Raw genomic sequence first — 72,089 nt, forward strand, 5'->3', positions numbered from 1 at the left:
CTTTCCTGTTTTCCTGAGCTAAGTTTGTTTCTTTCCAGCAGTTACCAACTGTTTTCTTCTATACACCTCACCTTCTATACACCTCTAGACAAGCATAGTTCCTTCCTTCCTATCTTCTTTTTGGACAGAGGAAAATAGGCTAGGATTCCCATACAGGTAGTCCTCAACTTACGAACACAATTGAGCCCAAAATTTCTGTTGCTAAGCAAGACAGTTGTTAAGTGAGTTTTGCCCCATTTTACGTATATAATTTTTTTTTTTGCTACACTTGTGAAGTGAATCATAGCAATTGTTAAATTACTGTAGTGACACAGTTGTTAAGTGAATCTGACTTCTCCATTGATTTTGCTTGTCAGGAGGTCGTAAAAGGGGATCACATGACTCGAGGATACTGCAACTGTCATAAATACTGCTAAGATCTTGATTACAGGACCATGGGGATGCTGCAGCGGCTGTTTGTGTGAAAAATGGACATGTCACTTTTTTCAAGAGCTGTTGTGCTTTTGAACAGTCACTAAATGAACTAAGTTGAAGACTACCTGTAAAGCATTACTTTACATTCCTGCTTAAGCAGTGGGTTGGACTAGAACAATGGTAGTCAGCCTGGTCCCTACCGCCCACTAGTGGGCGTTCCAGCTTTCATGGTGGGTGGTAGGGGTTTTGTCCGATACTGAAGCACTTTCCTTTTTTTTAATTTAATTGACTTTTAAAAAAAAATTCATAGCATTATTTAAAAACATTTTCATTAGGTTTTCATAAAATTCCCTGTGACAATTTAAATTTCTGAAAATATACTATTTGTATCGCCCGTGCATAATTTAGTTCACGTTATATAAGTGAAACTAAATGGCGGTATAGTGCGACCACAAACAAAATAGCCTCGTCCCAGAATAGCTCGTGCATCTTCCCCCCACACCACCCAGCTGTAACAGACAAGCAAAGCTGGTAGCCGGTGCCCCCCCAACCCAATCCACAATGTGCGAGAGGCACGCGCAGACGACGATACATGGTGCGTTACTGTGGAACCGGTGGGCGGTTAGAAAATTTTACTACTAACAGAGATACAAAAGTGGGCGGTAGGTATAAAAAGGTTGACTACCCCTGGACTAGAACCTCTCCAAGGTCCCTTACAACTCTGTTATTCTACCTAATCACTTTACCTCTGACTATTTTTATTTTTTAATACCTATGTGGGATCCAGAGGCATTATTGTAAATAAAGATGATGCTAGAGATAGTTTCTTTGCTCTACAACATGTCTCTTTCCCCATTCATTCATTCATTCATTCATTCACTCTTTAATAACTGAAAAATCTAGAGGGGGAAAAAAAAAGTCAGATTGTGCATACAGACTGCTGGCCACCAAGAAGCCATTGGTGTAGTGGTGAAATGTAAAATTTGTTACTACCAGTTCTTTGGGCATGGCTTGGTTGGGGAGTGTGTGTAATGTGACTGGGTGGGCGTGGCCAACTTTTTTTTTTTTAACTTTTAAAAGCATTTTTTCTACAACCTCTTCGGCCGAAGAAATTGTAGAAAAAATGCTTTTAAAAGCCTTTGACGATCCCACCTGAGCCGTGCAATCATGAGAGGCTTTTTTTTAATTTTTAAAAGCATTTTTTTAGCTGAAGAAAAAATGCTTTTAAAAGTAAAAAAAAAAACAACCCTCTGATGACCGCGTGGCTCAGCTGGCCATGCGGGGGAGGGGGGCAGGGATTTTTGCTACCGGTTCTATGAACCACCTGCCGCCATTGCTACCAGATCAGGCGATCCGGTCCGAACCGGGAGTATTTCACTCCTGCATTGGTGGATTGTGAATTATCAATCTCTTTTTCTCTTTCACTCTCTCTCTCCTTCATACCACTTCCCCATTCCTCCCACCATGAGATTTCCTCCATATACTTAGTCATCTATACACCCATTCATTATGAAACTGCTACTGCTGTGGAACGTCGACAATGGAAGATTACATTCCAGTGCAATTATGTGAACAGATGCAATCAAATGGCATGAACCTGGAGTAGGTGGATGGTTGCGTGGTTTGCAACTCATTGTTGGATATATTAGCAGGTTTACATTGCTGGATTTATTTCTCCATTTCCAACAGCTAGAAATCACTAAAACCTAATTGAGTTGACACAAAAATACTTATCCCTTGAGACTGCTTTTTTTTTTTAATGACTTAAATGACTGCATTCTACCACCGAGTCAAGAGAACCTCTGACCTACCAGTTTTGTTGAATTATAACTTCTACCAGCCTTAATGAAGAGAGTCAATAGGAAAAGATGCTAGAAAATGTTGTTCAATGATAATAATAAAAAAAAGTCCAGAGGATCCAATCTGGGTTGGTCACCGGGTCCAGATGTTTAGTCTTCTGAGCTTTCGGACTCATACTGGAGCCCATCTTCAGGGAACTTCTTTCTATCAGAATCTGTGCTTTGGGTTGTTGTACGCATAGTAACATTGGAACGCGGTTGCTCAGAGGCTAAGACGCTGAGCTTGTCGATCGAAAGGTTGGCAGTTCAGCGGTTCAAATCCCTAGTGTAACGGGGTGAGCTCCCGTTACTTGTCCCAGCTTCTGCCAACCTAGCAGTTTTGATAGCACGTAAAAATGCAGGTAGAAAAATAGGGACCACCTTTGGTGGGAAGGTAACAGCGTTCCGTGCACCTTTGGCATTGAGTCATGCCGGCCACATGACCACGGAGACGTCTTCAGACAGTGCTGGCTCTTCGGCTTTGAAACGGAGATGAGCACCGCTCCCTAGAGTCGGCAACGACTAGCACGTATGTGCGAGGGGAACCTTTACCTTTACTTTTTATGAATAGTAACACAGATTCTGGTAGAGAGAAGTTCCCTGAGGAATGGGCTCCATCACAAGCAATCAACCCAGACTCCATCTGCAACATTATCCTGGGACGATGTGTATATTTGCCTTGATTCATAAAAGTCCACAGGTTCCTTATCCCTTTGAAAATAAATGTGTGTGTTTTGTATTTGTAAAAAAAAAAATCTCATACAAATGATTAAAACTAAGAGAAAAGCAGAATCTTTTTCTCAAGACTGGTTATGTGCCATCAAGTCAGGGGTGCCATTCAGCAGGTTCTGACAGGTTCTGGAGAACCAGTAACAGAAATTTTGAGTACCGGTAGTTCGGAGAACCAGCAAATACCACCTCTGGCTGGCCCCAGCATGGGGTGGGAATGGGGATTTTGTAATATCCTTCCCCCAGGAGTGGAGAGGGAATGGGGATTTTGCAGTATCCTTCCCCCAGGAGTGGGGAGGGAATGGGGATTTTGCAGTATCCTTCCCCTGGAGTGGGGTGGGGATGAAGATTTTGCAATATCCTTCCCCCAGGAGTGGGGAGGGAATGGAGATTTTGCAATATCCTTCCCCCAGGAGTGGGGAGGGAATGGAGATTTTGCAATATCCTTCCCCAGGAGTGGGATGGGAATGGATATTTTGCAGTATCCTTTCCCCAGGAGAGGGGAGGGAATGGAGATTTTGCAAAATCCTTCCCCTGGAGTCGGGTGGGAATGGAGATTTTGGGTAGGAATGGAGATTTTGCCACACACACCAAGCCATACCCACGGAACCGGTAGTAAAAAAAATTGAATTCCACCACTTCATCAATTCGTTCTCAACTCCTAGCGACCACATAGATTTTTTCCCCCCATAACAATCCTCTCTTTGTTCTTTCAAGCCTCCCAACTAAATCCATCCACCTTGCTACACCTTTCTTCAAGGGTCTCCAAAGGTTGAAAGTGAACACTGAAGCCTACCATATCCGAATTGCAAAAAAAATCCAGGGGGTATCTATTATTAGATATTTTTATAACTCTTTGTTGACATCTAAGGTTTGTTTAGAATTTGAATAGGAGCTTAGATGCGACAGATCGAACATAATACAGCTGTCCATGCCTTTCTATGCTCTATAACTAGAAGTCCCAAGGTGATTTTTTCAAAAGGACTTTCTTCGTTTTTCTTTGAAGACATTTCACGTCTCGTCCAAGAAGCTTCTTCAGTTCTTCAAGAACTGTAAGAACTTTATCATTCTTCAATGAGAAGCGAAACGCCTTGCAGGAAAAACCAAGAGAGTCCAGTTGCCTCTTTATAAAAGCGCCTCTGAGACAACTGTGACCTGGATAACGGTGAATCTCCATAGACATTTACATGCCTAGAACTTCATTAACTTCTGCCAGAATGATTCACAAAGATAATGGGTTGACCTTAGGACATCATGAGATTTATTTTGACATTTTGGCATCAACATAGTTGGGACGACTGCATGTGGTTGAAGTTAATATATCTGCATATGGCTGTAGCTGAAATACATTGGGAAAGGTATCCTAATCTCTTTGATGACCTTGTCTTTTTAAAATGTCTTATAGAGGGTTACTTAAGTCACAGATAACTGTTTGGGTTCAGATATCATGATAAACCATGATCTGTTTATCCAGGATGAATTAATTTCTTGGACTTCTCAGCCTGGCAAACATGGCCATGAATATAGAGGAAGTAGATGAAAAAACAATATCCAGTTTGTCCATTTGTGGCTAGGATCAGATTGTTTTTTACCAGAATTTGAAGTAATTCCAAGTTCTTATCTACTGGATGCATACATTTGAAATTATATATCTGTTTATCTGTCTAATCTTACTCACGCCCTATATTTTTAGGGTAAACCTAAAGAATTTGGGGGTTGATTATAAAAAACATACTGCAGAGTTGTATCCACTGATGGAATCTATCCGCTCAAATAATGTAGATCATAAAAACATTTTTCCCAGATATAGTTCTTAGCCTTTTTTTTTTTTGCATTTAAATCTCACCCTTCTCCGAAGACTCAGGGCGGCTTACACTATGTCAAGCAATAGTCTTCATCCATTTGTATATTATATACAAAGTCAACTTAATTGCCCCCAACAATCTGGGTCCTCATTTTACCTACCTTATAAAGGATGGAAGGCTGAGTCAACCTTGGGTCTGGTGGGACTTGAACCTGCAGTAATTGCAAGCAGCTGCTGTTAATAACAGACTGTCTTAGCAGTCTGAGCCACTCAAGGAGCTTTGGGACTGTTAGTGTGGCTGCCTCCTTTACACCTGTTGTATAAACACTTTCAATAAACTTTATTAGAGTTCCGATGAGTGTTTCTCAATTTTGGCAACTTTAAGAGGTGTGGACTTCAACTCCACAGAATTCTGGGAGTTGAAGTCTATATATCCTACAGTTGTCAAGGTTGAGAAACACTAGATCAGGGGTATCAAACTCAATTTCATGGAGGGCTGCACCAAGTTGTTTTTGACCTTGGGGTACTGGAGTGGGCGTGGCCAAAGTGGACCTGGCCAGTTCAACATCACTCGTCTTGGGGGTGTCTGTGGTGTCTCCTGAGTTCCATTTTCAGCTGCGACGGCCTCTTGCAACCCTCTGCCAGCAAAAACAGAGCTCGGGAGGGCCGCATAAGGCTGCGGGCCAGTCTTCCGTTGTTTCCAGGGCAGCCCCGCAAGCCATATCCAAGTACCCAGTGGGCCGGATCCAGCCTCAGGCCCTTGAGTTTGACACCCTGCACTAGATGTTTGCTTTAATGGAGATTATGTTTATCAATTCATTTGCTCCTTTGGCTCTACTTACTACTCTCCTTATGATTTATATTGATATTGATTGTTCCTGACTGCTTACTTGTACCATATGATTATCATTAAGTGTTGTATCATTAAGTGTTAAATTTGTACCCTATGACCATCATTTGTGTTGTAAATGTTGTACCTTGATGAAGGTATCTTTTCTCTTCTTCTTTTATGTACACTGAGAGCATATGCACCAAGACAAATTCCTCGTCTGTCCAATCACACTTGGCCAATAAAAAATTCTATTCTATTCTATTACTGAGAAGTTGAAAAAAACATTTTACACATAATTGCCAAGAAAACCATATGAATATTTCTATGTAAAGTCATAGGGGATTGTCTTAAGAACACATTTACCTACCTTACTTACTCATATTATACTGCAACAGTGTTTCTTTTTTAAGGAAGGTTATGATTTTTTTTAAAAAAAAGATGTTTTCAAACAGAAATTGAATGGTCAATCAATAGCTGGGCTTATAGAACAGCATTCCTTTGAGGTATATGTCTCGGCCACATTGAGTTTTCATAAACAGAATAGAATAGAAATTTTTATTGGCCAAGTGTGATTGGACACACAAGGAATTTGTCTTGGTGCATATGCTCTCTGTGTACATAAAAGAAAAGATATATTCATCAAGAATTCTAAGGCACAACACTTAATGATAGTCATAGGGTACAAATAAACAATCAGGAAACAATCAATATCAATATAAATTGTAAGGATACAAGCAACAAAGTTATAGTTGTAATGTATCTTTAAAAGTTTTGGCGGGAAAAAAGCACGTTGCTGATTGGTTGAAGCCACCGGCTAAACTGTATATAAGGAGAGGTTTTTCCGGGCACTGGTTGCTGGGTTCACCATATAGTAAAGAGCTGTTGTCACTATCCTGGTCTCCTGCCTCGTTATTGCCCGAATCTAACACTGGCGACGAGGATTGGATCTCGAGGCTAAGAGCGCCAGGAAAAGAGCTGAACTCACCAGGAAGACGCGAACCCAGCAAACAAGGGGCGGAAAGCAGCGATGTCCGGCTACACACCGCCAGCGCCATTCGACCCAGCTAAGGAAAAATGGGGGTCATACATGGCTCGTTTCGAGTGTTTCCTCGAGGCGAACGAACTTCAAGGAGTTTCAGACAACAGGAAACGAGCGTATTTCCTGAGCCACTGCGGTCCAGAAGTTTTCGACACCGCAGAATCCCTGGCGGAGCCAATGCCGGTACAGTCGGTACCGTGGCAAACTCTGCAGACTTTATTGAAAGCCCATTTTGCACCAACGCCGTCCAAGTATGTGCAACGGTTCGAATTCAGGGAGCGCAGACAGCAAGAGGGCGAGTCCATCAGCGCATACATGGCCGCCCTGAGGAAAGCCTCAAAACATTGCGAGTACCGAGACTTGGATGAGGCATTGCTGGAGCAACTCATCCGCGGGGTCAGGGACATCCGTTTGCGGAGGCGGCTGCTGTCTAAAAGCAACCTAACGCTGGCAAACGCCTTGGACGAAGCCAGGGCTCACGAGATGTCTACCCAAGCGGCGGAAACCCTACAAAAGCAGGTCGCACCAACGGCTGGTGCGAAATCAACCCCGGTCCACAATGAAGAGGTCCAGGCCGAATCGGACGGTGAGGAGGAGGAAGGAGTCTTCCACACCGGGAGGCCGGAGAAAGAAGACCGGGTGACTGCGCGAGTTGCGGAGGGCAACACCAACGACAACAATGCAGATTTAAGGATGCAACTTGTCGGCGATGCGAAGGAAGGGCACCTAGCACAGGTCTGTTGAGCTCCCCAACCTTCCCGCCAAAAATTCAAACCGCCAATCAGAGCGTGGAACGCGGCGGCCCGCGAGTGGTCAGTTTAAAAAAGGCGCGAAGTTGAATCAGACTGTCGTGAGAGTGGGTCACGCATCAACACGCCTAGAGAAAAAAATCTTTACAAAAGCAAAGATTGAGGGGGTGCCGTGCCGATTGGAGGTGGACACCGGCTCATCGATCACGATCATGTCCTGGGACACTCTCGTGAGAGCCTTACCCGCCATCGCAAAGCGCAAGCTGCAACCACAGAAATTAAAGGTACAAGACTACCAAGGGAATCGCATCCCTGTTCGAGGGGTAACGTCCGTCCACGTCGAGTATGGACAGTACAAGAAAACTCTGCCCATCACCATCGTCGATGGGACCCTGCCAAGCTTGTTGGGACTGGACTGGTTCCGAGCATTGGGCATGGGAGTGACTGGAATCTTCAGAAACGAAGTCGACCTCAAAGACGCACTCGTGAAAGAATTTGGGGACGTTTTCAGAGACTGCCTGGGCAAGTACACGGGGACCCCTATCTCGTTTAACCTAGACCCCCAAGTTGCCCCTATCCGTCTAAAGGCTAGAAGGGTCCCGTTCGCCCTAAAGCCCAGGATTGAGCTAGTAAACCAGGGAATTCTAGTGCCAGTTGACCATGCTAAGTGGGAGACCCCTATAGTCACCCCAGTCAAACCGGACGGGTCGGTCCGGATTTGCGCTGACTACAAGGCAACGCTTAACAAAGCGTTGCAAAAGAGTGCTTACCCCGTTCCGGTGGTACAGCACTTACTGCACTCAATGGGGCAAGGGCAAGTTTTTGCCAAGCTAGACTTGGCCCAAGCCTATCAACAGCTGCCCGTAGATAGCAGCACAGCCAAGCGCAGACAATTGTGACGCACAGAGGGCTTTTAAGTGTACCCGTTACAGTTTGGGGTTAGTGTGGCTCCAGGGTTATTTCAGAACCTAATGGAGCGGCTATTGCAGGGCCTACCAGGGTGGTACCATACTTTGACGATGTACTGGTATCCGCTGAGAATCTAGAGGAATTAGGGTAAGGCTGCGAAAAGTTTTGGGCATTTTCCGTCTGTCGGTCTCACGGTTAAACTGAACAAATGCCAGATCGGGGTTGAGTCTGTGGAATTCCTGGGCTACCGGATAGACAGGAAGGATTCACCCCACTGAGAGCAAGGTACGGGCCATCAGGAAGGCCCCGGTTCCAAAGAACAAAACGGAGTTACAGGCATTCTTAGGTCTGGTCAACTTCTACGCAGTATTCTTAAGAATAAGGCAACAGTAGCCGAGCCGCTGCATAAATTACTAGCAAAGACGGCTGCATGGTCTTGGGGAAAGGCGGAAGCTAGGGCATTCAAGGGGTAAAGAATCTCCTAACGAGTGATAGCCTCCTTATCCAATACAATGGCACGCTGCCATTAGTGTTAAGCTGCGATGCATCTCCCTATGGGGTGGGGCTGTGCTCAGCCACCGGTTACCCAACGGCACAGAAGCCCCTATTGCATACTACTCCCGAACCATGTCATCAACTGAAAGGAATTATAGCCAACTTGATAAGGAAGCCTTGGCTATAGTTTCAGGAGTAAAGAAATTCCATGAATATGTATTTGGTCGTGATTTTGAAATCATCACGGACCATAGACCCTTGCTAGGTCTGTTGGCAGGCGACCGCCCAACGCCCGTGGCACTTTCGCCCAGACTGACCCGATGGACTATCTTCCTGGCAGCGTATTCTTACAAATTACTACACCGGCCAGGAAAGGAATTAGGGCATGCAGACGCCCTGAGCAGATGCCCGTTACCAGAGACTATCGAAGACCCCACTCCGGGGATACCAGTTCTGCTAATTGACTCTTTGGACTCTGGCCCAGTCACATCCAAAGAGGTGGCTCGGGCTTCGTATAAGGACATTACAATAAGAACTGTAATTGGTTGGGTACAAAGAGGTTGGCCTGCTGCGCCGGGCGAGCGTTTTAAAGAGTTTGTAAAAAAACGTGGGGAACTCTCGGCTCAAGGGGGGTGCCTGCTATGGGGGGATCGAGTGGTGATCCCGGAGAAATTGAGGAAAAAGGTATTGGATCTCCTTCACGAAGGCGCGGTTGAATCAGACTGTCGTGAGAGTGGGTCACGCATCAACACGCCTAGAGAAAAAAATCTTTACAAAAGCAAAGATTGAGGGGGTGCCGTGCCGATTGGAGGTGGACACCGGCTCATTGATCACGATCATGTCCTGGGACACTCTCGTGAGAGCCTTACCCGCCATCGCAAAGCGCAAGCTGCAACCACAGAAATTAAAGGTACAAGACTACCAAGGGAATCGCATCCCCGTCCGAGGGGTAACGTCCGTCCACGTCGAGTATGGACAATACAAGAAAACTCTGCCCATCACCATCGTCGATGGGACCCTGCCAAGCTTGTTGGGACTGGACTGGTTCCGAGCATTGGGCATGGGAGTGACTGGAATCTTCAGAAACGAAGTCGACCTCAAAGACGCACTCGTGAAAGAATTTGGGGACGTTTTCAGAGACTGCCTGGGCAAGTACACGGGGACCCCTATCTCGTTTAACCTAGACCCCCAAGTTGGCCCTATACGTCTAAAGGCTAGAAGGGTCCGCCCTAAAGCCCAGGATTGACCGAACTGGACAAGCTAGTAAACCAGGGAATTCTAGTGCCAGTTGACCATGCTAAGTGGGAGACCCTATAGTCACCCCAGTCAAACCGGACGGGTCGGTCCGGATTTGCGCTGACTACAAGGCAACGCTTAACAAAGCGTTGCAAAGAGTGCTTACCCGTTCGGTGGTACAGCACTTACTGCACTCAATGGGGCAAGGGCAAGTTTTGCCAAGCTAGACTTGGCCCAAGCCTATCAACAGCTGCCCGTAGATAGCAGCACAGCCAAGCGCAGACAATTGTGACGCACAGAGGGCTTTTAAGTGTACCCGTTACAGTTTGGGGTTAGTGTGGCTCCAGGGTTATTTCAGAACCTAATGGAGCGGCTATTGCAGGGCCTACCAGGGGTGGTACCATACTTTGACGATGTACTGGTATCCACTGAAAACCTAGAGGAGTTAGGGGTACGGCTGCAAAAAGTTTTGGGCATTTTCCCGTCTGCCGGTCTCACGGTTAAACTGAACAAATGCCAGATCGGGGTTGAGTCTGTGGAATTCCTGGGCTACCGGATAGACAGGCAAGGGAGTCACCCCACTGAGAGCAAGGTACGGGCCATCAGGAAGGCCCCGGTTCCAAAGAACAAAACGGAGTTACAGGCATTCTTAGGTCTGGTCAACTTCTACGCAGTATTCTTAAGGAATAAGGCAACAGTAGCCGAGCCGCTGCATAAATTACTAGCAAAGACGGCTGCATGGTCTTGGGGAAAGGCAGAAGCTAGGGCATTCGAAGGGGTAAAGAATCTCCTAATGAGTGATAGCCTCCTTATCCAATACAATGGCACGCTGCCTCTAGTGTTAAGCTGTGATGCATCCCTATGGGGTGGGGGCTGTGCTCAGTCACAGGTTACCAAATGGCACAGAAGCCCCTATTGCATACTACTCCAGAACCATGTCATCAACTGAAAGGAATTATAGCCAGCTTGATAAGGAAGCCTTGGCTATAGTTTCAGGAGTAAAGAAATTCCATGAATATGTATTTGGTCGTGATTTTGAAATCATCACGGACCATAGACCTTTGCTAGGTCTGTTGGCAGGCGACCGCCCAACGCCCGTGGCACTTTCGCCCAGACTGACCCGATGGACTATCTTCCTGGCAGCGTATTCTTACAAATTACTACACCGGCCAGGAAAGGAATTAGGGCATGCAGACGCACTGAGCAGATGCCCGTTACCAGAGACTAGCAAAGACCCCACTCCGGGGATACCAGTTCTGCTAATTGACTCTTTGGACTCTGGCCCAGTCACATCCAAAGAGGTGGCTCGGGCTTCGTATAAGGACATTACAATAAGAACTGTGATTGGTTGGGTACAAAGAGGTTGGCCCGCTGCGCCGGGCGAGCGTTTTAAAGAGTTTGTAAAAAAACGTGGGGAACTCTCGGCTCAAGGGGGGTGCCTGCTATGGGGGGATCGAGTGGTGATCCCGGAGAAATTGAGGAAAAAGGTATTGGATCTCCTTCACGAAGGCCACCCAGGGATCGTGAGAATGAAGGGTCTAGCGAGAAGCTATGTGTGGTGGCCCTTAATGGACTCGGAAATTGCTGAAAGGGTAGGGAAATGCCAGGCCTGCCAGGAGTCCAGACCGCTACCCCCAACGGCCCCGATTCGGGAATGGGAGAGACCCCAGGGCCCCTGGTCTAGGATCCATATCGATTTTGCCGGCCCCTTCCACGGCCAAACCTTTCTGGTAGTAGTCGATGCCTACTCCAAATGGCTGGAAATCATTCTCATGAGATCCATGACAGCCGAGGCCGTGATTTCAGTCCTACGGCACCTATTTGTAACCCACGGGTTGCCCGACACTTTAGTCTCCGATAACGGCCCGCAATTCACGGCAACCCAGTTTGAGGGGTACTTGGCAGAGGAGGGCATCCGACATGTCCTCTCGGCGCCTTTCCACCCTGCGACGAACGGCCTTGCAGAACGTTTCGTTCGGAGCGCAAAGGAAGCATTGTCCAGAATCAGGCCGGGGGATTGGCAAACAAAAATCGATACAATTCTAGCAGTCCAACACAGAACCCCCTGTGTAACAACTGGCCGCAGCCCGGCCGAACTATTAATGGGTCGGAAGCTTAGGTGCCCACTAGACCGTTTAAACCCAAACTACACACCAGACGGTTACAAAGGGGCACACGGAAAAACAAGAGGGATGGCAATAGGCGACCTAGTGTGGGCACACAACTACAGCGAGGGCCCGACCTGGTTAGCAGGAAAGATCCTAGAAATAACAGGACCAAAATCATATCTAGTAGAGATAGAGGATGGCCGGGTATGGAAACGCCACATAGATTAAATAAGGAAACGCATAACCGATAAAACAGACCCTGACTATTCAATGTATGAATACACAGCCGACTCAAACCCGGGGCAAACGCGGGACTTATCTGAGTTCCAGGAGGTCCAGCGACGCCAACCGGTTCCTCCAGAAGACAGCAGGGACGACTCTGCAAATAATCCAGGGCCGGATGGCCTAGAGGAGGAGCTGAGAGGAACAAACAGTCCCTCCGGTCAGCTCGACTCACTCCCAGAGAATGAATTGCGCAGGTCTGAAAGAGTCAGGAGACGCCCAGTCTACTTGCGTGATTACGTCGAAAAATAAGATGTAAAAATTATGTAAATATTGGTAAAGTGTTTTCTGGGAGGGAAGGAGTGTAATGTATCTTTAAAAGTTTTGGCGGGAAAAAAGCACGTTGCTGATTGGTTGAAGCCACCGGCTAAACTGTATATAAGGAGAGGTTTTTCCGGGCACTGGTTGCTGGGTTCACCATATAGTAAAGAGCTGTTGTCACCATCCTGGTCTCCTGCCTCGTTATTGCCCGAATCTAACAATAGTCATATAGTCATAAGTGGAAGCCATAAAATCTAACTATCCGAAAGGAATAAGTGCTTGTAGGTGTCCTTTCTTGGTGTTTTCTCGTGTTTTTTGTCATTTGGTGCCTTTTATTTGCTATTTTTCATTTAAATATTTTAATCCTATTGGGTTAGCTGTCCAGAGATGGGTTAGGGTTGGTCAATGAAAACCTAATTCTACCAGAGAGTAATTCCTCCATTAAGCAGAAGTTTGGACCAGATATCCCCTTCCAAATCCATGAATCTGTTTTATATGTCACACTGGCCCTTCTTGATAATTGAATGACTGACAAATTGATAAAATAAAAATAAATAAATAAATCCTGCTTGGGTTGGACTAGAAGACCTCCAAGGTCCCTTCCAACTCTGTTATTCTGTATTCTGTGTTCTGTATGGAACGTTTATGTTCGTTTGCTTGTTTGTGCAATTTCTATAGCTGCTCAGAGTCACTTGGTTGGGCAGCTATAGAAATAAATTGTCAGCTGCTTCCTTCTGCTTGCATGTGCTTCACAGCTCTGCAATGCAAGACTGCCATGAACTGTAAGGAGGGGGAATGAAGTGAGGAAACGAAAGTAACTGCTGTATCTCCTCAAGATGATGATGCCTCAAGGTCACCCAGCTGGAAGAAGGAGAGGGCTTCATACCAGACCATGTTTGGACTGACCATTATGAAAACACTTGCCTGAACCTGATTGGTTACACTGGGGTGGGCAGTGAGAGACAGTTAAGGGAGGGAAAAGTGGAACTTAGGGATTTTGGCCTGCGATTCTCAGTTCTGGCTATGCATTACTGCAACACACTCGATTTCTTAAAAAATATACTTCCCTCAACAAATTGAGCCAAGGATCATTTCTCTTTAGAGGAACGGAACGGAACAGAACAGAACAGAACAGAATAGAATAGACCTTGGAGGTCTTCTAGTCCAACCCCCTGCCCAGGCAGAAAACCCTACACCACTTCAGACAAATGGTTGTCCAATCTCTTCTTTAAAACTTCCATTTTTAGAACATCTACAACTTCTGGAAGCAAATTTCTCCTCAGTTCTAAGTTGCTTCTTTCCTTGATCAGTTTCCACCCATTGCTTCTTGTTCTACCCTCAGGTGCTTTGGAGAACAGCCCGACTCCCTCTTCTTTGTGGCAACCCCTGAGATATTGGAACACTGCTATCATGTCTCCCCTTAGTCCTTCTTTTTATTAAACTAGACATACCCAGTTCCTGCAACCGTTCTTCATATGTTTTAGCCTCCAGTCCCCTAATCATCTTTGTTGCTCTTCTCTGCACTCTTTCTAGAGTCTCCACATCTTTTTCACATCGTGGTGACCTAAACTGGATGCAATTTAAGGTGTGGGGTTTAAGTTGTGGCGGGTCTGACATAAATAAATAAAAATTAAAAATTAATACAATCACTTTTTAATTTTCTCTTCCCCCCCCCCCAAACTCTGGATCCGGTGCTTTAAAAAAAATAATCCTAGGCCCCCAGTTGAATGTGAAGGGAAGGTACATGGACTTAGCGTCCCACCTAGCTAAAATTGGTTCTTCATAAGTATAGAGTTGAGCATCTCCCTGATGGAAAATATTTTGGGAAGAGATAGTCACGCTTGGATAGAACATCTTCTGTTCACGTAGAACATTCTAGGATCAATCTCTATCATTTGTAGGTCATCAAACAACACCCTATTCTTATTGTGAAATGGAGAATAAGGTTTGCTAACAAGTATGAACATAACCAACTGGGATGGACCAATGGTTTGGCATAATAGATGGCACCTCCAATTTATTGAACAGGAGATCATCTCTACACCTGGAGAATCAGGTATCTCTTTAATTAATTTATAATAGATCCCTCTTTCCCACCTGGATTATTCCTGACCTTATTTTGATACAGTCTTAACAGTTGTGATGAATGGTCCTACAGGAGCAGAGAACCATTTCAGAATGATTTGCAAATACAATGTGCCACCCTACCAGTTCGGAAGTAGGGTGGCACCCTCTGCGCATGCACAAACCCTTCTGCGCATGTGCAGAGGGTAAAAAACAGGTTACTGGGTGGGTGGGCGGAGCCTCACGCCGCCACCGCTACTGGTTCTCCAAACCACCCGCCACCATCGCTACCAGATCAGCTGAACTGGTAGCATTTCACCCCTGCAACATGCCACATGGATGCTTGCTTACTCCAGGCTCTTTTGTATAGAGTTGCTAATTTTTGACAGTGATGTGGCTTCAATAAATTTCTTCCCTGTTTGTCATTATGGAACTCAACCAGCGACCTTCTTCTCAGGATGTTCACCAGTCAAGAAATACAGGCTTTCCCATGTTAGTCAACCACCACTTCTAGCGCGCTAAAAATATTGCTGACAAAAATTGGATGGCTGTTTGGTGACCTCCCATCCAGGCTCTGTGGAGTTTGTAGCAGAATTGTATGGTTGTCTCTGGCAGCGCTCCCCTCCTTGCTTTTATTTTTATTTATTTCTTTATAGGAATTTGTCCCGACAAAAACGAGAACAAGAATAAGAGAATAAAAATGCAATGACAGGGACAATAGGCATGTTAGTGCACTTATGCATGCCGCCTCTAGTGACCATTTAAGGATGAAATAAGGTCCACGGAAGTCAATTTGTGACTGAAACCGTGAACAGTTTTTTAATTGTTTTAACAGAATAACAGAATTGGAAAGGACCTTGGAAGTCTTTTAGTCCAACTCCTTGACTCAAGCAGGAAACCCTACACCATTTCGGACAAATGGTTGTCCAATGTCTTCTTATAAAACTCCAGTGTTGAAGTCTCTACAACTTCTGGAGGCAAGTCGTTCCACTGATTAATTGTTTTAACTGTCAGGAAATTTCTCTTTATTTCTAAGTTGCTTCTCTCCTTGGTTAGTTTCCACCCATTGCTTCTTGTTCTACCCTCAGGTGCTTTGGAGAATAGCTTGACTCCCTCTTCTTCGTGGCAGTCCCTGAGATATTGGAACACTGCTATCATGTCTCCCCTAGTCCTTCTTTTCATTAAACTAGACATACCCAGTTCTTGCAACCGTTCTTCATATGTTTTAGCTTCCAATCCCCTAATCATCTTTGTTGCTCTTGTCTGTATGCTGGACTCTTGTGATGTTCTCCTCTGTAATGGTATGTGACAATGGCCTTGGGAGACAGGCGGAAGAGTGGCAGATTAGACAACGGTCAGACAAGCAGTTGCTGAGTCTGCAGGAGGAATGGAGTGTGTGGCAAACATTTCAGAAGGGACCTTCCTTAGCTTCTTGGACTGTAAAAGCAAGGTGGGGAAAGAGATGTACCTTCAGACTTGCAAGATTATGTGAATGTAACCTTACAATTAGGTTTGATCGATTGAAAGGTCGGCAGTTCAGCGGTTTGAATCCCTAGTGCTGCGTAACGGGGTGAGCTCCCATTACTTGCCCCAGCTTCTGCCAACCTAGCAGTTCGAAAGCACGTAAAAAGTGCAAGTAGAAAAATAGGGACCACCTTTGGTGGGAAGGTAACAGCGTTCCGTGCGCCTTTGGCATTTAGTCATGCCAGCCACATGACCACGGAGACTTCTTTGGACAGCGCTGGCTCTTCCGCTTTGAAATGGAGATGAGTACCACCCCCTAGAGTCGGGAACGACTAGCACATATGTGTGAGGGAAAACTTTACTTTTACCTACCTTACAATAAAGTTAGAGCTAATCTTTCTAGGTGTGTTTCTTGTCCGGATAAGACTGACATCAATCTTGCAAGGCTGAAACCATAACCACAAACATGTTTAATTTTAGTCCTTTTAGTCCTTCTTAGCATATCAAGCATGCTCTAATCTAGAAGAAGGGTGAAACTCTTTCCCTTGTTTCTTCTTCTCGCTAATTATATCTTTGTTGTTGGTATCTATCTAAAGCTTGGGATCAGCCCATGGGTTCACCCACACAGTCATCTTTGTGAATTTATAGGTTACTTCGTCCTACCCCGTGGAGCATTGGAACTCCATTTGGGCAGCATGAAGTAAGGTTTAATGCTCAAGCCAGAAACTCACACTGGGTTTGGAACTTTAGTATTGGAGAAGATTCCTGGCAGGGACAGCCAAGAAAACAAACCAATGGATGATAGAAAATCAACCTAGCATTCTCCCTTAAGGCACAGTGGACTAGGCTCAAATTATCCTACTTCAGATACATTATGCAAGGACCCAGCTCTCTGGAGAAGGCCCTAAAAGGTGGAAGGAGGGAGAAGAAGAGGATGGCCAAGGGAGATGGATTCAGTTACGATGGTGATGGGTGCCTTGTTGGATGACCTGAAGGAACAGATTAGGAATATCTGTTGTGACCCAGGCCCAAGTAGGTAGCAGTAGACGCAATCAGTTCAAAAACAAACAGACTTTATTAGAACAGCTGAGAATTAACTCATTCTCAGCACAGTCCAAACTAAATCAAAGCAAATTCTTCATAACACAATTCTTCAGTCTTATCACCAACCTTGGTCTAATTAGGCAAACTGCCAAAGGCTTTTCTTGGCAAAAGTTCAAAAGCAGAAGATGCCGACAAGAAATAAATGCAGCAAGACAAGGAGCAAGGCTATCAACGTTGTTTTCCGGCAAAGAGCCCAAACGCTGGTCTTTTAAGCCTTATGGGAGGGGCCAATCATCTTTTGGCCTTACTCCCGAGTCGTCCTCTTTGCTTTATCTGCTCTTGCCTTCTGGCAGCTCTTCTCATGCGTGCGTTAGGAACAGGCACCTCCTGTTCCTTTGCCTCACTACTATCCTCCTCTGGAGGTTCTGGAGTCCGCACATCACTCCCAGATGGTCCTGGCCCCACCTCTGCCTCCGATGCAGAGCCCTCATCTGGGCCTTCCCCAGCCTCCAGGACCAGCCCATGTTCTTCCTCAGCCTCATTGCTGTCCGACTCTGTAGCCAGCTCTGCAGGCTGCTGGTGGACCACAACAATATCATAGATCAATATCTATGATCTATGATCTGTGGTCACTCAGAGTCAACACCAACCTGAAGGCATGTAATCAATCAATCAAAATACTATTATCCTTGCGTGATTTGGTTTGAACCATGGAGAAGTAAGTGAAAGGATCTAATTCAGCAATAGTCTGTAATTCAGCATCTGACATTGAAGAAATATAAGTTCTTCTCTGATATATGAACATAAGGATTTTTATGTCAATATGTCTATAAACAGATTGTCCTCAACTTACAACAAATCCGTTAGTGACCGTTTGGTACCAAAAATAGGGACTTACGACTGGTTTTCACACTTACGACCATTGCAGCATCCCCATGGTCACATGATCAAAATTCAGACACTTGGCCACTGACTCATATTTATGACGGTTGCAGTGTCCTGTGGTCATGTGATTTCCTTTTGCAACCTTCTGACAAGGAAAATCAATGGGGAAACCATTTAACAAATGTGTTACTAACTTAATGGCTGCATGGATTCACTTAACAACTGTTGCAAGAAAGGTCGTAAATGTGGCAAAAATCACTGAACAACTATCTCACTTAGCAAGAAAAATCTTGGCCTCAATTATGGTCGTAAGTCGAGATCCCAAAGAAGTTCCCTGCAGAAATAAGACCACAGAAGCCCTTGCACCGGATAAACTGTATTAAACATTTTTAAGGCAAAAATTTTACAAGTACAGAGCAGAACTGAGGGATCTACTGAAGGCCTCTTGAACAAATTCAAATTTGTTTTCCAAGATGCATCAAACACACCAGCCTTTGCAATCAGATCTACCCTATATGAAGTTATTCTAAAACAAAAACTTTGTTGTCAAGAGGATTTTTGAATCCTGACAGGTAATATTTTAGGTAATGCCTGGATAAAACATCAGTAGAATAGAATAGGATTTTATTGGCCAAGTGTGATTGGACACACAAGGAATTTGTCTTGGTGCATATGCTCTCAGTGTACATAAAAGAAAAGATACGTTCATCAAGGTACAACATTTACAACACAATTGATGATCAATATATCAATATAAATCATAAGGATTGCCAGCAACAATTATAGTCATACAGTCATAAGTGGAAAGAGATTGGTGATGGGAACTATGAAACGATTAATAGTAGTGCAGATTCAGTAAATAGTCTGACAGTGTTGAGGGAATTATTTGTTTAGCAGAGTGATGGCCTTGGAAAAACTGTTCTTGTGTCTAGTTGTTCTGGTGTGCAGTGCTCTATAGCGTCGTTTTGAGGGTAGGAGTTGAAACAGTTTATGTCCAGGATGCGAGGGATCTGCAAATATTTTCACGGCCCTCTTCTTGATTCGTGCAGTATACAGGTCCTCAATGGAAGGCAAGTTGGTAGCAATTATTTTTTCTGCAGTTCTAATTATCCTCTGAAGTCTGTGTTTTTCTTGTTGGGTTGCAGAACCGAACCAGACTGTTATAGAGGTGCAAATGACAGACTCAATAATTCCTCTGTAGAATTGGATCAGTATGTCTCAGTCATGTGGATAAACCAGCTTATCAAAGTTATTTCACAGGATGGTTTATCAATTCAGTATGTACTGAATGGCTGGCTAGGGAATTCTGGGAATTGAAGTCCACAAGTCTTCACATTGCCAATATTTGGAGGCCTCTGATTTACCACATGAATTCTGTTTTCTGACTGGGATACCTCTCTCACTTCTCTAACAATCCCTCATATTGTCTCCTCTTCGGGGCTGCTGCTCCAAGAGGAAACCACAACTTCTTCCATCTCTCCTTGTCCCAAGTTTCAGCTCTGTCCGGTAGTAACTCAACGTCACACACCACACACTTCAGCTGAGCTCCAGACCTGATTCCAGACCAAGACAAATTCCTTGTGTGTCCAATCACACTTGGCCAATAAAGAATTCTATTTTATTCTATTCTACTCTACTCTACTCTATTCGACACATCGTTTTCTTCCCTTTTATCACCCAGTGTTCCACCATTCACCCATCACTTTCTAAATCCAATTTCCAAGTGCAGCATCCATCGTATCTTGTAAGGGACAGCTCCTTCTTAATCCTTAATCTTCTTTCTACTAGGACACGAATGTCCTTGACTGTCCTACATCTCTCTCCTAGTTCACAAAAGCCTCCTTACAAAATCTTCCCTCAAACAAAACAAAACAAAAACCCACAAACTCTGCACAAGTTAAAACATGCCTTCCTAGGTGGGTGCCATTTTTGTACGAATATTATGTAAACACGCATGGTAATAAACTGCAGTGAGCAAGTGTTTTTGCCCTGTAGCTTTTGCAATGAACACAGTGACAGTATTTTATGGTTTCCTTTCTCTCTAATTCAGAGCAGGCCATTTTATTTTCTGAAATGAGTCAAATCACTGAACCGATCAGTTATTCTTCCAAATGACTCAGCAATAAATTGCAGTACGTTTTGCCCACGCAAATGATTCAGCAACACTCGCAACCATTATGGATTAAAAGGGTTCTGGGTCAGAACACAATAATTAAAAAAAAAATCCTTCAAACTGAGTTGAGGGCTCTTTTACAATAAAAAAAAATTGTTCGAATTTTTGGAATCCTAGATTTATGAGTCTGGATTGATTGAGTAACACTATCAACTCGGCAATCATTAATTACAAGGGCTAATTGATTACCTGAGCCAGGGCTTACTTGCATATTATGAGATTTCCCAGGTGCCTTCCCACCAATGGAATTAATGAGGAAAAAGATACTCATCACATAAAAAAAAAAAGATTTTCCATCACCTCATGCCTATTGTCACTTTTTGTGCCTATTGTGAAGATGTGGGTGCTTTGTCACTGGAGATTTTTAAGAAGAATTTGGACAATCATTTGTCTGAAATGGTACAGGGTCTCCTGCTTGAGTAGGGGGTTGGACTAGAAGACCTCCAAGGTCCCTTCCAACTCTGTTATTCTGTCTCGTTCAAGATTGATTATGTGCCTTTGAGTCGGTGTTGACTCTTAAAGACCACATATATTGATTTTTTTTTCCTGAGGATCTGTCCCTAACCAGGACTTCCAATGGTGCACACACTGCCATCCCATTCTCCATAATTTAAGTCCATCCCCGGCTGTCCCCTTCTTGTTGTTCCTTCCCTGCATCTGAGTCTTTTCCAGAGCCCTAGATCTTCTCATCATGTGGCCAAAATAGGATAATTTGAACCTGGTCATTTGTACCTTCAGTCAGAACTCTGGTTGAATTGTTCGCCTACTGGTTCTCTTTGATCCTTAGATCCTTAGAGTCAATGAATTACGGATTGAAAGGGACCTCATGGATCTTCCTGAAGAAAATTTCATTTCATGACATTTGCTGGTCCTATTGTCAAAATCCATTCCTCTGTTGACATGTCCGAAGGTGCTGCCCGGTCACATTGTACTTTCCACATTAGGAGAAGCCATTACGTGCAACTCTAATTAAGTTTTCATTGTCAAATTCCTGGGCACGCCTTTCTGTGGTGTGAAACTTGGTGGAGGGGATAAGACTGTTGTTCTGGAGATCTTTCAGTCCACTTGTCTCAGGCAAGTGTATTCAGTTTTCTTATTATCTCCCAAATGGCCGTGGGTGGCTCAGGCTGTAAGACAGCCTGTTATTAAACACAGCTGCTTGCAATTACTGCAGGCTCGAGTCCCACCAGGCCCAAGGTTGACTCAGCCTTCCATCCTTTATAAGGTAGGTAAAATGAGGACCCAGATTGTTGGGGGGACAATAAGTTGACTTTGTATATAAATATACAAATAGGATGAGACTATTGCCTTACACAATGTAAGCCGCCCTGAGTCTTTGGAGAAGGGCGGGATATTAATGTAAATTTTTTAAAAATGCACATGTTCTACTTCAAAGTGGACTTGGTAAAGACAAAGGGTAGCACCAACTCTCGATTTTTGACTTATGTTGTAGGAGCAGTGACAGAGCCTGGGGCAGAGTCAAAAGAGGAATCAGCCTAGAATCTCCATGTAGCCACAAACAAACTACATCCAACTCCTCTTCAGTTTTGTTGACCCTTATCTAATGCCAAGAGAGTGCTAACCATTAGTTAAGTAGATTCCAGTGCATAAGCATGATTAGTAATAAATCTGTTTAACTTCAGGTGTGGTCCTGATCTTTCACACCCAACCTATGTTAATTCAGTGGCCCCCCAACCTCTTGAGCATTGGGGAGCGATCAGAGATGCTATTCGGCTGGTTCGGACCGGTTCGCCCGAACCGGTAGTGGAAATGGTGGGTGGGTCTGCCCAGCTCTATGCCATCCTATTTAGGCATGTTTTTTAGGCCGGGGACATGCCCAGAAGGCACGTGCACAAGCAAAGTGGATGTACAGAAGACCGGGTGCATGTGTGGAAGGCAGGCACGCGAACTGGGGTCACGCACGCAAGAAACGAGCATGCATGCGCAGGGCGAACCGGTAATAACATAATGTGAAACCCATTGCTGGGACTGATTCTGTGGAAACAGGCTTTACTGCAGACCGGAAGGGGCATGGTTTCATGTGCTGCCTGCATCCTGCGGATGGGCCTTCGCTTGTTTGTGCAGCCCGGTTTCTGGCATGCCATGGACCTGTGCAGGTCCAGGACCAGGGGTCGTGGACCTCTATGTTAACATAATCCTCCAAGGTTTGATTTCTCAGTCTTGGTACAATACTTCAGTCTATCTGGATAGGTGATGAGGAGAATATGTTGGTTTCAGGGGTATCTGGACATTACAAGACATTCCCCTGAAATTAACTTAATTAGAAAGGGGATACATTTATAAGGAGAAAAAAATAGAGTTCAGGAAGTCTTCAATTTACAGAAGTTCATTTAGTGATCATTCAAAGTTACAACTGGACTGAAAAGGGTGTCTTACAGTATGACTGTTTTTCACGCTTACGACCATTGCAGCATCCCCATGGTCACGTAATCAAAATTTGGACGCTTGGCAACGGGCTCATATTTATGACGGTTGCAATTATCCTGGGGGGGTCATGTGATCAGTTTTTGTGACCTTCTGACAAGCGGTCACTGGGGAAGCCAGGTTCATTTAACAGCTGTGTGGCTAACTTAACAACTGCAGTGATTCACTTAACAACTGTGGCAAGAAAGGTTGCAAAATGTGGCAAGCAAACTCACCTAACAACTGTCTCACTTAGCCACAGAAATGTTGGGATCAGTTGTGGTCGTATATTGAGGGCTACCTGAAGTTGCTTTGAAATTATTCTGCTTCTGAATTAGCAACTTATTCTGCCTTCATAAAAAAGGTGAATGCAGGATAATCCATCAGCAGCTCACCCAGCAACTTTCTAAACTACTTCTTTCCTCATGGCAGAAAAGGAAACTCTGCAAAACTTGTATCTTTATTTTTATCAATCAGAACATCTATTTCCACACTACAATTATGATACATTAAAAACACATCCCTTATCAATCCCACTTTTAATAAATATAGTCTGCCATATGATAATCAACATTCTCTTCAACAACTCAGCTGCTGGTTGAGCCATGGAGATGTATATAATTATTTTTTGCTGCTCTATTGTAGATACAGAGCAAGATCGTGGTACATATATATAGATCCCATAGAAGTATTGTAAACTGTAGCAATACAGTTTTTTAAACTCTTTCCTGCAATTAATTTTCCTATCAAATTTCGCTGGAACTGAGAATTTTGTTTCCCAACACTATTCTTAGCAGCTAAGTATTGCTATCTATTTCAGACAGAAAACCAATTTGGTGCAGTGGTTAAAAGCACCAGGGTAGAAACAGGGAGACTGTGAGTTCTAGCATGAGGCATGAAGCCAGGTGGACTAGAAGACCTCCAGGGTCCCTTCCAACTCTGTTTTTCTGTCACTCTGGGCGACTTTGTGTCAATCCCTTTGGGAAGCAGGCAATGGCAAACCACTGTTGAAATCTTGTTAAGAAATCTCTAGGGACTAGTTGAGGCAGTTGCCAAAAGTAAGCAATGAGTTGAAGGCACACACAGAGACCTTCAAATTCATTTTTTTATTTTTTTATTTTTGTCAAGCATGTATTTTATGACAGATACAAGTGTAAACATAATTACAAACACATGGAAAGGGTATGAATAAAAGAAAACATTAGGACAGGGATGGTAGGCACACTGGTGCACTTATGCACGCCCCTTACAGACTTCTTAGGAATGGGGTGAGGTCTACAGTAGACAGTCTAAGGTTAAAGTTTTGGGGATTTGGGGAAGAGACCACAGAGTCAGGTAGTGCATTCCAGGCGTTGACAACTTTATTACTGAAGTCATATTTTCTGCAGTCTAGTATGGATCGGTTTACCATGAGTTTGTGTGCTCTTGTATTGTTTTGGTTGAAGTTGAAGTATTCATTGGCTGGTAGGACATTGCAGCAGATGATTTTATGTACTATGCATAGGTCAGACCGAAGACGGCGAAGTTCTAAGTTGTGTAAGCCCAAAATTTCGAGTCTGGTGGCATAAGATATTTTGTTGTGGGCAGAGGAGTGGAGGACTCGTTCAATTGCACCTTAGCATTAACGTCCAATGTCCACTTCTGAGTTGTTGCCAAGAAAACAACATGGGAGTGTGAGGTAATTGTAGGAAGAGAGCTTGAGGGCATTTGTACCTTTTTATTCAAATGTTTATTGATCTAGTTTATTGAACTAGAGCAAGGATGGGGAACTGTGGCTCTTTTATGATCCATGAACTTCAACTCCCAGAATTCCTGAGTCAACAGGGATGTCCACAGATCATAAAAGGGCCATAGATCCCCACCCCTGGATTAGAGGGTGATAGTGTGGGTGTGGGTGTGTGTAGGTGTGTGTGTGAGTGAGCGTGGGAGTGTGCACTGGTCTTTCTGGCCTCCCCAGCCTGATGGGGAAAGAACCTCCAGAATTCCTGAGAAGAATTCCAGCAACCAAAAAAGTTACGTCACCTGCAATAGTTACATGACTGCGATAAATTAGATGCTAAAGTACGAGGCGTGGATGTTTACAAGGGAACTCGACTGCAAGACGATCAGAAACTAGATCTTTGATTCTAAGGCTAATTGGTACTGCGGGGCCTTGTGGTGCAAGCCTTGTGAGAGTCAATAAACAGGAAGAAAAAGTGATGCTCACAAAAACCTGGGCCTTGTAGCAGCTTCAAAGGTGAGCCTGCATAGCAGGTCACTGCGAATAAATGGTAGTAAAAGTAATTTTAAATTGGCGACATGTTTCTAATAGTTTGAATATCTAAACATCTTGAACATCTAGATATTCTAGACATTCATCTAGACATTCGTCTGGTTATCTATGGCAGGGGTCTCCAACCTTGGCCACTTTAAGACTTGTGAACTTCAACTCCCAGAATCCCCCAGCTGGGGAATTCTGGGAGTTGAAGTCCACAAGTCTTAAAGTGGCCAAGGTTGGAGACCCCTGGTCTATGGGACCTGCCATGGACATGTCACCCTGTCAAAGAGAGTCTAAAACAGTGTTTCTCAACCTCAGCAATTTAGAGGTGTGTGGACTTCAGTTCCCACATTTCTCCAGCCATCCATGTGTGGGCTTCAACTCCCAGAATCCTCTAGTCAGCAACAAATGGACTTCAAACTCCCAGAATTCTCCAGCCAGCCATGGTGGTTAGGGAATTTTGGGAGTTGAAGTCCGCATATCTTAAAGTTGCTGAGATTGCAAAATACTGCTCTAAAAGGACAACAGTCCATCAGCAGTCCACCTGCATTTAAAAAAACAAAGGCCACTCTTTTGAAGATAGCAAAGTCCAGAGGTTTGAAAAAAGGGTCAAAGAGACCATCTATGTCAAAACTGAACAGCCCTCTCTCAACAGAGGGGGAGGGATACGACATCATCTATCTCCAGCCTACAACACAGTCCTTTCAACAGTTCCAAGAAGGCTCCACACCCATGTGCACCACTCAGGTGACCCTGAGGACACAGATAAACCTCAATGACTCTATAAAAGAATGCAAATGCCCAGCTGTCTGCAAGGATTATAAATCCTCCCATTCCCCACCACTGTTGTGGTCCCTCAGCAGCCTACAGAGCTGGCAACGAAGTCGGACAGCGATGAGGCTGAGGTGGGGCCAGGGCCATCGGGAAGTGAGGTGCGGCCTCCAGAGCCTCCAGAGCCTGATAGTAGTGAAGCAGAGGAACATCTAATGCACGCATGAGAACAGCTGCCAAAAGACAAGAGGAGCTCAAGCAGAGAGGACAACTCGGGAGTAGGGCCAAGAGACGATTGGCCCCTCCCATAAGGCTTAAAACAGACCAGCACCGGCATTTCAGCTTGGCCGGAAAACAATGTTGTAGCAGCGTCTCCTGCTCCATTTTCTGCTTCATTTACGTCTTTGTTTTTGTGGCTTCTGGACATTTGCCAGGAAGGGCTTTGGCAGTTTGCTTAATTGGACTAAGGTTTGCTAGATAACTGAGGAATTTGTGTTGGGAGGCATTTGTTTTATTTTGAGTTGAACGACACTGGGAATGAAGTAAATCCCAGCTGTTCGAATAAAGTTTGTTTTTCCACGGACTAAGTTTATTACTACCTACTTGGGCCTGGGTCACAACAACCACCCAGTCAGAGCTGAAGAAGCTTCTTGGATGAAAAGCAAAATGTCTTTAAAGACAGACAAGAAAGTCCAGTTGCCTCTTGAAAAAGCACCTTTGGGACAACCATGACCTGGATGACTGAGAATCTCCATAGACATCCAAAAGAACAAGTTGTAGGGATTGGTACTCCTTTGAGCCTTCCCACACTTGTCACTAACCATGGTTCAAAAATGCCCCATTTTCCACCTGATCTCCATGTCACTGTCCTCTTCTTGTCCCCAGACCACTAGGGAGACAGCTTAAACCACGGGTGTCCAAACTTGGCAACTTTAAGACTTGTGGACTTCAACTCCCAGAATTGCTGGCTGAGGAATTCTGGGAGTTGAAGTCCACAAGTCTTAAAGTTGCCAAGTTTGGACACCCCTGGCTTAAACCTATTTGTCACTTTATCACCACAGACATCTGTTCCGAGCCAAAATGCCAACACAAAATACCATAGCTTCACAATAAAAGCTCCACTCTTCGGTACTTGGATCAGGATGTTACCTGCAAGTACATGAAAGGAAGACTTCACGTTGAGACGTTGCTATGCATAGTTGATTATTCATCCTCTTTACTGAAGAGAGAAATCAGGAGACTGCAACAATGGGAGTTGTTTAAGTCTTCTACAACAGACTAAAGAGCCCTGAAGATTATTAGGGCTACATATCCAGATTGCAAAAAAAAATCCAGCTGAGTAATAAAATAGTTCTTTAATAAATGGGCTGCAAGAGAGGCATAGAATTCTAACTGGCTGCCATCTAGATATATGAGAGACCTAAATAATACCAAACATAAAGAATTACCAATTCTTATCCAGTCTTAGATATAAAGTTAGGTAGCACCAGCTATGCTTCAGTTTTCCACTCAGAAAATATTGTTTTCTTTATCTAGGTTGCTTCTCTCGTTGATTAAAAGTTTCCATCCATCGTTTCTTGTCTTGCTTTCTGGTGCTTTGGAAAATATTTATTTATTTATTTATTTATTATTTATTTATTTTGTCACAACAATATATGTAGGTATCATACAAAAAGATTATATAGTATATAAACACATATAGGAGTAAATATAGGAGATATAAGCATATATATAGGAAGAAGAAAAGACAAAAACAATAGGACAGGAACGGTAGGCATGTTTGTGCGCTTATGCACGCCCCTTATGGTCCTCTTAGGAATGGGGTGAGGTCAATAGTAGAAAGTTTTTGGATAAAACTTTTAGGATTATGGGAAGAGACCACAGAGTCAGGTAAAGTATTCCAAGCACTGATGATTCTGTTACAGAAGTCATATTTTCTGCAATCTAGATTAAAGCGGTTGACATTAAGTTTAAATCTATTAAGCAAGACAAGATGCTTAACAACTCTATGAGTTGCCTTTTGGATAAAAATTTGGTGGATTTTACAAAATGTTTTGAAAAAGAAGATAAAGTTCCTGCCGCAATTTTTCTTGTTGGGAATTATTACGGATTGTACAGTAATTGAGACTAAATTGATTTTAAATCTAATAACTGCAGCAAGATTACTAATAGGACAATATTGGAAGAAAAAAGAAGTACCAACAATAGAAGAATGGATATTGAAAGTTGCCAATTTGGCTGAGATGGCGAAGATATCAGCCTTTTTGAAAGACAATACGCAAGAAAGATACTTAAAGGAATGGAAAAATGGATTGACTATATTCAACGTAGATATCAGACTAAGAGTTATCAGACTGTTTTGAATGATTATGATGTATTATTTTGATTGCTGTCGGGAAGTTAGGAATTGATGATTGTAGGGGTATAATTAAGTTGGGACAAAAATTTTAGCATATGTTTGTTTTATTTTAACTATACCTTGTGCTCATTCCGGGAAGTCGGGGAGGGGTTGCCAAGGGAGGGGGGAGGAGGGGGGGAAAGGGGAAAAAAATTTTTTGTAAAACTTTTTGAATTAAAAAAAAAAAAACAACTCTATGAGTTGGACTTATGACTGCATGATATGCTTAACAACTGCCATAAAAATGGTTGAAAAGTTGGGTCTGGTCGCTTACATGTAAAATTCTGGTCCCAACTGCAATCATAAGTTGAGGACTACTTGTTTTATGAATGAGTACCTTTTAAAAATGCAGAGTAAGTTTACTTATGGCAGTAGTCCCCAACATTTTGAGTTTGGCGGCCTAGTCTGGTTGGGTGGGGGCATGTGAGTGGCAAGCACATGCCAGTGGTGGGATTCAAAATTTTTTACTACTGGTTCTGTGGCTGTGGCTTGACGGGCGTAGCTTAGTGGGCATGGCAGAGGAAGTATACTGTAAAATCTCCATTCCCACCCCACTCCAGGGGAAGGATACTGGAAAATCCCCATTTCCTCCCAATCAGCTGGGACTTGGGAGGCAGAGAATAGATGGGGGCAGGGCCAGTCAGAGGTGGTATTTACCAGTTCTCCGAACTGATCAAAATTTCCGCTACCGGTTCTCCAGAACTGGTCAGAACCTGCTGAATACCACCTCTGGCACATGCGCATTTGCTCACAGCTCCAATTGTGTGAGTGGCATGCGTGCGCCTTCCACTTGTGCAAATGGAGTTTCGTGTGCAAGCAGAAGATGCTTGCACTTGTGCGCAATGCTCCATTCACGCAAGTGTTAGGTACTTGCCCGCCACATGTGAGAATGGAGCTTCAGACATGCATGCTTGCCCATTTCTCCCGTGGCCCGGTTTCAAACAGGCTGAGGCCAGTGGTGGGATTCAAGTAATCCCACCACTGGCCTCATGATTTCTTCCAACAACCAGTTTGCGAAACTGTTCAGAAAGTTAACCACCGGTTCTCCTGAAGTTGTGCGAACTGGCTGAATCCCACCACTGGCTGAGGCCCAGTAGTGGGGTACAGCCCAGGGGTTTGGGACCTGTGACCTATGGAGCTTAAAGGCTATTCCCATCAGCCAACTCTGGGTAGCATACCGTTCCCCAATTTTAAAATTTGAGATTAATAACAGAAAACCTAATTTCAGGCTAAAAGCTTACCTTGTAAATAGAATAGAATAGAATAGAATAGAATTTTTTTTTTTTATTGGCCAAGTGTGATTGGACACAAAAGGAATTTGTCTTTGTGCATATGCTCTCAGTGTACATAAAAGAAAAGATACGTTCATCAAGGTACAACATTTACAACACAATTGATGGTCAATATATCAATATAAATCATAAGGATTGCCAGCAACAAGTTATAGTCATACAGTCATAAAAGGAAAGAGATGGGTGATGGGAACTATGAAACGATTAATAGTAGTGCAGATTCAGTAAATAGTCTGACAGTGTTGAGGGAATTATTTGTTTAGCAGAGTGATGGCCTTCGGGAAAAAACTGTTCTTGTGTCTAGTTGTTCTGGTGTGCAGGGCTCTATAGTGTCGTTTTGAGGGTAGGAGTTGAAACAGTTTATGTCCAGGATGCGAGGGATCTGCAAATATTTTCACGGCCCTCTTCTTGATTCGTGCAGTATACAGGTCCTCAATGGAAGGCAGGTTGGTAGCAATTATTTTTTCTGCAGTTCTAATTATCCTCTGAAGTCTGTGTTTTTCTTGTTGGGTTGCAGAACCGAACCAGACAGTTATAGAGGTGCAAATGACAGACTCAATAATTCCTCTGTAGAATTGGATCAGCAGCTCCTTGGTGATCATGTAGAAGTTGCAAATCCACATTCCATATAACAAAATTAGCTCATCATGCAGTTGGTCGTAGCAACCAAGCTTTTAAAGCAAGTTTAACAAGCTGAAGTTTTCATTTAGATTAAATTTGGGGTGATGACATTTCTCAAAGCCACGGATGTGAAATGTTTCTCCTAATTCCTCGTCTCTAAACCAGATGAATCAAGGTCCAAATGTCATTCTGACCCTTGACAATCAAAACATATTAAATTCAGATCCATCAATTTTTAGCAGCAGTTGAGTCAAACCACAGCAGCTGCACTGTTTGAAAATGCTTAATTCTGTTTTGTGACGCAATCCTCTTCTTGGTTTTTTTTTTTAATAAAAAACATTAGCTTTAATTACAATTTTTCTGCTGTCTAATCAAATTTTTAGAGGACTTCTCATTTTTTTAGAGTTCTTTTCCCAGGAAACAGCTGTACGGTAGTTGCTTAGAGAACAAACATCACCAATAATGTTAAAAGGGTATTTATTTTTGACAGAGAGAGGTACTGCTTAAGAGGGCTATAAAATATAAATGCTTCAAAAATAATTTGGAAAATGAACTCTCTTCTGTTCATTAAAATAGCTCAATTTTTCCCCCTAGATTTCTATTTATGCGTGGAAAAGATGCAGCTTTTTTAAGGAGCCAATTACATAAAATTAACAGTTTCCTTTTCTTTTCAAACGTGGGGCTAAAAAAATAAAGACTTCTTTCATGAGGATTTATGAGATAATAGATCAAAGCCAGAATCAAGGGCTTTGTGTCAGAATAATGGATTTTAATTTGAAATGATAAACTCCCACAGAATGGGTTTATATGTAACATTAGCTATAGAGCAGGGATCTTCAACCTTGGGAACTTTAAGACTTGTGGACTTCAACTCCCAGAATTCAACTCCCAGACTTCTACTCCCACCAAAGCTGGCTGAGGAACTCTGGGAGTTGAAGTGCACAAGCCTTAAAGTTACTAAGGTTGGAGACCCCTGCAGTAATGCACTTAAATTGCCGGGGTCACAGCCTAGCAATTTATACTTTAGATCGGTCTTTCACCTCAACCTTGGGTTAGTAAGGGTATATCTAACCAGAAATTCAAGAGGTACAACTCCCCAATCCTTTGATCAAGACATCCAACAAACTCTACACTACTAACTAGAGCATACAAAACATTTGCCAGATCTATTCTTAAATACAGCTCATCCGTCTGGAACCCATACCACATCTCTGACATAAATACAGTAAAACGCGTCCAGAAATATTTTACTAGAAAAGTTCTTCGCTCCTCCGAAAACAACAAAATACCTTATACCACCAGGCTTGAAATTCTGGGATTAGAAAACTTACAACTCCGTCGACTTCGACATGACCTGTGTTTAACACACAAAATCATCTATTGCAATATCCTTCCTGTAAAAGACTACTTCAGCTTCAATCACAATATTACAAGAGCAAAAAATAGATTCAAGCTTAATGTCAACCGCTTCAAACTTGATTACAGAAAATATGACTTCTGTAACAGAGTTGTTAATGCTTGGAACTCATTACCTGACTCCATAGTCTCTACTCAAAATCCCAAAATCTTCAACCAAAAACTGTCTACTATTGACCTCACCCCATTGCTGAGAGGACTATAAGGGGCGTGCATAAGAGCACAAAAGTGCCTACCGTAACTGTTCTATTGTTCCCTTCATTATATCAATATAGCTGATGCATATTCTTTACATATATATATATATATGTGTGTGTGTGTGTGTGTGTGTGTGTGTGTGTTTTCTGAGGTTTTCGCGGGTGTTTGTATGTAGGTCTTTGGTTATTCGGGTTTTCTCCCATGTAAAATTGGAAGTGTCTTGGCGATGTTTCGACGAAGTCTCATTCGTCATCTTCAGGCTTCAGAATATATATATTCTTCATGATATGTTTTTTTTTATGACAATGTTTGTGTATACTGTTGTGACAAAATGAAATTTAAAAAAAACTTTTAGACATTTGTGCAACACATACAAATTTCACAAACTCCACCTCCTGGATTAATTGTGCAAGAAGAAATTTGGGTTCATCCATAGTCATTTCCTACAGATGTACCTGATAGATTTATATCTCTTGCTTCATGCATTTTCCAACAGACGGATTGTGGATGAAATTATGGAGGTTATTGCTTCAGATACAGGTAATCCTCGACTTACAACCATTTATTCAGTGACCATTCAGAGTTACAATGGCACTGAAAAAGTGACTTATGATCATTTTTCACACTTATGACCATTGCAGCAGCCCTATAGTCACATGGACAAAATTCAAAGGCTTGGCAACGAGCTCATATTTATGATGGTTGCAATGTCCTATGGTCCCTTTTGTGACCTTCTGACCAGCAAAGTCAATGGGGAAAGTAGATTCCCTTAACAACCGTGTTACTGACTTAATGACGGCAGTGATTCACTTAACAAGTGTGGCAAGGAAGATCATAAAATGAGGCAAAACTCACTTTACAACTGTCTCATTAAGCCAGAGAAATTTGGGGCTCAATTGTGGTCATAAGATGAGGACCACCTGCATATGAGTCTGGCTTTGTAAGCGTAAGAGAAGATGTTGATTCAAATAAAATTACTTTTTATATAAACATTAATTAGGAAGCAGTATAAGATAACAAGGGATGTGGTGGCTCAGGGGCTAGGATGTTGAGCTTGTCGAGCTTGTCGATTGAAAGGTCAGCAGCTCAACAGTTCGAATCCCTAGTGCTGCCGTGTAACGGGGTGAGCTCCCATTACTTGTCCCAGCTTCTGCCAAACTAGCAGTTTCGAAAGCACGTAAAAATGCAAGTAGAAAAAATAGGGACCACCTTTGGTGAGAAGGTAATAGCGTTCCGTGCGCCTTTGGCGTTGAGTCATGCCGGCCACATGACCACAGAGACGTCTTCAGACAGCACCGGCTCTTCGGCTTTGAAATGGAGATGAGCACCGCCCCCTAGAGTCGGCAACGACTAGCACGTATGTGCGAGGGGAACCTTTACCTTTACCTTATAAGATAACAAAAAAGCTCCTATTTGTAAGGTTCACATATTGATGTTTACCTCATTGTGGGCACTCCACCCGCTACAGAAATGGTTTACCATTGCCACTTTTCATCATGTTTTGGACTTCCCAGTTAATTTTGTTCCCGGTGGTCCATCACTCAAACACTTACCCAGGTCATCTTACTTCTTGGGTTGGTACTTGGATGGAGGGGGAAGAAAATTTTAGCGAACATTTAATATAGCTGGCTCCTCCAAAGTCATCCTCTCTATGGTTTTGTTGCTGTCGGACTTGTGACCTTGCCAAAATTGTCTGGCGGTACAGGCCATAGGCTATAGGAACAGGTGCCTCATGGGGTCTTTCCAGGGCACCCTACAAATTTAGTCCGTCAACATCTTTTTTCTGCTGGGCCTCACGGTGTTGACTTCATCTCTTCCACAGCTCACGAATGAGATAGGTTTACATCATCTTTAGCCCTACCGATGCTGTGGTAGGTAATATTTTCTCCCTTACTCCATTGTAATCCAAGGTCAGCCTCCCAATGCGTGAAAATGGGTAGTAGGGTTTGTCAACTAATACCTTGGAAATAAATCCGATGAGTTGAAACCAAGGCAGGCCAGAGATCAATTATGAGGAAATCATATTCCACGATTGCCGTGTTCCTGTCAACTCAAGGATGGGTGGAGGGTAATTCAGCACAGTGATGAAGAAAGTCCCTCAGCTGACTCCAAGTCCTTCTCTAGAACCAGCTTACTGTAACAGTCAACCGCTAATCCTAAATTGGCATGCATTATTCATGGTGTACTTTTTGAACCATGTGTAACCCACATAGAATTACAGGGCTAGAAGGAACGTTGGAGGTCTTCTTGTCCAACTCCATGGCATGAGACCTTACATAGAATAGAATAGAATAGAATAGAATAGAATAGAATAGAATAGAATAGAATAGAATAGAATTTTTATTGGCCAAGTGTGATTGGACACACAAGGAATTTGTCTTGGTGCATATGCTCTCAGTGTACATAAAAGAAAAGATACGTTCATCAAGGTACAACATTTACAACACAATTGATGGTCAATATATCAATATAAATCATAAGGATTGCCAGCAACAAGTTATAGTCATACAGACATAAGTGGAAAGAGATTGGTGATGGGAACTATGAGAAGATTAATAGTAGTGCAGATTCAGTAAATAGTTTGACAGTGTTGATGGAATTATTTGTTTAGCAGAGTGATGGCCTTCGGGAAAAAACCATTCTTGTGTCTAGTTGTTCTGGTGTGCAGGGCTCTATAGCGTCGTTTTGAGGGTAGGAGTTGAAACAGTTTATGTCCAGGATGCAAGGGGTCTGTAAATATTTTCACAGCCCTCTTCTTGATTCGTGCAATATATAGGTCCTCAATGGAAGGCAGGTTGGTAGCAATTATTTTTTCTGCAGTTCTAATTATCCTCTGAAGTCTGTGTTTTTCTTGTTGGGTTGCAGAACCGAACCAGACAGTTATAGAGGTGCAAATGATAGACTCAATAATTCCTCTGTAGAACTGAATCAGCAGCTCCTTGGGCAGTTTGAGCTTACTGAGTTGGCGCAGAAAGAACATTCTTTGCTGTCCTTTTTTAATGATGTTTTTGATATTAGCTGTCCATTTTAGAACTTGCGATATGATAGAACCTAGAAATTTGAAGGTTGTCCAATTTGTCTTTAAAAACCTCCAGTGTTGGAGCACCCACAACTCTAGGAGGCAACCTGTCCAATTGATTAATTGTTCTCACTGTCAGAAAATTTCTCTTTATTTCTAGGTTGGATCTCTCTTTGATGAGTTTCTACCCATTGTTTCTCCGATTCGCCACCTCTCTGTGGCAGCCCCTCATGCAGCAGAAGACACCTGTCATGTCACTCAATAATCCATTTACTGAATCCTTCAATGATCTAAAATTTCCAAGTGGTAATCAGTTCCCCAAGGGCAACGGTCGGCAACCCACAGCTCTGGAGCCACATGTGGCTCTTTCATTCCTCTGCTGCGGCTCCCTGTTGCAGGTCGACTCGACAATTGATAGGGCTTTTGGTTAGGCCAGGTAGAGAAAAAAAGGATGCCACGCTAGGACGTGACTCTATGGTGGGAGAACCGGACTTCCAATCGGCAGAGGAGAAAGGACACCGCGCTAGGAAGAGACTCTATGGTAGGAGACCCGAACTTCTGGTCAGCTCCAGAATTGAATGGGGGGCTTCTGGTTAGGACCTTTGTAGCTCTTTGAGTGTTTAAGGTTGCCAACCCCTGCCCAAGGGTTATGCTTCTATTTGGTGAGTTGTTCCAATGAGGTCATGACTTCCCAATCCTCCAACTTGGTCTACAAATTCTCAGCTTCATTTTACATCTCCCAAGAGCTACCTTATCATGCCACTAAAGTAGCAAAAAGCTATGATGGTATTAAGACAATCCAGGCACAATAACATCAGATGCAGCTCAAAATGTTCATTATAGGCTAGTGACAGTTCAAAGTTACAACACCACTGGGGGGAAAAACTGATTTGTGTCCGGTTCTCACAGTTATGACCATTGCAGCATCCTCAGTCATGTGATCATAATTTAGGTGCTTGTCAACTGGCATATATTTACAATGGTTACTATGTCCTGGGGCAGGTGTCTGCAAACTTGGCTCTTTTAAGACTTGTGGACTTCAACTCCACAAGTCTTAAAAGCTGGCTGAGGAACTCTGGGAGTTGAAGTCCACAAGTCTTAAAAGAGCCAAGTTTGCAGACACCTGTCCTAGGGCACTGGGATTATCATTTGCAACCTTCCCAGAGAATGTCTGTCAAGCATAGTCAGGAGAGGAAGCCAGATTTGCTTAATCACTACACGATCAGGAGTGGGATTCAGCCGGTTCAGAGCGGTTCAGGCGAACCGGTAGCTACGGCCACCCACCTGCCCCGGCGCTATCCCATCTTACACAATTGCTGTGTTTTTGATGCAGCGACATGTGCGCAAGGCGAAGCTATCCCGTCCCATACAATCGGCGTGTTTTTGATGCAGTGCGCATGTGCTCGCACACACGCGCTCACATTTTCGATTCTGGGTGAACCGGTTGTTAAATTATGTGAAGTTCACTTAACAACTGGAGGGAAAGTGTCATAAAACGGGGCATGACTCACTTAACAACTCCCTTACTTAGCAACAGGTAGTCCTTGACTTTTTAAACCGTAAATCTTCATGAATTCAGCTGGACATCGGACACAAAATGTCAGCACCAAGATAATAGAGGCACCTCTTTTTTCTGCTGTGCCCTGATCATAATTGTTTGACGCAGTGGTGAAATGTAAAATTTGTTACTACCAGTTCTGTAGGCATGGCTTGGTGGAGGGTAATGTGACTGGTTGGACGTGGCCAACTTTTTTTTTTTTTAACTTTTAAAAACATTTTTTTTACAACCTCTTCGGCTGAAGAGGTTGTAAAAAATGCTTTTAAAAGCCTCTGATGATCAGGCAACTCAGCTGGGATCATCAAAGGCTTTTTAAAGCATTTTTTTTACCTCTTCGGCCGAAGAGGTTGTAGAAAAAATGCTTTTAAAAGCTTCTGACTTTTCCAGCTGAGCCGCGCGATCATCAGAGGCTTTTTTTTTACTTTTAAAAGCATTTTTTCAGCTGAAGAAAAAATGCTTTTAAAAGTTAAAAAAAAAGCCTCTGATGATCGCATGGCTCAGCTGGGCATGTGGGGGGGCAGGGATTTTTGCTATCTGTTCTCCGAACCACCCGCCGCCATTGCTACCAGATCAGACTATCTGGTCCAAACCGGGAGCATTTCACCCCTGGTTTGAGGGGTCCTTGGTAATCACCGAGCTTGGTTGTTTTGTTGCAGACCCTTCATTACCCAAACTAAATAACATCATCAGTGCTACATAACTTGAGTAATAAAATGTCTACAGAAAAACAACTCAGCTCAGAAGGCAAATGAACTTTCTTTTGTTTTTTTTCAAAAAAACAACTACAAATATAACAACTACAAATTAGTAGACCAGAGGAATGCTGTCGATATAATTTACTTGGACTTCAGTAAAGCATTTGATAAAGTAGACCATAACCTACTACTAGATAAAGTAGAAAAATGTGGGTTAGACAGCATCAACACCAGATGGATTCGTAACTGGCTGACCAACCGCACTCAACGTGTAGTCCTCAATGGAACTACATCCACATGGAGGGAAGTATGCAGTGGAGTATCCCAAGGCTCTGTTTTAGGCCCAGTACTCTTCAACATCTTCATCAATGACTTGGACGAGGGGATAGATGGGGAACTCATCAAATTTGCAGAAGACACCAAGCTGGCAGGAATAGCCAACACTCCAGAAGATAGGCTCAAATTACAGAAAGATGTTGACAAACTTGAACATTGGGCGCTATCTAACAAAATGAAATTCAACAGTGAAAAAAGTAAGGTTCTACATTTAGGCCAAAAAAACAAAATGCACTGGTACCGTATATGTGGTACCTTGCTCAATAGTAGTACCTGTGAGAGGGATCTTGGAGTCCTAGTGGATAACCATTTAGATATGAGCCAGCAGTGTGCAGCAGCTGCTAAAAAGCCAACACAGTTCTGGGCTGCATAAACAGAGGGATAAAATCAAGATCACGTGAAGTGTTAGTGCCACTTTATAATGCCTTGGTAAGGCCACACTTGGAATATTGCATCCAGTTTTGGTCTCCACGATGTAAAAAAGATGTTGAGACTCTAGAAAGAGTGCAGAGAAGAGCAACAAAGATGATTAGGGGACTGGAGGCTAAAACATATGAAGAACGGTTGCAGGAACTGGGTATGTCTAGTTTAATAAAAAGAAGGACTAGGGGAGACATGATAGCTGTGTTCCAATATCTCAGGGGTTGCCACAAAGAAGAGGGAGTCGGGCTGTTCTCCAAAGCACCTGAGGGTAGAACAAGAAGCAATGGGTGGAAACTGATCAAAGAAAGAAGCAACTTAGAACTAAGGAGAAATTTCCTGACAGTTAGAACAATTAATAAGTGGAACGACTTGCCTGCAGAAGTTGTGAATGCTCCAACACTGGAAATTTTTAAGAAAATGTTGGATAACCATCTGACTGAAATGGTGTAGGGTTCCTGCCTAGGCAGGGGGTTGGACTAGAAGGCCTCCAAGGTCCCTTCCAACTCTGTTGTTATGTTATGTTATTAATTTGAAAACAGTATCTTCATACATAATGACAAATTTGATTCTTGTTATTATTATTAAATATAGCTACAAATATTCCCCTTTAATGATTGTTTGCTCATTCATTCAGATTTATATAGCCACCCATCTCGCAATCAAGTGACTCTGGGCAGTGAACCACAAAGGTGAAGAGATAACTGCGTAAGTTAACGCGAATATTGCTCATATTAAAAAAACTTTAACAATTATAAAAGGCTGTGATTGTAAAATTAAGAATCTCAATATTTGTTGTAGACATGTAGCCTTCATCTCATTCTCAGGCCATCGGGGAGATGATCTTAAATCTTGTGTAGTTCTTCCTGCTATTACCTTTTCATTCTTATTCTGACACCATCCGAAGGGAATGTCCAAGATCATCCTTATAGGAGAGTCATGAGTCTACAATGAATGGGAAAAGAGACAAGAGAGATTGGCTATGAATAGACAATGGGGAAGTATATCTCATGCTTGTAACATTTTCCAGGGGTGGGACTGAAAAATTTAACAACTGGTTCACTGCCCGGTTGCTGGATGGGCGTGGCCATGAGGGCGTGGCCTACTTGGCCTCATGCACCATGGTGTGGGGGGGGGGGCGTTTTCACCCTCCCTAGGCTCTGAAGGCTTTCTTTGAGTTCCAGGAGGGCGAAAACAGCCTCCCCCAGGCTCTGGAGGCCCTCCAGAGGCCAGAAATGGGCCCGTTTCCAGATTTCCGTTACCTCAAGTAGGCCCATTTTTCGCCCTCCCGAGTCTCCAGAGGCTATTCTCAAGCCTCCAGGAGGACAAAATTGGCCTCTCCCTGGCACCAGAGGCCCTCCAGAGGCTGGAAATAGGCCCGTTTCTGGATTTCCAGTACTTCCGGTAGGCCCATTTTTCACCCTCCTGAGGCTCCAGAGGCTTTCCTCGAGCCTCCAGGAGGGTGAAAACAGCCTCCCCCAGGCTCCGTAGGCTCTCTGGAGGCCCTCCGGAGGCCAGAAACAGGCCCATTTCCAGACTTCTGGTACTCCTGGTAGGCCCATTTTTCGCCCTCCCAAGTCTCCAGAGGCTATCCTTGAGTCTCCAGGAGGACAAAAATGGCCTCCCCCTGGCACCAGAGGCCCTCCAGAGGCCGGAAACGGGCCCATCCTTGTAACTACTGGTTCAGTGAAACAGATTAAAATTAACATCCGGTTCGCCAAAACCTGTCCAAACCGGCTGAATCCCACTCCTGACATTTTCATGATGGGTGAAGAGCACTGTCTTTGGCACGATCTGGAGAACTTCTCCGTGCAATCTAGAACTTTAAAAAAAGGGGAGCCCCAAGTAGCACAGATAGCCAAATAAGTGACGATCAAGGAAAGAGGATGGGGCCAGCAAGGTCACCTCTTCCATCTCTAATTTGCGTCCTTCAGGCATTCAGCGAAAGGCCTGGATAGGGTTTGGATCTATCTTGGACATGTGTGCCTTTTTGTGTGTCTGCGCTGATCTCACCTAGCATCAGATAAGAATACATTCCAGTTTTTCCCAAAGAGGTCACAACGAGATTGAAATTAAATGTTTCCTCACCCACAGATTTTCAGCAGGTTATAGTGAGTGGAGATTAAGTCAGATCAGTTTAACATCCTTCAAAGAGATTGTGAAAGAGGCAATTGATTGCACACGTGTGTAATTTCTCCCTCCCCAATGTGGGCAGGATGGATGGACCCAGCAGCTAGGTACATAAGCCATCTGAAATTCTCCAGGACATCTGAAGGAGAAGAGCTCTAGAAAAGTGAAGACAATCTTTCTGAGTAAGTTGGAATTTTAAGGGGAGAAGAGAGCTGTGGCTGTACAAAAATACTAAAGGATCAGATGGGTTTTTAATCAAAGTGGAATGGATAAGTAAGAACGTCAGATTATTGGCAAAAAAGGTACTTTGAAAGCCAGTTTGGTCTAGTGGTTAAGGTTAAGCCAGTCTAGAAACCAGGAGATGGTGAGTTCTAAGTCCCACTTTTAGTCATGAAAGCTGCATGGGTTACTTTAGGGCTCTTTCAGCCAAATTCACCTCACAAGGTTGTTGATAGGCAGAAAATAGGAGGAGGAAGGAATATGATGTATGTTCAGCGCCTTTGGTTATTTATAAAAATAATAAAGGCGGGATTAAAAGACATAAAGAGGAAAGGATAATCATGGCTACTTTTGCTTCCAATACATTATGTGTATATGTGTGTGTGTGTATTGTGTTAAATTTATATTTACTGACAAAGAAATAAAGGAAGATTAGTACAGATCTATTTCAAGCTATTTAGCTCTCATCAGCTAGCCATACCCTTCTGGGATTCGAACCTGGGCTTTCTTGCATATAAGGCAAATATATTAGCCTCTAAGCCACAGGTTCTCCTCACTTTGTCAACTGTACCAGGGGAGAGATTAAGTGGGGTTTTTTTCCTGGTCTACCCAAATATGGGAGGGAGCATACTGCTTCCCTTTCACCTTTCAGCCCCAATCCAAGAGCCTGCACAGGCAGTTGCGTGTATATATATGTCAGGATCGAACTCCTGGCAGTGAGCAAAGTCAGCCTGCAATACAATACAATACTAGGAGAATATTTGTAGCTCAAGGTTGAGATGAGGGATTGTTTTTGCTCTCTGGTTGCTTTGTTGGTTGTTTTCTTGTAGACATTTCATTACCCAAACGAGTAACTTCATCAGTGCTAGTCCTGATGGTGTGATCTAGCCCCAGCCCCTATGAGGCACCAGCTTGGATGATGTTTTGATAATGAAACATCTGCAAGAAAACCACCAAGCTCAGAGAGTACCAAGGACCCTTTACGTATGGTCCTGTTCCTTGCATCTCCATCTCCCCCTCTCCCTCCATCCCTCCCTCTCTCTCTCTCTCCCTCTTTCTCTCTCTTGTTCAATAATATAATCTTAATAGGAGAGTCTGTGATAATCCCTTGCATTGTGATCATTGCTTGTAGGGTTTTTTAAATGTTTCCTCTTTTACAAAAACAAAGAAATAAAATACAGCCCAGATGCTAAAATATGGGATAGGGAGGATTCATAAATACCTCTTTAGTCTGTTTATTACTTCCAACCCTCTTACTACCCTTTAAGAAATGCCTCCAAATGCTTTCCTTCTTCTGAAACTGCGTTTAATAAGTGGAAAGCAGAAGGAGATAATAGTGGCAGAGGGACAGGAATAAAGAGAGGTAGTTACGGGATGAATTTATATTGGGGATGGGAGTGGAGACTCCACTCCCCTTTTGAACATCCCCAGCCTGAATTCTCAAGAAGCAACATTTTGGGGAGGTAAGCAAAACGCTACATCACCTGCAAGGCTATTTGGCTGCTAAAGTACCAGGTGTGGATATTTGTTTAGGAAACATCTAGCTAGGTAATTAGAGCAGAGATCTCTGATTTTGATGCTAATTGGTGTCAGGAAAACTTGTGATTCAGGACTTGGGAGAATAAACAAACAGGAAGACAAAGAAGAACACTTAAAGATTTGGATCTTGTAGCAGGTGGATTGCTGAGTCTTGAATGCGTAGGATGTCACCAGAGGGGAATTGTGGTAGAGGTCTTTCATGATGGAGAAAGGGAAGGAAAGGGCTTCTACAAGTCAGATTCATGGTGCTGCTTGTCCCCAGAACGAGGACAAAAGTGTATCAGGGAGACCATTATAGGAGGACCAGTTTAGCTTAAAATTTCTTCTTGATAAGAGCAACATTATTTTTATCAATTACTTCCAGTAAGGGCACACCTATCCCTTAGCTCTTAGATCAGTCCGAGGTATAGCGAAGACGAACAGTTGGCATATAATTAGGTAAAGGTAAAGGTTCCCCTTGCACAGACTTGCTAGTCGTTCCCGACTCTAGGGGACGGTACTCATCTCCATTTCAAAGCCGAAGATCCAGCGCTGTCAGAAGACATCTTCGTGGTCATGTGGCCAGCATGACTCAACACCAAAGGCGTAGGGAAGGCAGTTACCTTCCCACCAAAGGTGGTCCTTGTTTTTCTACTTGCATTTTTTACATGCTTTTGAACTGCTAGGTTGGCAGAAGCTGGGACAAGTCACGGGAGCTCACCCCATTATACGGCACTAGGGATTCAAACCGCTGAACTGCTGACCTTTCGATCGACAAGCTCAGCGTCTTACTCACTAAGCCACCGCATTCCTTTTTGGCATATAATTACTTCTACTCAAAGACAAACTTTTAAATACATTCACAAGGAAGGCTGACCTGTTTTTACTCAGATCTGGTTCTTTATTAGTTCGGATGTTGGATCTTGTAACTTGACCCTTTTGGAGGACTTGAGATCTGAAAGGGCTCTTCTAAAGCTTTGCTGGCTGGGGAATTCTGGGAGTTGAAGTCTGCCAGGCTTAAAGTTGCCAAGGTTGGAGACCCCTGTTCTAAAGGGGCAAATGATCTGAGGCTCCTTTATAATTTAGTCAGGATTGCTGTCATCTCTGTACCGATGGGGCAGATGTTAACATGGATTTTGCAGTGGCTAAGATGCTGAGCTTGTCAATCGAAAGGTCAGCAGTTCAGCGGTTCGAATCCCTAGTGCTGCTGTGTAACGGGGTGAGTTCCCGTGACTTGTCCCAGCTTCTGCCAACCTAGCAGTTCGAAAGCACATAAAAAATGCAAGTAGAAAAATAGGGACCACCTTTGGTGGGAAGGTAACAGCGTTCCGTGCGCCTCTGGCGTTGAGTCATGCCAGCCACATGATCATGGAGATGTCTTCGGACAGCACTGGCTCTGTGGCTTAGAAATGGAGATGAGCACCGCCCCCTAGAGTCAGGAACGACTAGCACATGTGCGGGAGAACCTTTATCTTTAGGTAAGTCATGGAGATAACCCATTTTGTATCTGTTTGAAGAACAAAAGACCCTTCTTCCTTGACTTTTTGTGATTTTGGATTCTAAGATTTTACGGACAATTCTAGGGACATTTCTTGAAGGAGGACCTATTTTAATTTAGGAAAGAGCAGTGTAAATATGTACAGGATGAGATGTTGTTAACTTTCTATGAGCCCTATATACGGTACCACTGTCTATAGAGATTCTCAGTCATCTGGGTCATGGTTGTCCCAAAGGTGCTTTTCCAAAAGGCAACTGGACTTCCTTGATTTTTGTTCTTGAAAATGTCTTGCTTCTCATCCAAGAAGCTTCTTCAGTTCTCAGAGATATTTTCAAGGAAAGAAACCAAGAAAGTCCAGTTGCCTTTTTTGAAAAGCACCTTTGGGACCTACGTATACTAGTGTTCCTGAATTGCTACCTTTGAATAGAATAGAATTTTTTTTATTGGCCAAGTGTGATTGGACACACAAGGAATTTGTCTTGGTGCATATGCTCTCAGTGTACATAAAAGAAAAGATACGTTCATCAAGGTACAACATTTACAACACAATTGATGATCAATATATCAATATAAATCATAAGGATTGCCAGCAACAAGTTACAGTCATACAGTCATAAGTGGAAAGAGATTGGTGATGGGAACTATGAAACGATTAATAGTAGTGCAGATTCAGTAAATAGTCTGACAGTGTTGAGGGAATTATTTGTTTAGCAGAGTGATGGCCTTCGGGAAAAAACTGTTCTTGTGTCTAGTTGTTCTGGTGTCGTTTTGAGGGTAGGAGTTGAAACAGTTTATGTCCAGGATGTGAGGGATCTGCAAATATTTTCACGGCCCTCTTCTTGTATTAATAAAAGGGCACTTGAAGTTAGGGAGAACAACTTTGACGTAAGCATGGCAGTGGAAACACTTCATCAATAACTGATGAAGGAAAATAGAGAGACCGCTGGGTGTAATGGATGTTGAGCTAAAACCTAGGCGACTGTGAGTTCTAGTTCCGCCTTCAGCATGAAAGTTGGCTGGGTGATATGGACTCTCAGCCCAACCCACCTCACAGGTAGTTGTTGTGGGGAAAATAGGATGGAAGGAAACATGAGGAACAGATAGTCCTCTACTTATGACTGGATGTTTAGCAAACATTCAAAGTTATGACCTACCTGAAAAGGGGGGACTTATAACCCAGGCCAGAAGTTCCAACGTTTGTCCTCTCCACCCATTTGCAGTGACCCATGGTCCCACCATCATATTATACAATGGTTTTGCCAAACGTTACAGTGCCATAGCAAACAATACGTTCACTTAACAACTGTGGTGTTTGCTTAACAACCACTGAAAGAGAATTGTAAAATTGGGTCACACTATGTGTTTTATAGAGGTAGTCCTCAACTTTCGACCTCAACGACCAAAACTTATGTTGTTAAGTCAGGAATTTGTTAAGTGAGTCTTGGCCCAACTGACGGCTTTTCTTGCCACGTTTGTTGAGTGAATCACTGCAGTTGTTAAGTTAGTAACAAGGTTGTTAAGTGAAGCTGGTTTTCTCGTTGACTTTGCTTGTCAGAAGGACGCAAAAGGGGATCGCATGACCCCTAGGATGCTGCCGCGGTCATAATATGTGAATCGGTTGTCAACGGTTCCTAATATAAATCATGTGACCGTGGAGACGCTGCAACGGTCATAAGTGTGAAAAATGGCCACAAATAACTTTTTTCGGTGCCATTGTAACTTCGAATAGCAATAGCACTTAGATTTATGTACCAATCTGGGTCCTCATTTTACTGACCTCAGAAAGATGGACGGCTGAGTCAACCTTGAGCTGGTGAGACTCTGCAGGCAGTGGCAGTCAGCAGACGTAGCCTGCAGTACTGCATTCGAACCACTGCACCACCAGGGCTCTTTGTCACTAAGCGAACTGTTGTAAGTTGAGGACTACTTGTACTTGTTGACAACTTACAATCATAATGGGCAGGCACCGTTATGGTCGTAATTCGAGGGCTACCTGTATATATTTTTATTTTTTATTTATTTTATTTATTTATTTTGTCACACAGTATATATAAGCATAAGCATAACTATACAATATATAAGCATATATATAAGTATGAGTATGTAATAACTAGTAAAAGGGCCGTAATAGCTCAGGCTGGTAAGAAGCCTGTTATTAGAACACAGCAGCCTGCAATTACTGCAGGTTCAAGCCCGGCCCAAGGTTGACTCAGCCTTCCATCCTTTATAAGGTAGGTAAAATGAGGACCCAGATTGTTGGGGGGGCAATAAGTTGACTTTGTAAAAAAAATATACAAATAGAATGAGACTATTGCCTTATACACTGTAAGCCGCCCTCAGTCTTCGGAGAAGGGCGGGATATAAATGTAAATAAATAAAAAAAAGAACTATATTAATTGGATATAATGAAATACATATTAATAATATTAATATTATAATAATATTAATACATATTAATATAATAATATCAATAATATTATATAATATTATATAATATATAATATATATTATATAATAATATAATAATAATATTATAATTAGTATAATTAATAATATTATTAATTAATTAATAATATAATCTTACATTAAGAAAGAAAGAGGGGGTGGGGTAAACATATTCTCCAAAACACGTTGAAGGCAGGACAAAAGGCAATGGATGGAAACTAATCAAGGAGAGAAGAAACCTAGAACTGAGGAGAAATTTCCTGTCAGTGAGAACAATGAATCAGTGGAACAACCTGCCTCAAGAAATTGTGGGTGCTCCAAAACTGGAGGTTTTTAAGAAGAGACTGGACAACCATTTGTCTGAAATGATATAGGGTTTCCTGCTTGAGCAGTTGGTTAAACTATAAGGCCTCCAAGGTCCCTTCCAACTCTGTTATTCTCTTAGTCCCATTACACTATGTGCCCAAGTAGATTCTCATTTAGATTCTTGGAACAGATTTTACAGCAATGCTGTCACTGAAGACGGTCCAGCAACCTTACAAAATGTTGCAACCTGAATCCTGTATGTTATGAGCATATTGCTCTGTTTTTATTTTTGCAGACCTTCAAATCAGTTCCAGGTAGTCCTCGTCTTATGACCACAATTGGGACCAGAACCATACCGATACTAAGCAAAGTGGCTGTTAAGTGAGCCAGGCCCAATTCTACGAAATTTGGGCCGTGGTTGTTAAGCAAATCACTGCAATCCTTAAGTGAATCATGCCGTCCTTACGTGAATCTGGCTTCCCCCATTGACTTTGCTTGTCAGAAGCCAGTTGGGAAGGTCACACATATGGTGATCACATGATCCCAAGGATTCCGCAACCCTCACAAATACATGCTGGGCGCCAAGCACCTGGTGTGTTTTTTTTTGATTAAGTGAATGCAGCGACCCTGCAACAATCATAAATGTGAGGACCGGTTGTGAGTAATCCACACTGTCATAACTTTTAACAGTCATTAAACAAACGGTCATAATTCAAGGACTAGCTACAATACATTAATTTTAAGCCTGTATGCTATTAAGCACTTTGGAACTGTTCCGACTGCTGCTTTTACTGTTTTCTTTTTTTATTTGCTTCCCTTGTATTTTAATTTTTGAATTGACAGTGGATTTTAAGGGATGGCAAGAGCAAAGTGATGCAGTGTTCCAATATTTGAGGGGCTGCCACAGAGAGAAGGATGGTCAAGCTATTTTCCAAGGCACCTGAAGGCCAGACAAGGAATAATGGATAGAAACTGATCAAGGAGAGATTCAACCTAGAAATAAGGATAAGTTTTCTGACAGTGAGAACAATCAACCAGTGGAATAGAAGTTGCCTTTGGAAGTGGTGGGAGCTTCATCACTGGAGGCTTTCAAGAAGAGACTGGACTGCCATCTGTTCAGAAATGGTGTAGGGTCTCCTGCTTGGGCAGGGAGTTCGACTAGATTTTTTTTTTTTAATTTACATTTATATCCCGCCCTTCTCCGAAGACTCAGGGCGGCTTACAGTGTGTAAGGCAATAGTCTCATTCTATTTGTATATTTACAAAGTCAACTTATTGCCCCCCCAACAATCTGGGTCCTCATTTTACCTACCTTATAAAGGATGGAAGGCTGAGTCAACCTTGGGCCGGGCTTGAACCTGCAGTAATTGCAGGCTGCTGTGTTCTAATAACAGGCTTCTTACAGCCTGAGCTATCACGGCCCTTGTAGATGACCTACAAGGTCCCTTCCAACTCTGTTAATCTGTAAAAGGTGGAACGCCCTTTTATTTTTTTAATAGTCCTATATTTTATATTTCCTAAAACAACCTGAAATACAAAAAAATAAATAAATCAAGGCAATTTTCTGGTATGGCACAAAACCGAAGGAAGAATCTTTTGCGGCTTACATCTAACATTTAGTACAACCTCATAAAGGTATCAAGAAAAAGGCGCAACTTCAGTCAATCCAAGAAAATCTTTAGGGGGAATATAGGATGCACAGGTAGTCCTCAATTTACAATCACAATTGAGCCCCACAGTTTTGTTGCTAAGCAAGACAGTTGTTAAGTGAGTTTTGACCCATTTTATGACTATTCTTGCCACAGTTGTTAAGTGGATCACTGCAATTGTTAAGTCAGTAACACGGTTGTTAAGTGAATCTGGCTTCCCCATTGACTTTGCTCTTCAGAAGTTTACAAAATGGGACGACATGACCCCAGGACATTACAGCGGTCATAAATATGCCAGTTACCAAGTATCCAAATTTTGATCATGTGACAAAATGGACGCGGCAATGGTCATAAGTGTGAAAAACGGACATAAGTCACTTTTACAGAGACGTAATTTTGAATGGTCACTAAATGAAGGGTTGTAAGTCGAGGACTACCTGTATATACACTTGTTTTGGTTGTTGTGGAACTGATATGGTTCCTTCCTAGGACCAGCTGGCCACTGGATGGGCTGTGGCAAGAATGGTTTGTATTTTGTTCTTAACATCTACTGTAGTGGTAAAATCCAATTTTTTTTTGCTAATAGTTCTGTGGGCGTGGTGTGCCTTGGTGGGCGTGGCAGGGGAAGGATACTGCAAAATCCCCATTCCATCCCCACTCCTGGGGGAAGGATATTGCAAAATCTCCATTCCCACCCCACTCTGGGACCAGCCAGAGGTGGTATTTGCCAGTTCTCCGAACTGCTCAAAACTTCCACTACCAGTTCTCTGAACTGCTCAAAATTTCCACTACCAATTCTCCGAAGTGCTCAAAATTTCTGCTACTGGTTCTCCAAACTACTCAAAACCTCTACTACCAGTTCTCTGAACTGCTCAAAATTTCCACTACCGGTTCTCCAGAACCTGCTGGATTTCACCCGTGCTCTACTGGTTGTCCAGATTTACCCAGCTCAGATAGCATTTTGTCTTCATATCTTCCTGCAGGTGCTGTAATCAACAAGCCGACAAGATGTGTAGCATGGATTGTGTTGCCAATGCCGTAAGGACGGTCTTCAGGACCATAAAAAGGGTATTTGAAAAGACCAAAGGTAAGAAAAGGGTTGTTGGGAAAATGTCTCATTATTTATACTATACACAGATTAAGCCTTAATAAAGCTTTATGCAAAGCTGCCCTAAAGACCAGCTATGGTTAGTTCTTGATTAATCCCACTGTTTTATCCTGGCTAGGATATTTAGTACCATATGCTAAATAAATAAATCCTGGTGAAGTGGACTGTGTTGTCTTAAGAGGTGCAACTTTTAAAAAAACACTGTAATTTACTAATTTACTTGCAGTGTGACCAAAAGGGCTCAGGTGATTTCTTTTCAGGGTAAGCTGTTTCTGGAAATGAACTCTCACAAGCAACTTCAGGGCTCCAGCTCACTTTAAAAAAAAACATTGTATAGGTGTGGGTTAATTCCAGCTGCATTGAAAAGCACACAGGGAAGGGAAATACAGACATTTACCAAATGAAGTTAAGCAGACCACTGTATCTTAAAACATGTGCATTGATAATATAATTTGCTAGACATGTTTTGGCAGCTGGATGTCTTCATGATCAAAAGATAAACCTTTCCACGTTTCAAAACCAGTTTTATGCGTTGAATTGATTTTATATAGGCTGTCCTGTTTCTTCGGGCTTTGAGGCATGGGTTCAACACCCTCCTTGTATTTGTACGACTCTTAATGACCTCCAGGGCAGGCAACAGGCAGGCCAATGAAATGATTATGTCACTTAAGGGGTGACATTGTGAAATTGTTGGCCTTAGCCCTTCTCCAAATCTTGGTGTCTTGCTTCCTCACAGCAAGTTCCAATATGTCTAATTATTGGGCAACCACAGTGTACGGTGATAAATGGCTATAAATTATGAACATCCCATTTTGTTTTAAAGACTGAAGTCACATATTCAACTAAGATGTCATGTCACTTCTTGGTTTTAGCTTAATGTATTTTGGGAATTCTGCCAGCTATGGTTTAGTCAGGAAGCCATAACTAAGTAAACCATGGATTAGCACAACAGATAAACCCAGTTTATAATAGCTTTGTCTGATATAGGGACTACCTGGTATATTAGAAATGCGCTCACAGAATATTCAATGTGCCAAATACTTGGATTTATTCTTGTTATGGTCCCTGATGAGTAGAATTCTGGGAAATCAGGAAGCTCAATGGCCTTGACACAAAATGAATTCCTTATTTATCACTTTATTCAAGCTATACTGGGTATATGAAGTCAATCCAAGAATAAATAAATAAAATACAAAAAAGAGGTCATAACTACTTGTCAGTAAAGTTTCTAGTTTCATTATTTTATGTAATGGTGGGGGTTGGGAAATGAAAAGATTTGGATGAGGTTAATTGGATTAGAAGGGAAAATTTTACTCTATGTTTGGTTTATGTATAACAATACCTTGTGATTGACCCGGGAAGCGGGGGCGGGGGGGGGGAAGGCAGGGGGGAAGTGGGTTTTTTGGGTGGGGGGGGAAAGGGGAAAAATGTTTTTGTTTGTTAAAACTTTTTCAATAAAAAAGTTTCTAGTTTCTAGTAATGAATTCTTGAACAGTTACTCAATCTTGGCAATAGCCCATCCAATCTTGGGGCTAGAGAATTCTGGGAGTTAAAGTCCACACAACTGACAAAAGTTGTCAGGATTGAGAAAACACTGGGGTAGAGAATCCAATCATTTTGCTCCTAAGTTCCTATTCAAATTCTTCTCTTCGATGAACCAATAGCTTTCAGCTTTCTCATTCACCTAGTAAATATTCTTATTCACTCAATAAATCTACTTCCTGTTCTTTCCTGACCTCTGACCTTCTGGCCTTTATTTGTCTTTCAGAAGTGATTGAGCATCCTTTTGAAGAACCCAAACCAGGACCTGACAAAACAGATTGAGGTCATGATGGACTTCACCATCCTTGATATGCAGAGATCTTCTATATTGTTAAATAATTCCATGTAATATTGGGTCAAAATTCCCAAAAAGAATAAAAGTCATGTTGACCTGAATCTTTGTGTGTTGGCTTTCTTCTGAAGTGTCTAAGAAAGGAGCTACTAAGTTGAGTTGGCTTTCTGAGTTGCCAAATGGATGATTGAAAGCAGTGGTGGGTTTCAACATTTTTTACTACCAGTTCTGTGGGTGTGGCTTGGTGGGAGTGGCATAGCTTGGTGGGCGGGGCTTGGTTGGTGTGGCAGGGGAAGGATACTGTAAAATCTCCATTCCGTCCCCACTCCAGGGGAAGGTTACTGCAAAATCCCCATTTCCTCCCAATCAGTTGGGACTCAGGAGACAGAGAATAGATGGGGGTGGAGCCAGTCAGAATTTTTACTACTGGTTCTCCGAACTACTAAAAATTTCCACTACCGGTTCTCTAGAACTGGTCAGAACCTGCTGAAACCCACCTCCGATTGAAAGGCTGTAATGCAACAAGTCACTCTTTCCTTTAATTTATTCTTCTCTTCAAAATCACGTGGCCACAAGTTAGGTAGCATGCTAGCCACATGTGGATGTAATTATTTATCTTAGATCAAAAGCTACAGGTTCAGACTAGGCAATGATTGCCTACTCCAGGGTGGAAATGAAAATGGGCGAAATTATGGAAAGTATTAGATTCCATCTCCACAGAAAAGCCTTACACTTTTCCAGCTATTTAGTCACATCTAATATGTCCTATCTTTTCATCTCTGGGTTCCATCACATACATTCTTCATACCACACATTTCTGGCTCTGAAGCTGCCCATCCCTTTCCAGTTACATTGCTTCATTCCAAAGACTGGGTTGATACGTTTTTCTAGTTTAAACCCAGTTTATCCAAACTCAGATGGGTTTTTTTTATTTTTTATTTTGCAAATTAAGACTGGTAGTAGATCGGTTTTCTGTTGGTTTTGTTTTCCTACTTCCCACCCTTTCCAGTCCCTGGTCAGAATCCACTACAACCTACCTAAGGCAGAGGAGATTATTACAGCCTTATCAATGATTTTGACCTTAATCAGTTTCATAGCCCTGGAAAGAGATTGGCTGGCTTGATTCTCCTCCTTTTATCAGCAGGGTAAAATTTTCATATCATTCTGTCAAAGAAGCCCATCTCTCCGTCTCTCTCACACACAGGCTCTCTGTTGCATCTATGCAACCATTAGGAAAAATATCTGATTGTCACAATGTTGTCTTGTTATCTTGCCAGCATCACTGCTACTTGAGATTTTTCTAAAAAATAAAAATAAAAACAGCAGGAATAATCCATCCCAGCAGGACAGCTTTCCTTCTCCCTAACAACTATGTCCCCTCTCTCCTCTCTCTTTCTCACCCCTCCCTCTCTTCCCCATTCCTCTTCCTCTCTTCCTCTCTCCCTTTCCTGTCTCTCCTGTCTCTCCTCCTCCTCCTCTCCCTCCAGGGATGGGATTCAAATAATTTAACAACCTGTTCTCTGCCCTAATGACCAGCTGGGTAGGCGTGGCCCGGTGGTCATGTGACTGTGTGGGCGTGGCCAACTCAACGTCACTCACGTCGATGGGTGCTTCACCTTAGCTGTTACAATGTACTAAGTGTTAACCAGAGAGGCAGTTTCTGTAAGCAGGGCAATGAAGATTAGGCTACAAACAACACCAGAATGTTGCCTTCCTTACAGGATTGGCCCTGTAAAGTGGGGAAAAACAAAAGGAAATTTCTTCCAACAACCGGTTCTCAAAACTGCTTAGAAAGTTAACAACCGGTTCTCCCGAATAGGTGCGAACTGGCTGAATCCCACCACTGTCTCCCTCTCTTTCAGGGGTGGGTTCCACTTATTTTTACTACCGGTTCGTAATGGGAGCGCGCATGCGCATGTGCAAATTGTCCATGATGATGTCCGGGCGGGTGGGCAGAGCCTCCCACTGCCATTATATCGGTTTGCAAGAACCAGACCAAACCAGGAACAACCCACCACTGCTCTCTTCCCCTATTCCTCTCCCTCTCCCTCTCCTCTCTCCTCCTCTCTCCCTTTCCTGTCTCTCCTGTCTCTCCTCCTCCTCCTCTCCCTCCAGGGATGGGATTCAAATAATTTAACAACCTGTTCTCTGCCCTAATGACCAGCTGGGTAGGCGTGGCCCGGTGGTCATGTGACTGTGTGGGCGTGGCCAACTCAACGTCACTCACGTCGATGGGTGCTTCACCTTAGCTGTTACAATGTACTAAGTGTTAACCAGAGAGGCAGTTTCTGTAAGCAGGGCAATGAAGATTAGGCTACAAACAACACCAGAATGTTGCCTTCCTTACAGGATTGGCCCTGTAAAGTGGGGAAAAACAAAAGGAAATTTCTTCCAACAACCGGTTCTCAAAACTGCTTAGAAAGTTAACAACCGGTTCTCCCGAATAGGTGCGAACTGGCTGAATCCCACCACTGTCTCCCTCTCTTCCAGGGGTGGGTTCCACTTATTTTTACTACCGGTTCGTAATGGGAGCGCGCATGCGCATGTGCAAATTGTCCATGATGATGTTCGGGCGAGTGGGTAGAGCCTCCCACTGCCATTATTACCGGTTTGCAAGAACCAGACCAAACCAGGAACAACCCACCACTGCTCTCTTCCCCTATTCCTCTCCCTCTCCCTCTCCTCTCTCCTCCTCTCTCCCTTTCCTGTCTTTCCTCTGTCTCTCTCTCTTCCTCCCTCCCTCCCTCCCTCCACACACCCCTCTCCTTTTTTATCTCCCACTCTCTGTTTTTCCAGGAAGTCTCTGGACCAGAATTCCTCAGCCTTGGCAACTTGAGGATGTATGGATTTTAACTCCTAGCATTCCCCAGGCAGCAGCATCTGGACTGGACAATGCTCTGAACAATGTATACAAAGAACACCGAAAGTGTGAATGAGGAGAAGTGTGTGCTGGTTATGTATTTTTCCCATTCGATTGGATGTAAGAGGAAGCTGGCAGCTTTGGGAGCTGTGGCAGCTCAAAAGACACGGATGCTAACAGGGGTGTTCCCAGCATACGGTCAAAAAAGATCTAGATCCGCCTGTTTTTTATGTGCATGGCAACGAAAGGTCTCAGGGATCCTCAAAGGGTATGTTCCAAAAAGTAAAAATGGGGCGACTTCAGGCAGAGGCTCAATCACCCAGTCAGGTACCCTTGGTTGGGTTGGTCCACGCGTCATGAGGGTCCTTCTCAGTGGTGGGTTTCAAAAAAATTTACTACCGATTCTGTGGGTGTGGGTTGGTGGGCGTGGCATGGGTTGGTGGGTGTGGCTTCATGGGTGTGGCAGGGGAAAGATACTCTAAAATCTCCATTCCCACCCCACTCCAGGGGAAGGATACTGTAAAATCTCCATTCCGTCCCCACTCCAGGGGAAGGTTACTGCAAAATCCCCATTTCCTCCCGTTCAGCTAGGACTCGGGAGGCAGAGAATTGATGAGGGTGGGGTCAGTCAGAGGTGGTATTACAAGTTCTCCGAACAACTCAAAATTTCCGCAACCGGTTCTCAAGAACTGGTCAGAACCTGCTGAAACCCACCTCTGGTCCTTCTCTATCCTCAAGAGTTTCAAGGTTATCCGGTGTAAAGAAAATAGAAAAATTGCTTCCAAATACTTAGTAAGCACAGGGGTCCCTGCAAGCCACTGTGATGTCAATCCAATAAAAGTTTACACTGTAAGGTTATGATGCAACACACTACTTCTCAAGTTACGACCATAATGGAGTCTGCCCATCACGGTCATAACTTGTGATGGTCATAAATCGGATCACCCATGTGACTGATCCGATTTTACAATCTCTTTTGTGGTGGTTGTTAAGTGAATGCTATAATCATAAAGTGACCACTAAGGTTATTAAGCAAACACTGCCATCATTAAGTGGACTAATGGTTCACTGTGGGTGCAGTTTTAATAAAAAAAGTGTCTTAAAATGCAGTCCTGTGACTGTAGGCCACTGCAAATGGCCATAAATGCAGCCTGATATCCAAGCCATGTAATAATAATAATAATAAAAGAGTTGGAAGGAAACTTGGAGGCCTTCTAGTCCAACCCCTAGACTAAGGGTTGGACTAGAATGCCTCCAAAGGGTGAGTAACAATCAGAACTTCAAATCTGGGTCATAAGTATTCCCAACCGGTCATAAGTCAAGGACTACCTGTACAAACAAGTGTCAAAATATCAGACTAAAGGTTGATTGTAACATCATCATCTGCTGTTAAAGATAAAGGTAAAGGTTTCCCCTCGCACATATGTGCTAGTCATTCCCGACTCTTGGGGGCGGTGCTCATCTCCGTTCCAAAGCCAAAGAGCCAGCGCTGTCCAAAGACGTCTCTGTGGTCATGTGTCCAGCATGACTCAACACCAAAGGCTCATGGAACACCGTTACCTTCCCACCAAAGGTGGTCCCTATTTTTCTACTTGCATTTTTTACGTGCTTTCGAACTGCTAGGTTGGCAGAAGCTGGGACAACTAACGGGAGCTCACCCTGTTACGTGGCACTAGGGATTCGAACGGCCGAACTGCTGAACTTTTGATCAATAAGCTCAGCATCTTACCCACTGAGCCACTGATCTACTGTTAGGTTTCATTAATTATCCCCTTTCCTTGGACTGGGATCAAAAATGGAGTGAAAATTAGGGCTGTGGAAACGCCCTTTGTGCAAGAGGCAAGAAACTCCCGATTGCAAAGATTTCTCTCAAATTTTAATCACAGAATAGCTGAAGTTGGCAAGGAATGCTAAAAATAGCTGCCTATTCTTCTTTAAATGTGATCAAAATAGAACGCGAGAGACAAAATGGAATTACAAAATTCTATTATCACCTTCTGGTCACACAAACAGACAGATGAATTTCATCCCACATATTTGTACAGTAGCTGTTCTTGCCATTATTATTATTTTTTCATTGCACAGGAATCCCCTAAACTGTAAAACTCAATGCATTAAGGTAAAGGTAAAGGTTCCCCTCGCACATATGTGTTAGTCGTTCCCAACTCTAGGGGGCGGTGCTCATCTCCATTTCAAAGCCGAAGAGCCAGCGCTGTCTGAAGACGTCTCCGTGGTCATGTGGCTGGCATGACTCAACACCAAAGGCATACAGAACGCTGTTACCTTCCCACCAAAAATGGTCCCTATTTTTCTACTTGCATTTTTACGTGCTTTCGAAACTGCTAGGTTGGCAGAAGCTGGGACAAGTAATGGGAGCTCACCCCATGACACGGCACTAGGGATTCAAACCACTGAACTGCCGACCTTTCGATCGACAAGCTCAGCGTCTTACCCACTGAGCCACCGCATCCCTTACAATGCATTATATTTAGAAATTAAATTATAATTTATAAGGTAGGTAAAATGAAGACCCAGATTGTTGGGGGCAATAAGTTGACTTTGTATATAAATATACAAATAGGATGAAGACTATTGCTTAACACAGTGTAAGCCGCCCTGAGTCTTCGGAGAAGGGCGGGATATAAATGCAAAATAAAAAAAAAATAATTAAAAGGGGCATAAATCTATGTTTCTATCTGAGCCTTGTTGAGGGGAGTGGAGAGTGTAGGGAAGGGAAATTGACGTGAATAGAACGGCGAGTTTATTTATCATTATTGCCAGTATGTTAACACCAGTGGTGGGTTGCTACCGGTTTGGTCCGGATCTTGCAAACTGGTAGTAGAGGCGGTAGAAGGTTCTGCCCACCTGCCTGGACGTCATCACGGACACTCTGCGCATGCGCAGAAGCACTGCGCACACGCTCCCATTGTGAACCGGTAGAGAAGGTAAGTGGAACCCACCCCTGGTTAACATTTAACAAAATAGTACATGGTATTAAGGAACTCATAGGTTCTCTTTGACTTACAACTACAATTAGGACCAGAAATTCTGTTGTTAAGCAAGGTGATTGTTTAGTGAGTTGTGTCTAATGTCATGACCTTTTTTGCCATGGTTGTTCAAGGAATCACTGCAATTGTTCAGTGAATCATGTGGTCATTTAGCAGAACTGAGTGCCTGACAAGCAGTCATATGACTGTGAGGGGCTGGGCGACTGTCGGAACTTTGGATCTGGGTCCTAAGAACCCCCAGTTTCAAACGGCTGTTAAGTTGAAGATTATCTAAGCATTCAAAAGGTTTTCAAGAAACAGACGGATCACTAAAATCTTATCAAATCCAACTTGCTTTCTGAATTAATCCCCTGGCATCAACACAAGGACGGGGAAAGGATACTCCAGATTATAGGCAGTTCTTGACTTACAACAATTTGTTTAGTCATTGTTCAAAGCAGTGGTGAAATGTAAAATTTGTTACTACCAATTCTGTGGGCGTGGCTTGGTGGTGGTGGGTAATGTGACTGGGTGGGCATGGCCAACTCTTTTTTTAACTTTTAAAAGCATTTTTTCTACAACCTCTTCAGTCAAAGAGGTTTTAAAAAATGCTTTTAAAAGGCTGTGACGATTGCAGCTGAGTTGCGTGATCATCAGAGGCTTTTTTTTTTACTTTTAAAAGCATTTTTTCAGCCGAAGAAAAAATGCTTTTAAAAGTAAAAAAAAACCACTTCTGATGATCACGTGGCTCAGCTGGGCATGGGAGGGGTGCAGGGATTTTTGCTACTGGTTCTCCGAACCACCACTGCCATCGCTACCGGATCGGGCGATCCGGTCCAAACCGGGAGCATTTTACCCCTGGTTCAAAGTTACAAGAACACTGAAGAAGTGACCTATGACCATTTTTCACACTTACAACTGTTGGAGCTTCCCCAAGGTCATGTGATCAAAATTTGGGTGCTTTTTTTGATGGTTGCAGTGTCCCGAGGATCATGTGAACGCCTTTCATGACCTTCTGACAAACAAAGTCAATGGGCAAGCTTGATTCACTTAACAATCATATTATTAACTTAATACATGCAGTGATTCATTTAAGAACTGTGGCGAGAAAGGTTGTAAAATAGGGCAAAACACAATGTCTCCCTTAGCAGCATAAATTTGGGGTCCAATTGTGATCTACCTGCATTAGGATTCTCTTTTCAGCAAGATCTGTCAGTGGGATCCTTCCCCATCTTTATTGGAAAATCAATAGATAATTTAATTATTCCCTCATTGCATGTCTACAGTTGTATACGTCTGATGAATATTGCTCTCCTCGCTCCCGTGATAAAATATCAGGAATTTCAGGACAATTCCTTCTTTGCGGAGTAATATTTTTCTACCCAAGTGATTTTTTTTTTTATTCAGCATCACACACATTTAGGATGTAAAGAGGAAGTTCCTTGCTCATATTTGGTACCCTAATCTCTCCATCGGCGACTGCATCCTGTTCCCATCAAACAGCGACTGTCCCTGAAGTCATTCCGTTGCCATGGCTACTAGGGAATCTGACTTGACAAACCTATGGCAACCAGGAGAGATAGTTGCTATGGCAGTAGTTGGCAGGGCCCCAAAAACAAAATGGTGCAGGAGACCCAACTGAGAAAATTTTAAGGCAAAGGCCAGAAGCGTCTGCTTGATCATCTCTTTCCGATGACAGAATATCTGCACGCCACATCAGCGTCATTTCAGGCTTAACAGGGTGACATTGATGGAGCCTTGCAAGGAAAGAGGTAGTTGCAATATTACCTGGGGATTTCTGAGTTTTTCCAGAGAGCTTTCTCAGGCTACAGAAATAATCAGCTCCCTAGGACTCCTTTATCAGGAGGGATAGTAAGCCAAAAGGAAAATAAGGTCTTACATTCACACATAAGAGGCCTATATTACCCCTGAACCACAATCATCCATATTTGTACCTTGTGCCGCAAACACAAAGCAAAAACTAGCTTAAGAAAAGCAGAGAGCACAAGAACTCAACCGAGTTGCTCTTTTCAAGCCACTAAACCAGGGGGTGGGGAACCTCTATGACCTGTGGATTTCAACTCCCAGAATTCCCATGGCTGGCTCAGGAATTCTGGGAGTTGAAGTCCACAAGTTGTAAGTGGGGGGGTACATAGTTCCCCACCCCTGCGCTAAACAAATGGGATATGTTTGTAGCACATCGGCCAAAGAGGTTGTAAAACACCGCTTTTAAAAGGCTCTGACGATCCCAGCTGAGTTGCCTGATCATCAGAGGCTTTTCTTTTCTTTTAAAAGCATTTTTTTCCCTTTAAAAGAAAAAAAAGCCTCTGACGATCAGGCAACTCAGCTGGGATTGCCAGAGCTTTTTAAAAGATTTTTTTCTACAACCTCTTCGGCCAAATGCTTTTTAAAATGCTTTTAAAAAGCTCTGACGATCCCAGCTGAGCCACGCGATCATCAGAGGCTTTTTTTTTTTACTTTTAAAAGCATTTTTTTGGCCAAAGAATTAAAATGCTTTTAAAAGTAAAAAACAACACAAAAAACTCTGATGATCACGTGGCTCAGTTGGGCATCGGGGGGTGGGGCAGGGATTTTTGCTAAATTTTTTGGATTTTTTCTCCGAACCACCCACTGCCATCGCTACCGGATTGGACGATCCGGTCTGAACCAGAAGCATTTCACCCCCGCCCCACTTTCTGCTGATAAATGATCTTATTTGTAATTGTTTTTTGGAAGCCAAAGCCATGCTCCTTCAAGCTGCACTGTAAACCTCTTGTGATGATTACTTTAACCGGATTGCTGATCCATCTAATTCACAAAATAAAAGTATTCAAAATGATGGCTTGGATCTGTTGTTGTTGGTGTTGAATATCAGCCCACCTGCCCCAGTTTTTGTGGACGATATCTTTCAAAAGATGGGACGTACCAGCACCTGCCTCTTTTGAGTGGTAAAGCCGGTTCTGCATACTTGTTTTGTAACATGTTTCCTGTGAAGATAAGAGTGGCCCTTCATATCTGTTTTCTTATCTGGGCGTGTTAAGGTATCAATCATTCTCTGTTACATATACTTTTTCTTAAGAATGTTGATTATATATGTTCATTGTTTTTTTTTCCTGTTAACTACTTTGTTATTAATATAGTTTACCAATGACAGGCTAATAAGTAGATTCAGTAATTTAACAGTTTAAAATTATTTTGGCCTGTTTCTCAAGGGGTGGGAAACCCAAAATTGTTGTATTATACCAATCAGCAATCTTGTATGCGTAGAAGGGCCGCACGTGAGCGAAGCAAGTGCGCGCATGTGCGCGCTCCCAGTTCCAAACTGGTAGCGAAGGTAAGTGGAACCCACTACCACTTCTTACCAACAAAGCACCCCAACCAAGAAGAAGAAAATTAATTGCTGGCACACACATCTGATGTAGTAGAATGTAGTCTGGATTTGCAAGAGGGAAAGGATCTTTCCCAGGGGGCAAAGAGGCAACGGAGCTTGGAAAGTCTGGTATGCAGGAAGAGGGCTAAGACAGACCTTCCCTAGCAGTTCACATACATCTACCTAGCTATTGTGATGCAGATAGTTTCTTTAGTCTGGCAAGATTCTGTCTTCTGGTGAACAACAATAAGGAAACTACTCAGAAGTAATTTCATTGGTTCTTTTGGCGTGACACCTCCCTCCATTCATACATTCAAGACACGATCTATATGCATTTGCAAACAAAGAAAAGGAGTTATTATTGCCACTCTGTTGGGAAAGAGTTAGCTATTGATAGATTATTAGATAATATTTAGCAGTCAGGCGAATTGTGCAATAACTTGGACTGTAGTTATTATTTGCAGTGTATGTGTGTGAGAATTCATGTGTGCCTGAGAGTAATAATGACTCAGTTGAGCCCAGAGGTAGGGTGAGACAAGAATTCGGAGTTTGCTGCTTAAATAAACAAAAACAATCAATTGGTTTATTCAGTGATAATGAAATTGACTAGAAACAGAGCAAAAGAATTAAGTCCCAGTTCACCGAAAAGGCTACCATCTCCTTTGCACCAACTAGCACTGAGAAGATGCAGGATGTATTTATGATTTCTATGTATTTATTTACAACTGCTCAACTCTGGGTGGTAACAAATTTAAAGCAAGTCCAACACCAAAACAAATTAAAAAAAAAAACCACACCATAGAGGAAACCAACATATGTCATGACAAGAACATATAATACATATCCACTCCAGCCTTACCTAGAGTTTTGAGGGAAAGTTGCATTTAAAGAATTTGTTTGTTTAAATTTATTAAATTTAAATTTTTTTAAAGCCTTGCAGGGTCAGGACCATCTGAACTGAGCCAGTTCAGTGACATGGTGAAGATGCTGGCCTAAAAACCAGGAGGTGGTGAGTTCTAGTTCAGTTTTAGGTATAAATGTCAGCTGGGGGCCAGTCTCTCTCTCTCTCTCTCTCTCTCTCTCTCTCTCTCTCTTAAGTCAATGTGACTTGTGAATGCTCCAACACTGCAAATTTTTAAGAAAATGTTGGATAATCATTTGTCTGAAATGGTGTTGGGTTTCCTGCCTGGGCAGGGGGTTGGACTAGAAGACCTCCAAGGTCCCTTCCAACTCTGTTGTTGTTGTTGTTGTTGTTGTTGTTGTTGTTGTTGTTGTTGTTATTGCTACAGAGGCAGTACAGAGGTGGGTACAGAGCCCACCTTGAAGTGATGCCAGCAAAGCCCCAAGAAAAATAAACCCAACACAAAAGCAAAATGAAAGAAGAGACAAACATTTCCAAATGGCATTTGAAATCTTACTGATTTCCCCCCACCCCCAAAGTGTGGTATTTTGATGTAAGTTTTTCACCGCCACCACCAGCCCAATTCTCAGAACTGTTAAATCTTTCTGACTTAATGAAAAATGTGCATTTCTTTTCATCGCATAAGTCATATCTGGTTTCTTGGCTGCAGCTTTCAGATTGGACCCTGCATGGGGTAAAGTTGGTCAGCTCTGAAAATATGCAGAAAATATTCATCCTGGAATAACCTTAAAATGATTGGCTTGTTTCAACCGTAGCCACTGGAAGGGATTATTAGCGGTCACATTCTTTGTTAAGAGAGCCTGCCTTACAACCGTCGGCCACTAGGGTGCGCATGTGAGCTATAAATAGGTTCTCCAACCGTCAATCTTAGAAGAAGGTAGGAATGTAGGATGGAGATGATGACCCATCAGTTCAAAGGTTCTGTCTCCCACATTGGCTAACCTCTGAGGTTCGGTTCATTTAGCATTGTTTGGCCTTCCGTTCGCATTTTATGCTTCTTCGTTACATGCTTTTCCTTAAAGTATGGTTTGTTTTATACAAAGGGTCCTTGATGTATGAGTCCCAAATATCTGTTGCTAAGAGAGACATTTGCTAAGTGGGTTTTGCCCAGTGGTGAAATTCAATTTTTTTTACTACTGGTTCTTGGTGGGCGTCGTGTGGCTTGGTGGACGTGGCTCGGTGGGCGTGGCAGGGGAAGGATACTGCAAAATTCCCATTCCCACCCCACTCCAGGGGAAGGATACTGCAAAATCTCCATTCCCGCCCCACTCCAGGGGAAGGATACTGCAAAATCTCCATTCCCACCCCACTCCAGGGGAAGGATACTGTAAAATCTCCATTCCCACTCCAAGGGAAGGATACTATAAAGTCCCCATTCCCACTCCACTCTGGGACCAGCCAGAGGTGGCATTGGGCAGTTCTCCAAACTACTCAAAATTTTTGCTACCGGTTCTCCAGAACCTTTCAGAACCTGCTGGATTTCACCCCCCTGGTTTTGCCCCATTTTACAACCTTTCTTGCCAAAGTTGTGAAGTTAATCACTACAGTTGTTAAATTAGTAACATGGTTGTTATATGAATTTGGCTTCCCCATTGACTTGTCAGAAGTGATCACATGACCATGGGATATTGCAACTGTCATAAATATGACTCAGTTACCAGGCATCTGCAATTTAATCACTGGGATGCTGCAATGGTCATAAGTGTGAGAAATGGTCGTAAGTCATTTTTTTTCATGATCATTACTAAGGTGGGTTTCAGTAGGTTCTGACCAGGTATGGAGAACTGGTAACGGAAATTTTGAGTGGTTCGGAGAACTGGTAAATACCACCTCTGACTGGCCCTGCCCCTATCTATTCTCTGCCTCCCAAGTCCCAGCTGATCTGGAGGAAATGGGGATTTCTGCCATAACCTTGCCCTGGAGTGGGGTGGGAATGAAGATTTTACAGTATCCTTCCCCTGCCATGCCCACCGAGCCACACCCACAGAACTGGTAGTAAAAAAATTTGAAACCCACCACTGGATCATTGTAAGTTCAAATGGTCACTCAGCAAACTGTTGTAAATCAAGGACTACCTGTACTTGGAGTTACTTGCTATTGTGAGATGATTATTATTATTATTTTTTCAATTGGTGACGTGTGACCTCCAGTTGTCGTCAACTCTTAGTGACTACATACACTGAATAAAATAAATAAATCCAAATCAGTGATAATAAGAGTGGGTTGGAGTCGGGCATTATCTTAAATTGAATAGACTAAATTAAGTTAAACATAACCAGCTGTCAGCAGGAAATTCCAAAGACAGTTACTGGCTAGAGTTGAGATTTAAGGTTTGTAGTTTAAGGTTAAGCTTAAGGTTTGAGGGGTAATACAGAGCCATTAAGATTAACCGCCACTGATAGGACGGGCTCTACATGAATTCCTCAGGGCCGCAAATTCCAGTTTAAGTATGTGTCCTATCAAAAGGTATTTCACTTTTGTATTCTTTCTGCATAACACAAGTGCTCTGAAGTCCTACTTTGTTGAGAAGAACTGAGAACTGTTTGTCTGCATTTGCCACGCCTTGCCTGATTCAAGTGATTTTGATGATGTCATCCCGTTCTGTAGAAATCCCAAATCTTACAAAAAGGAGTTTTGTTTCCACCAACCTCATTCTTTGAGCTGTGTTTGTATACAGCAGGGGTCCCCAACCTTGGCAAGTTTAAGCCTGGTGGACTTCAACTCCCAGAATTGGGAGAATTGGCAAAGCTGGCTGGGGAATTCTGGTGGTTGAAGTCCTCCAGGCTTAAGTTGCCAAGTTGGGGACCCCTGGTATACAGTATGTGCGTTTCCCAGTTCTGCTATATCCTTTGTGCGATGCGGTAGCCAGATCTGTACCAATGGTTCGATTTTAAGGATCCCACATAGGAGACAGGCTGCCTTGCTCCTCTTCCTGTCTCTCTTTTACCATTTCGGATATTAAGGACTGTCATGGAATTGTGCAACTGCTGTCCAGATAAAGTCGGAGACATTAACACAAACTTGTTGTTAGTCGCGACCCCATGGACAACATTCCATGGGTGAAATCCAGCAGGTTCTGACAGGTTCTGGCAAACCGGTAGCAGAAATTCTGAGCAGTTCGGAGAACTGGCAAATATCACCTCTGGCTGGCCCCAGAGTGGGGTGGGAATGAAGATTTTGCGATATCCTTCCGCCAGGAGTGGGGAGGGAATGGAGATTTTGCAGGATCCTTCCCCTGTCATGCCCACCAAGCCACACCACGCTCACCAAGCCACGCCCACAGAACCGGTAGTAAAAAAAAATTGGATTTCAGCACTGCAACATTCCTCCAGGACTTGATGATACATAATCAATTTCTTGCTTTTGCACTTTGCATAATGTTGTTTACGGTCCCAATCCAGGTCCAGAATTTTAATTTTTATGCTCCAATTAGCTCTGGCTCCATTGCACATGCGTAGTCCTCAACCTGCAACCATCAATAATTCAAGGTTATAACAAATCCCTCCAAATGTGCTTACCACCCAGATTTGAAGTTCAACCAACCAGTCCACCAATTGCCTGCCACAATCACATGATGGCAGTTTGGGCACTCAGCAACCAGCCCCCATTTACAGCCATTTTGCAGCATGCGGTGACCGTGTGATCACAATTTACAATGTTTTTCGCGGGAAACCAGTCTTTTCTTCTACTTTCCAACAAAAAGTCCATTGTGGACAATGGGTTTGCTTAACAACCACCACATTGCTGCAAAAAATGTCATAAAATCGGGTCGTTTATGTGGGTGCCTTGATTTAGGATCACCATGATATATGACAGAAAATTCCAGGTTCCATTACTGTCATAAATCAAAGATTATCTGTAGTACAAGTCTATATTTTATGTATACAAAAAACCACAGATGTGTAAATCTTTGTAGGGACCAAGAGAAAGTAGGTGCTTTGAAAAAGCATGTTCTAGACCAGTGATGGCTAATCTTTTTGTCGTCGCATACTGAAAGCATGCGCGCACCAATAATGCAATACGCATGTGACACCCTCCCCCCGCGCTCCCTCACCCCTGCACATGTATGCGCAACCCCCCTGGGTGATCACCCACTCCCCCACATATGTACCCCCATGCATGCACGTGTGACCCATGCATGGTCCACACACATACACACCCCTTCCATGCATGTGTGATAGAGACCTGAAAACCAGCTGGCTGGCAGGAGGTGCGCAAGCATGCGCAGTGGACCTGAGCTGGGGCAACAGCTTGTGTGCCTGTAGAGAGGGCTCTGCATGCCACCTGTGGCACACATCCCATAGGTTTGCCATTACAGTTCCAGACAATGGTTTCTAAGGCCACTGGATTTTGGCTGCATCCACTTGGCTGTAAAAAGTGAGTTTGATCTAGAATAGAATAGAATAGAATTTTATTGGCCAAGTGTGATTGAACACACAAGGAATTTTTCTTGGTGCATATGCTCTCAGTGTACATAAAAGAAAAGAAAAAGAAAAAAATACCTTCATCAAAGGTACAACATTTACAACATCTATATAGAATTGCTGCTATACGAGCCAGGTTTCAAATAGTTTAATTCTTCCATTGAAAGAGCTGTTGCTACAGTTCTACAGAGGAATTATTGAGTCTGTCATCTGCACTTCTATAACTGTCTGGTTTGGTTCTGCAACCCAACAAGAAAGACACAGACTTCAGAGGATAATTAGAACTGCAGAAAAAAATAATGGCTACCAACCTGCCTTCCATTGAGGACCTGCATACTGCACGAATCAAGAAGAGGGCCGTGAAAATATTTACAGACCCCTCACATCCTGGACATAAACTGTTTCAACTCCTACCCTCAAAACAACGGTATAGAGCATTGCAAACCAGAACAACTAGACACAGGAACAGTTTCTTCCAGAATGCCATCACCTTGCTAAACAAATAATTCCCTCAACACTGTCAAATTATTTACTAAATCTGCACTACTATTAATCTTCTCGTCGTTCCCATCACCCATCTCCTTCCACTTATGACTGTATGACTGTAACTTTGTTGCTTGTATCCTTACGATTTATATTGAGATTGTTTCCTGATAGCTTATTTGTACCCTATCATTTAATGACTATCATTAAGTGTTGTACCTTATGATTCTTGATGAACGTATCTTTTCTTTTATGTACACTGAGAGCATATGCACCAAGACAAATTCCTTGTGTGTCAAATCACACTTGGCCAATAAAAAATTCTATTCTTTTCTATTCTTCAGCCCATTCCAATTTTGACTTGAAAAGAATCCAGTCTTTAGATGCCAAGCTCTAAAGAAGCAAACTGTAACAAATAACTATAGATGAAGCTAACATGTATTCTACTTAAATGTTTTTTTTAATGTTATCCAATCTTAGCTAGATTTCAAAATAATATACAACAATCTCCAGCCTATCTCAACCCACAAGGGAAAATGTAAAAAGGTTATATGCCATCATGACCAGACTCAGCTGTTTGAATTCTATCTGCTAGACTAGAGCCTTTGGCCTCCCTGTATTTCTGTGCTCAGTAATTGCTTTAGCTGTGAGGTAAGACTAGGAATGTAGATATGCAGAGCAATTCCTATTATCTGTGCTCTCTTAGTTCTTTCAGTTGTTAATTAAGGCAGCTGAAAGAGAAGAGTAACTGATTGGTTGGCTGGCTGATTAGGTGCCATCAAGATGGTGTTGAGTGTTATCAACCATAAATTTGACCTTTCTCTAGGATCTTCTATCGGCAACCTGGCGTTGCAAGTCATTGTTGCCATAATCAAGTCCATCCACTTTGCTGTTGGTTATCCTTTGCTTCTCTTTTTTTTCTTTTCCAAACATTGTGGACTTTGGTCTTTGCATAAAGTGTTCAAAATGAACACTTGAACTTTTGAACTTCTCACCCAATCTCATTTGAACTTTTCAGCCTGGCCCTTTGTGTACCTTGAGTGAGAACTTTGAGTTGATTTACCTGATGATCCATTTATTTTCTTGGCTATCCATGGTCTTCTCTGGAGTCTTCTTCTAGACCAGGGGTGTCCAAACTTGGCAACTTTAAGACTTGTGGACTTCAGCTCCCAGAATTCCTCAGCCAGCAAAGCTTCAATTCTGGGAGTTGAAGTCCACAAGTCTTAAAGTTGCCAAGTTTGGACACCCCTGTTCTAGACCAAATTTCAGAAGTGTAATTAGCCTTTCCTTTTCAAAGCGCAATTTTCACTTTCATAAGAGTATGGCAGAGAATACCACTGCCCGCATGAGTTTGATCTTTGTAGGTATAGACACACAATGGCATCCGATTCTCTCCATAGTGAGATGAGTGGCAAATATAAATTTAATAAATAACTTTTCTAAGCGTTCATGTCTGCTTACCAAGTGCTTCTCTGTAGTATATGACTCCTGGTTTACTATTGATCGTCAATCTTAAAAGGCAGAAGCTGTCTACATCAGGGGTCTCCAACCTTGGCAACTTTATGACTTGTGGACTTCAACTCCCAAAATTCCTCAGCCAGCACATGCTGACTGAGGTATTCTGGGATTGAAGTCCACAAATAAAGTTGCCAAGGTTGGAGATCCCTGATCTATATTACACCATCTTATTTTCTCAGGATGCTTGCTATACCTGTTGTCATATATATTGTCATACACATACACATATACAGACAGACATACATATATGCTCCATGATCTTCATTTAATAGAGCTTGTCTTTTTTGCCAACAGAAAAGTGTCATTGTGTAGTGAAAGTTATTAATGCTTCTTCCATCCATTTTAAAACCATGTTTATCTTCTTCCAATTCAGTTTCCATCCATCTATATTCAGCACAGGCAATTGTAGAAGTATTTATTCATTAACTTTTATAGAGTTTTTTTCTTGCAGTTTCACTTTGGAAAAAAATGACTGTAATCTCGATATGCTTTGATTATGTGAGGGAATTCAGTCTTTGAAAAGTGTGTGTGTGTGTGTGTTTGATTTATTGCCTGACATTCTGCCTTTCTATTTTACTTAAAGCTGCTAATATTTCTAGAGATTTCCTCTAGAATGTTGTACTTGATGAACGTATCTTTTCTTTTATGTACACTGAGAGCATATGCACCAAGACAAATTCCTTGTGTGTCCAATCACACTTGGCCAATAAAATTCTATTCTATTCTAAATTAACACAAATGATGGTTAATATCATCAGAAACTAGCACCAATGTTTTGGATACATGCTTTTTTTTTTTTGCTTCAAAACTAATGAGACTTCCTCAAGAAGTATCAGGATTAAATTATTATGCACATAACCAATTAGCCTCACGTTCTGTGGTAATCCATGCTCTGATTCTAGCCAGGTTTTAAGGTAACACCTGTTGAGATTAGTGAGGAGTTCAGGTTTTAAAACCAGCCAGAGAAAAGTGCCCAGGAACTACATGTAATCCTTGATTTACAACCGTTTGTTTAGTGACCATTCAAAGCTACACTGAAAAAAGTGACATGACCAATTCTTACCATGGCCATTGCAGCATCCCCATGGTGACATGATCAAAATTCAGACGCTTGGTAACCGACTCATATTTATGACAAGTCGCAGTGTCCTGGAGGGGGGGGCGGTCACGTGATCAGCTTTTGCAGCCTTCTGACAAAAGTCAACAAGGAAGCCAAGTTCATTTAGCGACCATGTTACTAGCTTAAAACCAGGTTCATTTAGCGACCATGTTACTAGCTTAACCAATGCAATGATTCACAGCTTAACAACTGTGGCGAGAAAAGTCATAAAATGGGGGCAAGAGTCACTTCACAAATGTCTCACTTAACCACAGAAATTTTGGGCTCAGTTGTGGTCGTAAGGCGAAGAGTACCTGTAGCTGTAAGAAAAAAGTATATCACACAATATAGAAAGGGCTTCCTCTCCTTTTCTGTCAGTGAGATTTCTTCCAATAGTTCTCTGGCATTAGACTTAACAGTAACAGTTGGAAGGTACCTTGGAGGTCATCTAGTCCAACCCCCTGCTCACACAGGAGACCTGTACTAGGGATTTGAACCGCCGAACTGCCAACCTCTCTGGTCGACAAGCTCAGTGTCTTAGCCACTGAGCCACCTAGTGAGGTGTCAAATTAGACTTATCAAATTAGAACAAGGAGGAAACCAGTTCATCTCCAATCCTGCTAGTCAGCAATTAGCCTGCCTCCTTTTTCCCCCTCTGTTCCCAATTTCAGTGGTATGTCCAACCTTGAATAGTCTAACCACAAAAATTCATAGCAAAGAGGCCAAAACTGTTGGAAAGACCTACTTTAACCTGTCAAATAATTTTCATTTTCTTGCTGGGAAGAAAAGCATCATGGGAAACTCACTCTTCTCAATCTTTCCTTCCGTGCCTGCAGAATAAAAATAACAAGGTAAAAAAAAATACTTTAGATCAGGGGTCTCCAACCTTGGCAACTTTTAAGACTTCTGGATTTCAACTCCCAGAATTCCTCAGCCAGCAAAGCAAAGCTGGCTGAGGAATTCTGGGAGTTGAAGTCCAGAAGTCTTAAAGTTGCCAAGGGTGGAGGCCCCTGCTTTAGATCACGGGTCCCCACCCTTGGCCAGCTTAAACCTGGAAGACACTAACTCTCAGAAGACTTCAACTGGGGAATTCTGGGAGTTGAAGTCCTCCAGGCTTAAACTGGCCAAGGTTGGAGACCCCTGCTTTAGATCATTGGGCCAGATTTGCCTTTACTGAAAATTTCTTGTGGAAAAGAATAAAATCACAGAGTTGGAAGGGACCTTGGAGGTCTTCTAGTCCAACCCCCTGCTTAGACAGGAAACCCTACACCACTTCAGACAAATGGTTATCCAACATCTTCTTAAAAACTTTCAGTGTTGGAGCATTCACAACTTCTGAAGGCAAGTTGTTCCACTGATTAATTGTTCTAACTAATTGTACCTCAGATGGCTTTGATTAGAGCAGCATTTCTCAACCTTGGCAACTTGAAGAGGGTGGACTTCAACTTCCAGAATTCCCCAGCCAGCATGCTTCACATCACAGTGGATGGCTATCCCTTTAAAGTCTACATCAGGGGTCTCCAACCTTGGTCCCTTTAAGACTTGTGGACTTCAACTCCCAGAGTCCCTCAGCCAGCAAAGCTGGCTGAGGAACTCTGAGAGTTGAAGTCCACAAGTCTTAAAGGGACCAAGGTTGGAGACCCCTGGTTTACGTTATATGCAACATTGCTAACACCCTCCCCTCCCAGGGATGGTAGTTTGCAGATCTGAAAGAGAAGAACACCTTTTAAATCTCTATGGAGATTCTCCATCATCCCGATCCTGGTTGACCCAAAGGTGCTTTTATCAAGAGGCAACTCCAGCTCTGAAGAAGCAGTTTCGTGGATGAGAAGCGAAAGATCTTCAAAGAAAAACCAGGAAGTCCAGTTGCCTCTTGAGAAAAAGCACCTTTCGGACCTTTTAAAAACCATTTTCCAGTTTTCACCTGGATGAAAACACCATCTTCTGTAAGAGTCTTTGTGTACAAAAGACATCCTTGGCAGAGAGTCGCCATGCCGAATCACTGAAAGTGATTCACAGTTTTTATTTCTGATGATCTGCAGTTGAAAAGATTATGAATTGTGGGACAGTACTGGGAAAGATCTCTGCCTCTAAAACATAGTAAAACAGTTGCTTGTCAGAGTAGACCAAGTGTTGCTCCATCTCAACAGCTTTAAGATGTGCACAAGCCAATTCCCAGAATGTCCCAGCTGGCCTGAAGTCAACATATCTTAAAGTTGTCAAGGTTGAGAAACACTGGCCTAGCGTGTCAGATTTCTGGGCCTTTTCTCACTAGCTATCTTTATCTTGCCTCTGTATTTTGGTTCTCCCTCAGCTGACTTCCTTCCGAGATAATGAATGATTACGTCTAGTGGTTTTTTGCGTACCTTCAGGCTGACCTTGGATGGCGTTAGGATAAGAGGGGAAAGCCATCCCTGCAGGAAGAATAATTTATGCTTGCTTCATGTGTGGTTTGTGATGAAGACATCATGGGAGACAGCATGGCAAAGGCAAGAAAATATAATAGTTAAAATGGAAATAGGAGGTTGAATACACTCCCAAAACATGGAATTTGACTTTTCGTGGTGAATTGTTCCTTTGTCAGTCCTAGGTTCAGTAGAGATGTTGTATAATTGGGAAGAGGTGGATATTGTAATATTAAATAGACCCAAGAGATCTATTAATCTAATTGATATCTGAAGTGTGCTTTTAGAATTTTTTTTTTTATTGGCCAAGTGTGATTGGACACACAAGGAATTTGTCTTGGTGCATATGCTCTCAGTGTACATAAAAGAAAAGATACATTCATCAAGGTACAACATTTACAACACAATTGATGGTCAATCTATCAATATAAATCATAAGGATTGCCAGCAACAAGTTATAGTCATACAGTCATAAGTGGAAAGAGATTGGTGATGGGAACTATGAAACGATTAATAGTAGTGCAGATTCAGTAAATAGTCTGACAGTGTTGAGGGAATTATTTGTTTAGCAGAGTGATTGAAAAAGAATGAAACAAAGGAATGTTTATTGAAAAAGAATGAAACAAAGGAATGTTTATTGAAAAAGAATGAAACAAAGGAATGTTTTACTATGGTTTAGATTTAATAATATATTGAAAGATTGGCTTAGTTTTATACAGGTAGTCTTCCACTTACTACCACAAAATTTATGCAGCTAAGTGAGACAGTTAAGTGAGTTTTGCCTCATTTTGTGATCTTTCTTGCCACATTTGTGAAGAGAATCTGTGCAGGTGTTTACGTTAGTAACGTGGCTATTAAGCCAAGCTTGCCTTCCCCACTGACTTTGCTTGTCAGAAGGTCACAAAAGGGGATCCTGCTGCAACCATCTTAACATAACATAATATAACATCAGAGTTGGAAGGGACCTTGGAGGCCTTCTAGTCCAACCCCCTGCCCAGGCAGGAAACCCTACACCATCTCAGTCAGATGGTTATCCAACATTTTCTTAAAAATTTCCAGTGTTGGAGCATTCACAACTTCTGCAGGCAAGTCGTTCCACTTATTAATTGTTCTAACTGTCAGGAAATTTCTCCTTAGTTCTAAGTTGCTTCTTTCTTTGATCAGTTTCCACCCATTGCTTCTTGTTCTACCCTCAGGTGCTTTGGAGAACAGCCCGACTCCCTTTTCTTTGTGGCAGCCCCTGAGATATTGGAACACTGCTATCATGTCTCCCCTAGTCCTTCTTTTTGTTAAACTAGACATGCCCAGTTCCTGCAACCGTTCTTCATATGTTTTAGCCTCCAGTCCCCTAATCATCTTTGTTGCTCTTCTCTGCACTCTTTCTAGAGTCTCAGCATCTTTTTTACATCGTGGCGACCAAAACTGAATGCAATATTCCAAGTGTGGCCTTACCAAGACATTATAAAGTGGTACTAACACTTCACATGATCTTGATTCTATCCCTCTGTTTATGCAGCCCAGAACTGTGTTTAAATAAGAACCAGTTGCCAAGCATCTGAATTTTGATCATGTGACCGTGGGGA

The 72,089-nt window shown here is 42.8% G+C and overlaps 1 long non-coding RNA gene across 1 annotated transcript; it reads left to right on the forward strand.

Annotated features, from left to right (window-relative positions):
• Window positions 1-39,955: 39,955 nt before the first annotated feature.
• On the forward strand, window positions 39,956-50,542 carry LOC131191381 (uncharacterized). Its single transcript, XR_009153487.1, has 3 exons — window positions 39,956-40,043; window positions 48,480-48,583; window positions 50,373-50,542. It is a non-coding gene; the product is annotated as an uncharacterized LOC131191381 (long non-coding RNA).
• The last annotated feature ends 21,547 nt before the right edge of the window (window positions 50,543-72,089 follow it).

The sequence above is a fragment of the Ahaetulla prasina genome, chromosome 2 (genome assembly GCF_028640845.1).
Source record: "Ahaetulla prasina isolate Xishuangbanna chromosome 2, ASM2864084v1, whole genome shotgun sequence".
NCBI lineage: Eukaryota > Metazoa > Chordata > Lepidosauria > Squamata > Colubridae > Ahaetulla > Ahaetulla prasina.